The sequence below is a fragment of the Eubalaena glacialis genome, chromosome X, assembly GCF_028564815.1.
Source record: "Eubalaena glacialis isolate mEubGla1 chromosome X, mEubGla1.1.hap2.+ XY, whole genome shotgun sequence".
NCBI lineage: Eukaryota > Metazoa > Chordata > Mammalia > Artiodactyla > Balaenidae > Eubalaena > Eubalaena glacialis.
In genome coordinates, this window is record NC_083736.1 from 47246774 (window position 1) to 47316115 (window position 69342).

The window sequence follows — 69342 nt, forward strand, 5'->3', positions numbered from 1 at the left end:
GGCTGTTTTACCATCTTTTCCAGTGAGTATTTTATTTCATTCTTGTATTGGGGGCAGGAAGGCATCCTGCAAACCAGTGTGCAATCTACAGTCTGACAGAACTGGGACCTGAATGTAAGGACCCTCATTGAGAAACCCCGAGACCCTTGTCAGCTGACTCTTTCTCTGTGTGCCACAGTTTTCACAGGCATAAAATGAGGGCAGTAATAGCATCTGCCTCATGGGTGGTGTACAGCATCAATTACCCAACAGGTTCTTAGCTTGGCACTTGTAGCTATCCTGTTATTATTGTTGGTGCTATCGTCAGTATTTGCTATAATGTGTAGTAGGTAAAGATTTTCTAGCCGCAAGACTCAGTATGATAAATATGTTCTCTTTAAACTTACTTACAGCAGATATCTGTTCTTCAAATACCCATTTCTGCTGTTTGATAGAGAACTCACACTAGTAATTTGTAGGGAAATTCAGTCAAGAAAATATATACAAGGAAAACACATTGGTACCTTCTTCAAAGATTATCCCTCCAGAAAAATGAAAATAATATTTTTGTACATACATATTTTTACCATCTCTGACTGTTTATAATAGATTTCCAGGAGTAGATTGAAAGACATGAACAATTTTTTTAAATTTTATTTTATTATTTTATGTATTTATTTTTGGCTGCGTTGGGTCTTCGTTGCTGCGTGTGGGCTTTCTCTAGTTGCGGCGAGCGGGGCCTACTCTTCCTTGCAGTGTGCAGGCTTCTCATTGTGGTGGCTTCTCTTGTTGTGGAGCACGGGCTCTAGGCGCATGGGCTTCAGTAGTTGTGGCACGGCATGAACACTTTTAACACTCTTGGTGCACATTGCCAAAACATAATACCCATTTGTTTTCCCATCGACATTCTATGAGAATTTTTGGTTTTCATATCCTCACCAGAATTTATTAATGTTTTAAAAATAATTAGCTTATTTACTTTAATAGTTGTATATGTAGAAATTGACCCCCCATTCTGTCATACATATTGCAAATACTTTTTCTGTTTTTTGCCTTTTAATTATATTTGAGGTTTTCAGATGCACAGATTTTATTTTTATGTAGTCTTATCTATATATTCAAAGTTCAGACTAGGGAACAAACCCATGAGACAAAAGAAAATTCCTTGGCTGACCAGTATGCCAAACAGTTTGCTCTCATCCAGGTATCAAACATTAAAGATGGTCTGATTACTCCGGATCATTTCTATGAAACCTTGAGAGAACCACAGTCACAAGCAGGAGATTCTGTAAAAAATATGTTGGGAGTACAGTGATGTCTCAAAAAAATTAAACATTGAATTACCATATGATCCAGGAATTCCACTTCTGGGTATATATCCAAAAGAATTGAAAGCAGGGATTCAAACAGGTATTTGTACCCCCATGTTCATAGCAGCACTATTCACAATAGCTAAAATGTGGGAGCCACCAAAGTGTCCATTGATGGATGAATGGATAAACAAAATGTGGCATATTCACACTGTGGAATATTATTCAGCCCTACACAGGAAGGAAATTCTAACACATGCTACAACATGGATGAACGCTGAAGACATATGCTAAGTGAAATAAGGCAGTCACAAAAGGACAAATACTATATGATTCAACTTATATGAGGTACCAAGAGTAGTCAAATTCATAGAGACAGAAAGAATGATGGTGCCAGGGGCTGGGGGGAATGTGAAGTTATTGTTCAACTGGTACAGAATTTCAGTTTTGCAGATGAAAAGGGTTCTGGAGATGGATGGTTGTGATGATTGCACGACAATGTGAATGTACTTAATACCAATGATTTGCAAAAAAATCAACATTTTAGACTGTGTTTTCATTAGTTTTCAGTAAAAGGACTAAAAATATGAAAATGATTTTTAAAAATCTACAACTGCCTTTAAAAGGGAGGTTAAGGTACGATGCAAAAATGAAGTTTAGTATGTTTAAAATACACATTTTGAAGAAAAGCCTCTGGGAAAATTGATCACAAAATACTATTAATGGACATCGGTGGCTGATGGGACTGTAGCTTATACTGTTTTATTGTATTTTTAACTGTCTTTGCTCAGAAACTTTTCACAAATGTCTCCAAGAAAGGAACAGATCTAGTTTCAACCAGCCAAACAGCGCAGGCACAGAAAAAATCCGCCACTTCTTGCGGTAAAAGGCTCCGCGGAGTTTTTTCAAGCGCGAAGGGCGGGGGAGAAACGGGCCGAGCGGGTGCAGGGAGCAACACTGCCACCTGCAGACCAGAGAAACCGAACGCCACAAGCACGGAAGAAAATGCATCCTTTCTGCCGGTTTGCCGCGCCGACCGCTAGAGAACGTGGATGCGGAAACTAAGGCTGACGCCAGTAAGGACCACAGAAAGGAAGGGAACCGTTCCGATTGCCTGCGGAACCATCCTTGGTAGTGCAGCCTCCCCCTAGTCCCGCCCCCGCAACCATAGCAACAGCGGCAGGAAGTCGGGGCGCCCGGGAAGATCCGGCGCCCGGCGGGCGGGGCTGTGATCCGATTGGTGGGTTCTGGGCCTGCGCGCGGGAGTTCAGTGAGTTTCGTGCCAGTCTCCCTGCCCCGGTCCGCTAGACGCTTTCTCTCGGGCTTTGTTCGGGTCCTGTCGCCCACTGCCCCAGCCCCCCACGTGCGGGACCGGTACCAATCCCCTGGTCATTCTCCTCCCGCCCACCCCCGGCCTGTGAACGCCCTCGTCCCGTGGCACACTGAACTGTGCTCCTGTCAGCCCTCACTCTTCTGATCCGTCCCGGCGACCTCAGTGCCCGCGAGGCTCAGCCGGTCACCCCGGAGCCTCTCCGACCTCAGCGATGTTCTTCTCCTCCCCACCCGAGCATCCCGCTGCCCACGGTCACGCCCTGGGTATCAGGAAGACCGCGGCCCTCATGGTGTACAGCATTCCTCCCTCTCATCACCCCCAACACGACGTCCTGTCCTCCAGCTCCCTCGCTCTAGTGCCCCTGCATTGATAGCCCCAACCTCCTGGAAACCGCCAGCTCACCGACCACACATCCTTCCACACCATCCGCCAGGCCCCTCCTTACTCCGCTGACCCAGGGCTGGAAACTGTCCCCCACAAACACACCTCCTGTGCTCCTTGCACCCTCCTCCCCACTCACCCCCTGCCTGTATCTGAGCACCTCAGCATTGAGGACGAAACTTTGAAACTTTACGGAATTGTTTTATCTTAAATCCATGACCAGGGGAGAATTGCTTTTCATTTTCACTCTCACCTACAATACTACATTACACACTGGCAACCCTCCTCCATGCTAATGACCACCAGTCTCCCCCCCGCCCCCACCCCCAATAATTCGTGGAGAAGACTGAAGCAATCCCGTGGGATTTCTCAAACGTCCCAAACTGCCTGTTTCTGCCCTGTCGCTCTGCTGCCCCTCGGCACACGTGCTCCTTGACTGCACACAGCCCCTCACCTCTGCCCAGGATCCCATGCCTTGCACCTTCTCAGGGACTTTGCGCCTGCAATTACCACCCCTCTCTCCTGAACCAGCACCTGCTCCCTCTACATCGGGGCATTCCACAGCAAAGGGGGAAACCCGCCCTCTGCCACCACCCCATTCTGCAGCTACTGGCACATTACTGGTTGCCCTTCAAAGCAAAACTGCTTCAAATTCTGCTGAGATATTCTCTCCTCACCCCCTTCAATGGAGCTTTTGTCCCAACCACTCCACTGTAATTGGCCTTGTCAAGGCCACCATTAATATCCATACTTCCTGATCCCACAGACACTCTTCAGTGCTCATCCTAGACAACATCTCAGGCACCTTTGGCATATTTGACCCTTGTCTTCTTTATCACTCTTTTTATATTTGCCGGGGGATGGGGGGGAGGGCTTATGTGACAACATATTCTCCTAATTGTACTCGACAAGGTACACATTCTACAGTATGCCTCTTTTGACCTGTATATTGTATGGGAAGTCTTGGGTCAAATGAAAGACAAGCCAAAGAAAAGAGTGTCCCAGTCACAGGGGGGAACAGCCCACAGAGGCAGTGGCAGGCAGAGGTAAGACAGCTCAGACAAGGGAGGTGTGTCAAGAAATGAAGAGGAGCGCCAAGGACAGGAGGATTTCACCCCATTCACACTTGGAACTCACAGGGGCACACTCTGTACAATGACCCAACAGTGTCTTTGGGCAGAGGGGTAGCTGGAGTTTAGGAGTTTAATTTTCTGGAGCTGATCTTGGTTCCTGCTGTGGTGCAGGTGAGATCCAAGGGAGGGATCTGCATCCCCTGAGGGAAGAAGGTAGAAAGTGAGTGAATCCAGAGGAAGCCTAAGCAGGCAATGGGCTAGGTGACCTTGCAGCTGAGGCTGTGGAGGGGACAGCCCTGCCCAGGGGTGGGATGGAGGATGAGACCCAGATTCAGAGGGGTCTGCAGATGCCAGCAGAGTGAGCTGAGGCTGAGTCAGCCAGGGAGCATCGGCTCCCCACCAAGAAGAGAGACAAAAATGCAAGTTTCACCAGCCCCACCCATGGGCGGTGCAGGTCAGCATCGCCAGCTGGACCCGGGAGAGGAGAGCCGTCCTTCCCTCAGGGACCACCCAGGCCACTGTGAGCAACACAGGTGTGTCCTGTCGTAGATACCCTTCCCACATTACTGCCAGATGTACGACAAACATACCCTTTCCCCATCTTGGAAAGAAGAGAGGTGGGGTGGAAATGTGAGACTGAGCATTTTCACCAAAACAGACTGAGCATTTGTATATGGGGACCATTCACTTCATTGCATCCAACCACACTTTCCAGATTAGAAGTAAATTCAGTCAGTGGGTTTCCCCTCCCACCCCCTTACTAACCAGTTTGGAGGGTGGACACTCGTGATGAAGATCAGATCAGCCAGGGAGAATAAATACACCAAAGTGCCCGTGGAGTCTGAGGAGCATGAATGAGTCTGTGATCTCAGCAACCCCTCCCCACCAGCTCCTCTTGTGACCATGGGTCGCAGAGGCAAGAGTGGGGCCTGGAGGGGGAGGATGGAAGTCTTCCTGCAACTCCACTGCTGCTTTGAGACCACCACTCCCCACTCCTCGACTTGAAGAATCACCTGTGAGGATCATCCCAATTCTCGACTCTGTCATCTATTCAACAGTCCTGATGATTCTTAGGAATTTTTTGAACCTGCATCCTGGTCTTCTTGGTTTGGGGAACAGAAAATTACATACCTTGCAAGCACACAGCCCTCTGCTTCTACTACCCTGCGTCTTTGATTCCTTTCAAGCCAAGCTTCTTGAAAGTGTAGGCTCCAGGAGCATCCTTATCTGGTTACCTCTCGATGATTCCTCCTCCATGTGCCCCATCCATGGGACATCCCCTTGCTAACATCTCCCAAGAGCTCCATGTGCCAAACCGTAGTACCCAGTGCTGTATTGGCCACAGAGACATTCCGTTTTTAAAAATGCTTTCCTGTGTCAGAGTCTGTGACAGCAGCTCATCCTGGCTTTCCTCCTACCTCTCAGTCCATTACTTCTGAGTCTCATTGTCTGTCCATTTACTTTGATCCCCTCCTAAATCTTGGTTTTCTTTTCCTCTGGTTTCCAACCTCTGCCCCATGCTCCTCCATTCTATACATGATCTTTGGGTGACCACATCACCCCCCCCCCAGAGCTTTTACCCATCTGACTTGTTTTCGTCTGTATCCCCCTGTATGCTGATGGCTTTGCCCATCGCCAAGTCTACCTAAGAAATCTCAGCTGGGCCCCAGAGTCCCCACAGGCCGAGACCTGTGGGACATCTGCACTCAGACCTCCCACAAGCCCTGCAAATCTGCTGCTGGCCCCAAACCAATGTTCCCCATCTCATGGATGGGCACTGCCATCTACCCAATTCCTTAAACCAAAATCCCGGGGACGCTGCTGGGTGTGATCTCCACCGCGCCATGACTCCCCTGGACCTGCTTTGGAAAAGGCTAACCCGTGACCTTCATGTTGCCACAGATGTGGATTGTTTCCTCTGTGAGGCCTCGTTCTTGGCAGACACACTCTGAGCGGGTCCTGAGCACAGGCCTACGCCCTGTTTTGGATCTCCGAGGAGAACCTGGGCACTGTAACCCGCCTAATAGATTGAAAGCCTTGTCTTTAGCAAGACGATGAGTCAGGACATAGCAGTGTAAGCCCATCATTTGGGAATGTGCAGATAAATATCCAGAAGAGATCCCTGAAAGAGAACGTTTGTGCAGGTGGGTGTTCATGGGTGTGCATGGAACAAGGGATTGCTCAGTTGTGCTTTTCACAATAAACATCCTGGTCCTATTTGGTCTTTATCTGAGCACGGGAGTTAATTTGATAACATAAATTATACTAAAAAGTTTAAAAATGCAACTCAGCACACTCAGCAGATAAGCCGACAGGTGATCCTTCTGCATCAACGGCTACAATTCTCAGCCATCTTTAATTTTCAAAGAACTATTCTGATCTGTCGCATGAAGTTAGCTCCACAATGTTTCAGAAATGTTTTCAAGTAACTAAGCACAAGGGATCCTGACAAGAACTAAAAAGTACTAAGTTTCATTAGCAAAAGCAGGATTTTAACTGTAAAATTTTGGATTCAGGAACATGGAGCAGAGCAAGTACAAGGTCAGTTTTAAAACAAGCATTGGGCGTGTTGTCCCTTTCCTCAGCCTAAGATATCTGTGAAGCATAGCGGGTCATGGTGAAAACCTGCTTTCCTTGTAGAGAGGAGTCTCAAATTTCAAATCTAAAATGATTTCCTCCTGTAAGGATGGTTCTGTTTCCACAGCTGCAATCTCGGCTTTCATAAGAGAAGTTTTCAGATAATGCTCATGCTGGGGCCACATTCCAGACCTACTACTTAAGACTCTCTGGGGATGTCCTGCTTTTAAAGCCTCTCCAGGGGAGATCTGATGCACAACTTAGGTTGCGAAGCATAATTGCATGATGCTTCACCTGTCCTGGTTTTAAATAGAATCTTGAGCTTCAGAGCCATGTTTGTTACTAATGAAATTTAAAAAAATTTTTATAATGTGTCTTCTGAGATCTATTATTTTTAATGTTTGTTTGTTTATTTATTTATTTATTTATTTATTTATTTATTTATTTATTTATTTGGCTGCGTCGGGTCTTAGTTGCGGCACGTGGGATCTTCGTTGCCACACACGGGATCTTTTTTTTTTTTTTTTTTTTTTTTTTTTTTTTAATGCTATTCTTGTCTGCTTACATTCTTTTTATGTATGTATGTATGTATGTATGTATGTCTGTGTTGGGTCCCCACCTCCGCGCGAGGGCCCCCTCCAGCCGCGGCAAGCGGGGGCCACCCTCCACCGCGGTGCGGGGGCCACTCTTCATCGCGGTGCGCGGGCCTCTCACTATCGCGGCCTCTCGTTGCCGAGCACAGGCTCCAGACGCTCAGGCTCAGTAATTGTGGCTCACGGGCCGAGTTGCTCCGCGGCATGCGGGATCCCCCCAGACCAGGGCTCGAACCCGCGTCCCCCGCACCGGCAGGCAGACTCTCAACCACTGCGCCACCAGGGAAGCCCCACACGGGATCTTTTGTTGCGGCGTGCGGGCTCTTTGTTGTGGCGCGCCGGCTTAGTTGTCCCGCGGCATGTGGGATCTTAGTTCCCAGACCAGGGATCGAACCCACATCCCCTGCATTGGAAGGCGGATTCTTAACCACCGGGCCACCACGGACGTCCCCTGAGAGCTATTTTTGACATATTTATTTCACAGCCATATTTAGAACAATTTCAATGACTCGGTTGTGTGTCATGCCCCCAAGTCCCCTTCCTTATCAGACACTCAGGCAGGTGGAGGGGAGGGAACGGACCTCAGTCCTGGGGGCAGAAGGAGGCTGGATGGGGTTCCGTTGTCTTGGTTACCACTCTGCTGAGCATCCCCCCTGGGTTGCTGAGCTCAGGCAGGGGGCCTCATGCCCAGGCTACAGGTATTCCTGTGACCAGAAGTTGGAGCTAAGGGCTGAGATCCGTTACCAGAGAAACGCAAGCTGGGTCCATGGGATTCGAGAAGAATGGAAAAACAGCTAAGTAGAATTTCAGACGCAGGATGGATTATGGGAGCCTGCCCAGAGCCATTGACTTGTGGTCACACAAAGGGTGCCTGTGCATGAACACACAGAGACACGCTAGACATGTGTGCTCACTAGCAATTCTGTCCTGACGCGCACAGTGGCTGTTTCTGGAGGGAGCATCTAGCACACATGGAGGAGGCCGGACCCAGAACATGGAAGGGGGGGATTCCTCATTGTGACAAAAGCAGTGGCATATCTTTTCCCGCATGACTTACTTGGACATCTGCATTACATTTCCTAAACTGCTTTATTGAGGTATAATATACATACCACAAATCACACCCATTTAATGCACCCAATGCAGTGACTTTTAGTGAATTTACGCAGTTGTGCAACCATCACCATAATCCAGTTGTGGCACATTGCCAGAACCACAAAGAGATTCCGTGTACCCATCAGCAGTCAATCCCCAATAGTACCTCCAGGCCCAGGCATCCTCTAATCTAATTTCTATCTCTGTAGATTTGCCCTTTCTGAGCATTTCATATAAACTGACTCCTGCAGGAAGGGGCCTTTTGTGTCTGAGTTCTTTCACTTAGCATAATGCTTTGGAGGCTCACCCATGCTGTAGCAGAAAGCAGAAGTTCATGTTTTGCACGATGCACGGGCTAGAACCTTCAGTCAATGTGGGAGAGAAGTGGCTGAAGCAGACATCCTTGCCTTGGTCTGGATCTCAAGAGGAAAGCATTCATTCTAACACTACTAAATATGACAGGACGAGAGCTGGATGTTTCTCGGGGATGTCCTTCAGCACAATGAGGACGATCCCTTGTATCCCGAGTTGGTTGACCGTTTTTATCATGAATGGGTCTTGAATTGTGTCAAATGCTTTTTCTTTGTCTACCAAGATGACAGGTGGTTTCTGTCCTTCATTATATTAACATGGTGCTTGCCTTAACTGAAGTTGAATGTTAAACCAATATTGCAATCCTGGGATAAATCCTGCATAGCCCTTTGCAAATGTTGCTGGATTTGGTTTGCTAATATTTTGTTGAGGATGTATGTATCACTATTCATGATAGATATTGGTCTATAGCTTTCTTGTGATGTCAAGTCTGGCTTTGGTAGTGGGGTAATACTGTTCTCACAGGATGAGTTAGGAAATGCTCCCTCCTCCCTCCTGTCCATTCAGGAAGAGTCTGTGAAGGATGGGTATTATTTCTTCTTTAAACATTTGATAGAATTCATCAATGAAACCAGGAGGCCCAGGGCTTCCCTTTGTGGGAAGGTTTTTAAATTAATGATGCGATATCTTTACTTGCTATAGGTACATACATTCCAATCTGTCATTTGGCCATTGCGGTTTGTTTTTTCTTTTTTTAAATAGACCTTTATTGGAGTATAATTGCTTCACAATACTGTGTTAGTTTCTGTTGTACACCAAAGTGAATCAGCCATATGCATACATATGTCCCCATATCCTCTCCCTCTTGAGCCTCCCTCCCACCCTCCCTATCCCACCCCTCTAGGTCATCGCAAAGCACCGGCCATTGCGTTTTAAGCCAACTCCCATCCAATATTTTCTGGCCTCTTGGTGCCTGTGGCTCGGTCTCTGGCCTAGAATTTGACATGCTGGACATCTCTGGACATCACGGGATTCTGGCTCCTACTCTGTAACTTGGGAGAGTATGCTGTCTCAGATGGGACCCCCAGACCACCTACACCCAATACACAGGTTGGGGATACAGACACTTTGAGGTGGGGATGGGGTGGCGCTGCTGATTCCCTCATTTACACCCGCCCATCCAGCCTCCAGGCGCCCTCATGCAGGCTGTGGGTAATTCTGCAGTTGGGACTGGCCTCGGCAAGTACCCAGCATACCCTGCTCCGCTCCCCCCACCCCCGCCGCCATGTCCACTTCATCCCACCCTGATCCTTGTCACTCCTCTCGTCTCCTAGCAACCCAGCCTCACAGGGGATCAATGATGCACTTGCCACCACATCTATGGGTGTCAGATCTCTCTCTGATTAATGACTCAACTCCCGAGGGCAGGGACTGGCTCTGCAATTCCTCCTCACCTCCCCGTCTCAACAGCCAGCCTGGCGTGGAGTGGGGGGATGTAACGGATACAGTGAAAACCTTCATGATTGGCTAAATGGTTGATTGTGGTTGGCAGGATTGACCTGGGTTGGCTGCTGGAGTGAGCCCGTGACATCACCACCCTGGTGAACTCGTGCCAGGTGGGGATGGTTATCCCCGCCCCAGTGCATTGTGGGCAGGATCAATGATGTATCTTACCCAGACTTGGTGCCACCAGCTGTGAACGGACACTGAAGTCACCAGCTCTTCCCACTTCTCCCCAGCCTTTACGGAGGGTACGGTTGGGGATGCTTAAGAGTGTGGGCTCTGACAGAAATAAACCCCTATGACAAAGGAGCCAAGAATATACATTAGGGGAAAGGCTGCCTCTTCAATAAATGGTTCTGGGAAAACTGGACCACTTTCTTACACAACATACAAAAATAAACAAAAAAATGGATTAAAGCCTAAATTGTAAGACCTAAAACCATAAAACTCCTAGAAGAAAACATAGCCAAGTATGCGCTTTGACACTGGTCTTAGCAGTAATTTTTTGGATATGTCTCCTCAGGCAAGGGCAACAAAAGCAAAAATGGACAAATGGGAGTACATCAAACTAAAAAGCTTTTACACAGCAAGGGAAACCGTCAACAAAACAAAAAGGCAACCTGCTGAATGGGAGAAGATATTAGCAAGTGATATATCCGAAAAGAGGTAGATATCCAAAACATCTAAAGGACTCATAGAACTCATTATCAAAACAAAACAAAACAAAAAACAAACCAAGAGCCCGATGAAAAAGTGGGGCAAAACACTGAATAGACATTTTTCCAAAGAAGATAATACAGATGGCCAACAGGCATATGAAAAGATGCTCAACATCACTAATCATCAGGGATTACAAAATCAAGACCACAATGAGGTGCTTCCTCATACCTGTCAAGTGGCTATTATCAAAAAGACAACAACAAGTAAGAAATGCGGGCGAGGATGTGGAGAAAAGGAAACCCTCATGCACTGTTGGTGGGAATGTAAATTGGTGCAGCCACTATGGAAACAGTGAGGGTTTCCTCAAAAACCTAAAACTAGGGGCTTCCCTGGTGGCGCAGTGGTTAAGAATCCGCCTGCCAAAGCAGGGGACACGGGTTCGAACCCTGGTCCGGGAAGATCCCACATGCTGCGGAGCAACTGAGCCCGTGCACCACAACTACTGAGCCTGCGCTCTTAGAGCCTGCGAGCCACAACTACTAAGCCCGCGTGCCACAACTACTGAAGCCCGTGAGCCTAGAGCCCATGCTCTGCAACAAGAGAAGCCACTGCAATGAGAAGCCCGTGCACTGCAATGAAGAGTAGCCCCCGCTCGCCACAACTAGAGAAAGCCCGCGCACAGCAACGAAGACCAAACGCAGCCAAAAATAAATAAATAAAATAAATTAAAAAAAAAAAAAACAACCCAAAACTAGAACTACCATATGATCCAGCAATTCCACTTTTTGGTATTTATCTGAAGAAAACAAAAAACACTAATCACAAAAGCTGTATGTACCCCTCTGTTCACTGCAGCATTATTTACCCTAGCCAAGATATGGAAGTGCCCATCGATAGATGGATCAATAAAGAAGAAGTGGTATACATATACACAATGGAATATTACTCAGCAATAAAAAAGAATGAAATCTTGCCATTTTCGACAACATGGATGGACCTAGAGGGTATTATGCTAACTGAAATAAGGCAGACAGGGAAAGACAAATACCACACGGTTTTATTTGTATGTGGAACCTCAAAAACAAAACAAGTGAGCACAGGGAACAAAACAGAAACAGAGTTAGAGACACAGAGAACAAACTGGTGGTTGCCAGAGGGGGAGCGGGTGGGGAGTCGTGTAAAAGAGGTGAAGGGATCAGGAGATACACACTTCCAGTTATAAAATAAATAAGTCACGGGGATGGAATGTACATATATGGAATATAGTCAATAATATTGTAATAAGTCTGTATGGTGACAGATGGTAACCAAACTTATCGTGGTATTCATTTCCTAATGTTTAAAAATGTGGAATCACTTTGCTGTGCGCCTGAAACTAACATAATATGGTATGTCGATTTTAATTAAAAAAATAAAGAGTGTGGGCTCTGAATCGAGTACGCCTAGGTTTGTGGGTCACTCCTCCTCTGACGGCCTGTGTGACCCTGAGCAGCTCCCCTAACTTCTCTGTAGTCTGCTTTCCCACCTCATCAACTAGGATTTTTTTAAAATTTATTTATTTAATTTATTTATTTTTGGCTGCGCTGGGTCTTCGTTGCTGCGCACGGGCTTTCTCTAGTTGCAGCGAGCGGGGGCTACTCTTCGTTGCGCGCTTCTCATTGCGGTGGCTTCTCTTGTTGCGGAGCCCGGGCTCTAGGCACGCGGGCTTCAGTAGTTGTGGCGCGCGGGCTCAGCAGTTGTGGCTCGCGGGCTCTAGAGCGCAGGCTCAGTAGTTGTGGCGCACGGGCTTAGCTGCTCCACGGCATGTGGGATCTTCCCGGACCGGGGCTCGAACCCGTGTCCCCTGCATTGGCAGGCGGATTCTTAACCACTGCGCCACCAGGGAAGTCCCATCATCAATTAGGATTGATATCTTGCAAAGTGATGGGTCTGCGAGAGATTAAATAAGGTGATAGAAATACACTGAATATTGTCTGATACCTGGGAAAGGATCAACAAACGTGAAATGCCATTTTACCCGTGCTAAACACACCCCCAGTGACTGTCTGAATTCAGGCCTTTGAGTTTCAAGAAGAAAAGCCCTGCTTGACTTACCTTCTCCCTTGGAGCTGGGAGACAAGCCTGGCAGGATGGTTGCGCTCCCAAGCTCTCTGATGAGATCACGCGTTCAGAATCCAATCAACTTACCTGCTCTCAAGCGCCTCTGTCTGCAGAAGACTCGTGGATTTCTGCAGAAATACAGCTCAGGGGACTAGCTAAAAGCACAGACTGACAGAGAGCAAAATTCATTTTCAGTTCAGAAGAATCTCATGGGCACTCGCGTGGTATACAACATTGGACTCCGGGTGTGGGGAGAAAAAGTAGATTTCATCACTCATGCCTCCTGAATGAAAAGGGAAGCTATTTATTAGGAGAAAAATGTTTGCGAATCACAGATCTGACAAAGGGCTTATATTCAGGATATGTAAGGAATTTTTAAAAGTCAACAGTAAGAAAACAAACAACCCAATTAGGAAGTGGGATAGGGACTCAACATAAGCGCGTAATACAGTGTTGAACATCATAAACCTTTAGGGAACTTCAAATTAATACCAAGATGAGATACCGAATCTCGTATTGGAAAGGCTAAAATCAAAAGTCCTGGCAACACCCGGCGCTGGTGAGGGTGGAACTCTCACACTTTTAGCAGGTGGGAATGCAAAACAGCACAGTCACTTTGAAAAACAGTTTGGTAGTTTCTTAGAAACTTATGTTTCTAGAAACTTACTTATGACCCAGCAATCCCACTCCTGGGTATCTACCCTAGAGAAATGAAAAGCCTGAACATGCATGCTTAGAGCTGTTCTATTCACAACTTCCCCAAAATGGAGACAGTGCAAATGTCCTTGTGTGGATGAATGGATAAACAAATGGTATCCCATGCAATGGCCACCTGCTCTGCACTGAAAAAGCACAGACTGTCGATAGGTGCCTGTCAGCTTCATGCAAGATGGTGCACTGTGCTACATGCGAGAAGCCCATCTCAGAAGGCTACAGGCTGCGTCATTGCCTTTACAGGACACCCTGCCAAGGACAAACTACAGTGAAGGAGGACAGATCCTTTCTGTCAGGGATTGGGAAACATCCCAAAGGAAGGGGAAACAACAAAGGGGCAGCACCTGGGCGTTTCCGGGGGTGATGGACTTGGCCTGTGCCCTGGTCACGGTGGTGGTCACCTGAATCTCTCCATGTGTTAGAGCTCATAGAACTGTACACCAAAAGAAAACCAGGCTGGGGGCTTCCCTGGTGGCACAGTGGTTAAGAATCCGCCTGCCAATGCAGGGGACACGGGTTCGAGCCCCGGTCCGGGAAGACCCCACATGCCGCGGAGCAGCTAAGCCCGTGCGCCACAACTACTGAGCCTGCGCTCTAGAGCCAGTGAGACACAACTGCTGAGCCCGCGTGCCACAACTACTGAAGCCCGCGCGCCTAGAGCCCATGCTCCGCAACAAGAGAAGCCACCGCAATGAGAAGCCCGCGCACCGCAACAAGGAGTAGCCCCCGCTCGCTGCAACTAGAGAGAGCTCGTGCGTAGCGACGAAGACCCAACGCAGCCAAAATTAAATAAATAAAATAAATACATTTATAAGAAACAACAACAACAACAACAAAAAGAAAACCAGGCTGATCTTACTGTATGCTAATTTGAAAAATCCAGTGGTAGATTTTGAAGTAGGTGCATCTCTCTACATTCTTTGAATAAATATATCTTGGGTGAAGCTAACAAAAATTACATCAAATGCTATATTAGAACTTTAGATCAGCTGCTCAGGCACTGCTCTTTTCTAGAGAGCTAGTTTTCTCAGAGAACTGTTACTTACGAACTTTAGTAACCAAACAGCGGCTCCCAGCACATTCAAGGGCAAGAAACAAAAGGACACTACTGAGACATGGTTAGAATCCTATGACTTGCCTATGTACACAGGCTAAGATGATCACACCTCCCAGAAAGAGTCTCTTCACATTTCAGTCACTGAGATCTGTATTTCAACCAGTTAGCTCAGTTCTTCTGGGCCATCACCATCCTGTTATACAAACATTTGGTGTGAAACATTTGGAAAATGATCTTAACCCAGTTAACTCCCAGCCAATTTCCACGTGTCACAAGGAGTCTCTCAAGATGATATTTCTTCACGTAGAAAGTCAATTCTCAAATAAAGAAAAGATTTCACACACACACACACACACACCTTGTAAAAAAATACTGAGACTTTAGAAACTGACTCACAACTAACCCACGTTTGATCATTCTTTTCTCTCTTCTTCTCCCTCCATCCACTCTGTGAAATGAATATTTGGCCATGCTATCTGTATGTGCCCCACGAGCTTCTCAAACCACACACATGACGTGACTCGTGAGCCTCTACACAAGGCATTAACCCCAGCCAGCCCTGTTGAAGTCGGCTACCTGGGGGCAGGGGGGTGGCTGGGGCAATGAATTCATCATCTCACCCCATTTCATTCCTTCCACAGTCACTTGCCCCACATGAATAAGGATCTTGCACCAACTCTCTGCTTAAATCACCGCTGCCTCGAGTCTCCATCGTCGTCTCACGTGGCTTCTGAGGACAGGGAACAGATTTTAGTTGAGATGAGTGAAGCCAGAGAGACAGCCCATTGGTCAGAGCTTCAGTTTGGGAGGTGATGTCTCTCGATGTACTGCTTCCCCACTATGATGAATAATTTAAAAGTCAGCTTGGCTTGGCTCTGGTGCCCCGTTGTTCAGATGTTAGCAACTAGATGGTGCTGTATGAAGGTATCTGTGGCTGTGATCGACATTGCGACAATCAGTAGACTTTAAGTGAAGCAGGTTACCCTCCATAATGGGGCGGGGGGGGGGGGCTTCTTCCAATCAGTTGAAAACCTTAAGGGCAGGGATTGAGGCTTCCTGAGGATGAAACAATTTAGCCTCAAGACTGCAGCCGAGAAACCCTGCGTGAGACTCAAAGTTGCTGGCCTGCCCTGCGGATTTCGGACTCCAGACTGCAACCTGATTTCCAGCCAGCCGACCTGCCCTATAGATATCAGAACTGCCAGCACCCACAATCCCATGATCCAATTCCCTAAAATAAATCTCTATCGGTTGTGTTTCTCTGGAGACGCCTGACTAATACGCCCCCAATATGTCACATCTTTCTCAGTCCAACCCAAAGACATTGCCTGAGTCACCATATTATCCCGCGCCAGGTGCTGTGGATTAAAGAAGTGTGATGGGGGATGCTGCTGTTTTTTTAGTGCCTTCCACGTGTCCGGTCATGGGCGCTATAGGTGTTTTACATCCGTTATCTCCCTCAGGTCTCCCAACAAACCTCACCAGCAGGCAGAGTTATTGCCATTTTACAGATGAGGAATCTGAGGCTGAAGGAGAGTGACTGGGCTGGCAGGGGCTGCACTGGAACCCAGCTTGAGTGTAAACTGAATTCTGGGGTGGAGGGAGATGACTTTGGGGAGAGGAGTTTGGGGACAGGTCCCAGAGAGTTTCCAGTGCCATGGGGGAGCAGCAAAACATCACACCCTTTGCTACCAGCCCTGGGCACCCTCCTGCAATGGAAGCAGCCCCAACCCATCTGAGGACAGAACTGGCATGAACTGAAGGACGCACACAACAGAAGATGATGTCCGTCTGTGGCTTCCAGTTGGGAAGACGCCCCAAGGAAGAGCCAGGCTTCTGGTGAGGGGTCATTCAGGTGTGAGGGAAAAGCTCGAGGAGCGTGGCAGAGAAAGAAAGAGCCTCTAGGGCTGGACACAGATGTCTAATGTGATCTTGAAGTTCTTCCTGGAGCTCCTGCAGGGCAAGGCCTGACCTACAACCTGCCCCGTGGCAGCGTCAGTAGTTGTTATGACAGGGAACGTGCCAGCACATTTCTATGCGTGCCTCATTCCATACTCACAAATACAACCCTCCTCAGTTCGTATCGTTATTAAGAATAATTAACCCATTTTCAGGTGAGGACAGTAAGGCACAGGGGGCCAAGTAAATTTCTCAAGATGATATGATAGCAAGTGGCAGAACTGGGCTGAAAGGAAGGTTGTCTAGAATCAGAGCTAGTGCCCTTACCCACGACACCACACTGTTCCCTCAGAAAAGGAAAAAAGGAAGGAAAAAGAAAAAAGGAAACCCACGATGCTCACTATATCAGGAAGTCTGCTTTGGGCTGTGAGTAAAGAGAAAACTCCTCAAACCGGCCTAATCGGAAAGGTAACGCACAACCACACGGCATGAAGCCAGGAGACAGGGCAAGCCCAGGCGCAGTGTACATATACACAGAGAGCAGTGGGAGCACAAAGGAGGGGGACAGAGGGACAGAGAGCTCCCGGTGACCGGCCCAAGGACACCGATCAGCGGGTTCACACCGTCCATCCTGCTGATGGGAGCCCGAGTGACAGCTACACCTCTCACCCACGAAACAAAGTAGCCTGGCTGTCCGGGCTGTATTCATCCAACAAATACTCACCCAGGGCCCACCTGGTCATCAATGCCCTCAGCAAAGTGCCCAAAGCAGCCACAACCTAGGACAGACCTCAATCTCAGGAGGCTCAAGATTATCCAAGATACCAAATCAAGGGGAAGAAAAGTGGGGAAGAGACGGACACCAGACACTCCCAACAGAGTCGGGATAGAAGACGGGATGCTCCTCACCCGCTCCAAGGAACAGAAATTTGAGCCGAGGATTTTCAGTGTTCGCTCATTGGCAGTACGCGTTTTCAGCTGAGAAACGGCTGCTATAATAGTTATGCACCAGGAAGGGGAAACGTGGGTGTTACTCTGGTACAATAGGGTTCTGGACAATGTGGGGATAAAAGACACAAACAGCCCCTGGACCAACAGAAAACTGAGCAGAGAGATTTGCTCTAGCCCCTCATTTCGGATATACTGTTTGCAACAAACAAATTGACAGCATAACAACAGCTACACTGCTCTGGGCGTGTACCTCACGTCATCATCACTCGCAAGACGGTAAACATGTTCTGAGCACCTGCGGGGCACCAGGCTCCAGGACCTGTGCTTTCGCAGACTTTGTGCCCACGGGAACATTTCACGCAGGAAAACGGTCCTCAAGGAGCTCACAGTGTGGCGGGCAGGGAGCCAGACTGAAGACAGTGGCGAAACAAGCGTGATGAGAGCCTTGGCCGCCGGAGCCACAGGATGCTGGGATCAGGTGGTGAGGAATGGTTTCGCCCGGGGGTGGGATAATATATAATAGTATTGTCCCCATTTGCAGATGAGGGAACTGAGGATCAGAGAGGGTAAGCACCTCGCTCAAGGTCACACTGCTAGGTAGTGGTCCTGACCGGTTTTCACCTACGTCTGTTAACATGCAAAGGTCTCTGCACTATTCATTATACCAATCTCTCTCTCTCTCTGAATGTTGTCACCTATTTTAATTCACCATCACCACCTTAAACATTCCCTTGGCTCTACTTACTCCTTTAATACATAAATAATCTGCTGAACAAAGTACAGATTTCCTTTGAGCACATCCAGCTTCTCTCCACTTTATAAACAAAATTTCCTTGCCGGGCACGTCGGCCCCGCCCAAACCGGAGGTTTACATTGAGTCTGTATCGCACTCACAAGCTGGGTAAAGAAAATGGGTCACTGAGATCTGCAGTTTTACTTACCTATTTCACACAGTCTCAAGTACAATTTTAAATGTAGCCAATATTCAAGGAAAAACAGTAGAACCACTGCTTCCCTAAAACAGCCACTCACAAAACATTTCATTGAATGCCAACGCGTTCTAGGTAGGAGACCCAGCCCCTCTCATAGGGAGTTGTGGAAATTCTTTTCCTTAAAATATGGAAATCCTTTCTTTTTATCCATTTTCTCTGTTGCTGGTGCCCTGAGAGACTCAGGCAAGCAAGGCCACTTCACTTTTCTATTTCTGACAAAACAAACAAGCAAAACAACCCTAACCCACAGGCACACAGACATATCTAATACACCCAATAGAGGTATGTCAAATATAAGGAAATGGTTATTGGAAATACAAACGGAGACCCCCTAACTAATCATAGATCCAACTTTCTGACCACAGTAGAGGTCTACTGCCCAGGATCAGCTGTACTCCAGAAAACCAGACCACCAAAGACACCTTCCTTTTCTAATTATTATACACTGCTGCTTGTCGATTCATGTGGTAAAAGTTTTCAAAATCATTCCACACCAACACAGGAATCAAAGAGCCTGTTAAAAGTATGTGCCTATTCCTAGTTGTGTCACATCATGACCCAATTCTCTCACACACTCTCGAGGAAGAATTCCTCTGATGCGTTCAATACAGGAAACGCATTTGCCTTGAAAACACTTCAATTATTTTGTCTCATTTTGTGAGGTGGGACATGAGGTGGGGAGGGAGGTGATGCCAAGGAAACAGACAAACTATTTCTGAACCTGTTGAACACTGATTCTAGCCCAGTTATCCCGGGGGTCGACCAAGGCCCACTGGAAGTTTCAACATCGTCTCTTTCGGCTTAAAAAATGGCAATCCCCAACCAGAGAAAGAGAAATAAGCCATACACAGACTGTCCAACAGGAATTCTGATACTCAAGAGGTAGGGCATCTGCGGAAAGCAACCGTTCTCTCAGAGAGAGCACCGATCCCAGTTGGCTAAAGAGAAGGATTCTGGTCCTGTGACACTAACGCACACTTGGTCGGTCCTAGGGAGACGTCTCCCTCTGTCTGCGTGTCTGTCCCTGTCTCCATCCCTCACTCTCGCACCTTCTTTCCCGGGATCAGGTTTCCGCCATCAGGACGCCAGTGCACCGCCTCCCATCCTCAGACCTGGCGGGAAGGCGGGAGTGGCGGGGGTGGGGGGCGCGCCGGGAATAGAAGGGTTAAGACCACCGAGGGGAGGAGTCCTCCGGCGTCCTATAGAGGCTACCCGCCCTCCACGGGAGGAGGAGTCTGCGGGTCTGCGTCTGAAGTCATAGGGATGCGACATTCCCCGCCCAGCCCCCCCACCCCCCGCCCCCCGCCCCTTATAGAAGCAGGGTTCCCTTAGGCCTCCCCTGGGTTGTAGTGGGCCGGGAGGGAGCCGGGAGTGGCCTGAAGGAGAGTAGGTTCCTCCCCGGGGACGGCGGCAGTAGGGCTGGGGGATTGGGAGAAGAGAAGGCAGTGCCCGCCCCTCCCGGCCGCGCACCGGAGCGCCTCTCCCAGGAGCTTGGAGAGTAGAAGGGACGATCGCTTCTGGAGTCGCAGGAAGAGTTTCCGGCCGCTGGAGATGACCTCGCAGACGACGCATGGTCGTGGTGGGCTATTGGGGTTGGAAGGGGGGGTGGGGGCGGGCTTCTCCCTGACTGCCTGGTAATTTGTGTTGTTGCGTGCCTACGTGAGAAGCAGCTCCTGCTACTTGATTTTTTTCTTACCTAGTTCTTACCAATCACACCCCGTGTGATACATCACACTGGGAAAGACAAAACACAAACTAATAAAGAGACTGACTTTATTCTACCAATTGCAATTGGGAGAGCACCCCAGATCTGAAGATCAGACTGTCAGCAGGGTGGTTTTGCACTGTACTTCATTTCATAGAGAGTAGTAGACAAGTTACAGTGGGGACATTTGCAGGTGGGAAAACCGTTCAGGGGAAGTCTCAGTCAACTGAACAGGAAATGATTATCTTTGTGACTAGCTACTTTCAGGAGGACTGACTTTTAATCTCAGTTACTAGTCATGAGACAAAAAACAAGGAGCTGGAGGGTCTGTATCTGCCCTTTAAGGAAAAGGAGGAAGGTCTGTATTTGGCCTTGTAGCAGGTAAACCCAGGAGTCACCTGAGACTTATGCGAAGCCTTATCTTGAGTCATAAGGGGAAGGGTGGTCCTTTGCAGTAAGCCATTTCGGGAACACAAAAGTCTGCAGAGATTTCTTTACTGTGGCTTTTTTCAGGGCTCAGGTGAAGTTCAACCTTGTCAACATGGTAAACATGAGCCAGGCATCTTTCATGCCTGTCCAAGTAGATAAGTCTATAAGCAGAGAGCGTCCCTTTTTGCCCTGGAAGTAATCGACGCTCGAACAGCACTGTATAGTTATCAAAAGGTTATATGTTTGTGATCTACATGAAGGAAGCAAAAAGGAGTTATTATCCCAGAATAGGACCATCATCCTCATCTTACAGTTGAGGAAACTGAGCCACGGAGAGGTTAAGTAACCTGCCCAAAGTCACAGAAGGAATAAGTGGTGGGGCCTCGATTCAAATCTAGGTATCTGTGGCTTCATCACCTCCCTGCTAGGCAGCCACACACTGATGGTTTCCAGTTCCACCTATCAGGCTCAATCCTCTCTCCTAAACTACAGACTTCCCTAGTCAACTGACAGGTCCACAGGGAGACTGCACTCAACAAGTGCTAGGCAACTTCTGGGACACTGGAGATGACTTCACAGCGAAGAGAAGTGTTAGACAAACTTGGTCCCAAAGGCCCTGTGCCCACTCCCTGGAGGGAGTGAGGGGCTAGAGGAGGAAGAATTGGAGGGTCTGAAGGGGGGGCTATTTCTCTGAGAGACAGGCTGATGGACTGCCATTCTGCATGCATGTGACAAACACTTGTTACTTTGAATGTATTTATTTTTCTTTTACAGTTGGCAATACATGGTACATGGTGAAAATACACAAAGCAGATATGTAAAACCAAGCAGATATATGGAAAGTAGATACATTCCCATTATACCTAGGGAGTACCTGACAGTAAAACAGCACTGCTGTGTAAAAGGAGGACATTCTCATAGACTAAGTAAATGAAATGCCAGCCCCTGTAGGCCAGCTGTTGTACCGTACTACTGTACTTTTCAAGGCACTGTGCTGTTAAGATTAAAAAATGTTTTCTTTAATAAATAAATAAATGAAACAGAAATTAGTCTTTTCCTTAATTATTAGTCTCATTCCCCTATCACTGTTGAGGCATCTTGGGCACAGAGTGGTTAGGTCAGCTCCCCCAAGTCATTCAGGTAATACGTGTTTGAGCCCCAAAGGCAAGGAATACTCAACAAGTCCAAACTGAACCCATCCACAACCCCTCCCCACATAGCTGCACCTCCTCTGCTGTTGCCTAACTCAGGGCAAGGCAGCCTTCTCCCCAGCTGCTTAGGCCAGAGATCCCTAAAGCCATCCTTGCCTGCTGCCTCTCTCTCACCACCCTCTCAATCATCAAGCCCCACCGTTCTGCCTCCTAAGTCTTCCTAAGTAAGATCCTGACACTTCTCTCCATCGGCACAGTGAGTTCCCTAGTCCACGTCACCCTCATCTCTCTCCTTGCCCACCACCAGCAATCCTGACGCTTTCCAACGCATTGTCTATCCTACTGCCTGAGGAAGCTTTCTTAAGTTCTAACCTGGGCATGACACCCCTGCTCAAAACTCTGCAGGGGCTGCCCGCTGCTCTTAGGATAATGTCCAGCCTCCTGGACTAAGCACAGCAGGCCTTGCCTGCCCCCAAACGCCGGATCTTCACCAGACCCCTTCCTTCTGCTCCAAGCCCCACTTGATATTCCAGCGCACCCAGACCTCTTTCTGTTCATCAGATGGCCGGTGTGCTCACACTCGTCCTCCCTCGCCACCCCTGCCCGCCCCCCCCGGCCCCCACCACCCACAGATTTCACAACCTCACACGTGCGGTTCCCTCCATCTTACATGCCCTCCCTCCCTCCTCATCTGTCTGATTCCTTCTTAGGTTCAGCTGTCAGGCTGGGTAGAGCAATTTCCATTTTTCCTGGGGAGTACCTGGATGAAAAGCCACAGTTACCAGATTTGATATTTTTACCGAATGGAAGGTGATGGAGATTTCATTATGAATTCCCCACATGGACACACGTTTTACTGTGGTTCACAACGAGCTGATTTGAAATGCAATCTGATGGCTGAGTTTTTCTGGGAAAGGCTTCCTTGCTAAGAACAGGATACAGACAGAAAAGCTCTCGCCTTATGTTATACGGGCCCACTGTTGCCTTTGAATATGACCTTTGGAATTTGGCCACAGTTTTGGAAGCATAGAGGGATCCAGGGTGACCACCTGCTTCACAGTGAGGAGGGATAAGCTGAACAATGGAAAAAAAATCTGTCCCTTTATGGTATCTGTGACCCAGTAAATTGAACAGGCTTTGAACTGCCCTACCCATGGACTTTGTTTTGATGAGATTTTCACTATAGTTTATAGTCCGAGTTTCTGTTAGGACAGGAGAAAGTATATTAACGGGTCTTCCCTATGCAAGGGTTTGATTTACTAGTCCCCTGTGGTCATCAGGGAGGCAAGGATCAGCTGCGCGCTCAGTATCGGGACCCTCTTAGGGAATCTGACAGCACCTTCCTGCAACTCCTTAGGTGTCCCCACTGCTGGTTCTGCCTGCTACAGACCCAACTGTGAGGACTGACTTCATTCAGTACAACTCCTCTGAGCAGAGCACACCTAAGTATGAAATGAAGTGTGTGCCTTTGATATGTAAAGACAATTAAAGAGATGGAAATGGCACCAGTTCCACCACCACTACCCCAACCCCCACCCCAGCCAGAGGGTGGAGTAGATGCCCAGAGGTCCCCGGCATGCTTACCTCCACACTGATGTGTCCCTAACACAGGGCGCAGTGTAAGATGGTTCACCCGGAGCCTAGTTACTGAGCTAATAATGGGAGCCGGGCATATGCGGTTTTATTTCCCATAGATCCAGAGAAGTATCAACCCCCGCCTTCCACAGACAAGGAAACAAGCTCAAAGAGGTTAGGTCACTGATGCAGTAAAGGCTGGATCTGGGAGTCAAGCCCTAGTTCTGCCCGACTGCAAAGCCCGTCTTCTTTGCGGTCACGACAACCCACTTGGCTTGTGATTCAGGTGCCGAGAGGCAGATGTTGTTCCGTGACAGGAAAGTCATGACTGTCCCAATACCATGTCCACCTGTGAAATGCAGGCACCCAGTAGGGCAAAGCCACCCTGAAAGGTTCTAAGACCCTCTCTGTGTTTGCCTTCGCAGGAGCTGCCTTGCAGCCAAGAAACTGGAGTCCACCGGCGCAAAAGGACTGCCTCAGAGCCAACGGCCGGGCAGGACTTCAGCCTCCCCTGTGGGGAGGCACTCTGCCATATCAGAGAGGCTTTGCAATCAACCCTCCCCCAGTTATGTCTCCACCAGTCTCACTCTATTTATCAGATGTAAGGAACTGAGAGGCAAGCAGAGGCAGAGGAAGTGTTTTTAGTGGCTGCATGACAGCTCTGGAGCTGACCCAGCTGCCATGGTGGTCTGGAGCCAACAGACTGAGAATGGAAATCTGGCTCCACCCGTGTTCATGTCTCTGCTCTTCAGCTTGTGTCTGTCAACTGTGGATGATCCAAGTGCCACCTGAAGAACCTCCCCACCCCTGAGAAGTGTGTCCTGACCAAACACCCACACACCACACACCCCCGCACACTATGGCAGGGGTCAGAGGCTCTCTTCTGTGCTCCTAGGGTTCTATGATTTAAATCCTGCCATGGCTTTTCTCACACAACAGGGGGCAGTCATCTGCTTGCAGGTTGCAGCCCCCATCATCCCTGCATCCCCAAACTGACCCCAGTAGCGGAGACCTAGTGTCTGGTCGGTGCTTCGAACTTGTTTCCTCAATGAATGAAGCACCTCGACTCAATGTACTTGGTCAATAAAGGGTAGCTCTTCTTGGACCAGTTATTTCTGTGTTAAAACTGACACAGGAGAATGGAGTAAACAGGGCATATCTCGAGTCAGATTCTCTTCCCTTTGGTGGGGGGAGGAGCATTGCATCTTTCATACGATCCCTAATTCCGGAAAGTCCTAATCAAAGAGGCTGCAACGTTCATTACACACGTGTGGGTCACTCTGTTGCCCCATCAGCCACAGTTCTGGCCTCACAGTGGAACCTGGGTCAAGATCCTTAGAGCACCGAATGTTCACTGAATGTCTCCCAAGTACCAAGTGGCTGGTGCCCAGCGTAGGCCCCGCAACTACGCGTCCAATCGATGGACTGTTGAATGAACGCAGGCTGCTAGTGGAGTCTGTGACGCTGTGCCCAGAGCACAGGTGTCCATGGAGTCAGGGACATGAGCACAGTTAGGAAGGGCATGTCAAGTCCAGGTGAGGCCATCAGCCTCACTCGGAGCTGCCCCTCACGCGGTCCTCCTAGTTCCTTGCTTGCTCCACCTCGACTCTCTCTGCTCTTCCCCCACGTCCTGCCTCTCACTCCTTCTAAGGCCTGGCACAGGCTTGTCATTCAGTATCTGTGATCCCTCCTTGTCCTTGTCAGTCAGCTGACTGAGCAGATACCCAGCTGACCAATTTATGTATCCCCAGACATCCAGCACAGTGCCTTGACCACAGTTGGAGCTTGGTGAACGATTCAATGAATAGTCACTGTCACACACACCACACACACACACACACACACACACACACACACACACACACACACACACACACACACACACACACACACACACACACACACACCACAGTTACCATCAGACTTATCCAGGTCAGTGCACAGTGCCTGGGCAGCCACCCTGACCTGGATTAGGACATAAGGAGCACTGGTAGTTTTGCTAGAGGGCAACTTTGAGCTTCCCTCAGGTGCCACAGCACCACTCTCAGCAGGGCTAAGAAGCTGTCTGTGTCTGTTAGGGGTAAAGACTGAGACTTCCTGCCTTCAGACACTCAGCGCCCCCTGGTTAGGGTTGATGGCGGTTCCTCAGGACGCTCATCACTAAAGTGCCGTGACGCCCTCCCAGAGCTCAGACCAGGAAGCCTTCTCCCAACAATAATGGAGTACCCTACCCTGTTACAGAAATGGGAATTATAGCTGTTTACCCCTCTTAATGTGGTTTCTCCCCTTTGCATTCACGTCCACATTTCTTCCCTGAGTCACCCAATCCAACTCTGCTAATTCCCAACGGGTTACTGCACCAAGCTGCACCTGCATCTCACTTGCTGTGCACAGCTCTATCTGGGAGGGTCGGATCTACCTACTGAGCTATGTATTTTCTGTCTCCCTTCCCTTCTGAATCTGGAGGCTCCCAGGCATCAAGAAAAGTGCTCCAGTTGGCCCACAAAAGGGGCGGTGCTGCAGGGGAGGCTGCGACTCTCATCCACAGCCTGGGTCAAAGCAGGACTGCGTTATAAGCGCCACACGCTGCCCCACTGCGCCACGGAAGCCAAAAGAGCAAAGGTCTAAGAAGTCCTAGTACAGACACTTATGTGGATAGAACACCAGCCTCTTCCTAGGGACCTGTGAGTTGTTGTTTGGTTTGGGCTTATATCGTCCGTGGCCTTTTTCACAACGCTTGCAGACTTAGCTAACCTTCCATCAGGACCTCTCTGCTCCCCCCACCCCCCCACCCCCACCACTGTACCAAAGATCATACTCCTCACTTAAGTGTGCTGACTGGGTTTTCACTTTGCAAGGATACCAAAACAATTTTTTTAAATCCTGAAACGTCAAGATACCTAAGAGAACAGGTCTTCAGAAACACTATTTTAAAATTATAATAGAAAAACTGGCTATGTAACAATGAAGATACAGCACATTAAAAGGTTATTTGGGCATTATCTAGAATTTCACACTCAAGAGAAAAACACTTAATATGTGGTCTACTGCCTTCCAGTTTTTTTCTCTGCATTTTTTTTTTAAATACCGTAAGCCTATTTTCTTTTTTTTTCTTTTTTTAAAAGATTGATTGATTGATTGATTGATTGATTGATTGCTATGTTGGGTCTTCGTTTCTGTGCTAGGGCTTTCTCTAGTTGCGGCAAGCGGGGGCCACTCTTCATCGCGGTGCGCGGGCCTCTCACTGTCGCGGCCTCTCTTGTTGCGGAGCACAGGCTCCAGACGCGCAGGCTCAGTAGTTGTGGCTCACGGGCCTAGTTGCTCCGTGGCATGTGGGATCTTCCCAGACCAGGGCTCGAACCCGTGTCCCCTGCATTAGCAGGCAGATTCTCAACCACTGCGCCACCAGGGAAGCCCTTTTCTCTGCATTTTTAAAAATTAGGACATGGGGGGAGGTAATGTCTTCATACTTTTGTATCTGTTGTTCTGTTTATCATTATAGTATGATTATGCTACTTCCCATAATGATGAGGATGAGGATGCTGATACTGACGTCGGTAGGAGCAAACGCATGTATAGAGCTTGATATGGACCAGGAACTGTTCTCTGTGACGTGTGCATATTGACACGACACCCCGTGGTCTTTCATGCACTTTGGAGACATCATGTTCAATCCATACACAGATCCCTGGTAATCTGATTCATGCCGATGGACATGCTCACTTGCCTTTTGATCCAGAGGACGCTGGGCACTGCAGTGTATTCCAGATTTGGGGGTCAGATACCACACCTCTCTGTTTCTTTCAGGCCTGGGTAGCAATCTGACTCAGCTCTTGCCGGCCAGGTGACTTTGGGCAAGTTCCTTCACCCGTTAACCTCTATGTGTCTCAAGCTTCCTCATCTGCAAAAAGGGATGATAACGTTAAAAAATGCTTACCTCGTAATGTTGCTGTGAGTACTCAGAGACCTTATTATACTTATACACATAGAGAGCTAAACACGGTCCAGAAGGGTGAGCTTTTACTCTTGTGTCTCTTCACTTCGGTTTCTGCTTGTAGCCATATCCCTCTCTCCCTGCCCCCGTTGCTTTCTCCTCAACCACTCCCACTGCACTCTCTCTCCCCTTTGCCCCCTCCCTCAGACTCTCTATCCAAAAACACTGTTTACCATCTCCTCAGGATGTAACTCAGAAAATATTCATACCATCACCCTTTGGTTAAAAAAACGTGAATATTAGTGGAAGAAATAAGAAACACCATAAAACCGGCAATGTGAAAACTACACAAGAAATAAAGTCCTACTGATGAAAGTTTGAGTATTAATACTTTTGCATCTTCATCAGATTCAGATATTCAGAATTTGATACAGGAGAATTAGACTTGATAAAAATAATGGCCCCCCAAAAGGGCTATATGATGAGGTTCTTGGGCCTTTAAATTTCCCTCTGGAATGCTTTTGAAAATGTATATACTCATGTTCTACAATCGCCCAGCGATCACTTACTTTCCCGTCATTATACAAATCATACGAAGAGGTCATTAGACTTCTAATTTGCTAGAGAATAGGCACTAAACTTTTCCATACGAGCGCCTGATGAAACCCCAGCATTGCATTTAGGCTTCACAATATCCCCATAAGGAGAGTTAAATACTCATTATGCTAAAAAAAAAAATATACCCACACCCATGCCCCATACATTCAGTTCTTGAGTCCCTGAGGGGCTGAAGTGATAGTGCAAAGTCCATGTGGTGAGTCAAAGGTGGTCTTGACATTGTCTCTCTGGAACACTCTCCAGGGAAATGTGGGAACGGTAACAATATTAACAACAGTAATGGCAACAGCTAGAATTCACCAGGAACTTGTCACATGCCGAGCACTGTCCTGACAACTTCCCATGTCTTAACACGGTCAGTGCTCTAAACTGCCCCAAGAAGTAGTTACCTTTACTCCTAACTAGTGTTTCCATGTTACTAACGGAAGAATTGAGGCACAGAGATGCTAAGTAGCCTGCTCAGTGTCACCCAGCAGTAAGGGCTGGAGCCACAGGTCTGTGGAGGCATTGTGGAAAACTCAGTGTGTTCTGTATTTATTCAGTCAAGGGCAAGATCCAATATGGCTACTGCAAAATATGTAGAAAAGCAGCTAACACATAACACAAATTGACCTTACAGCATGGAACTGCACACTAAGTAGAAATCTGGTTTCTTCAGAAATCTTTTAGATGGAGGCTTGACAGGATTGGAATCAGGATGTTTTGTGGAAACAATGATCTGAGAGCCTCCTTAGAACAGCAGACAGCATGTCAGCCTCCTAGCCTGAAGGTCTTGGGTTTGTGCATCAGAGAAGGCAGCAAACCTCTGTCACCTCCACACGCTCCCGATGGAGAGAGAAACCTGGCAGTAGGGAAAATAAGACCGTTCCTCTGCTCTGGTAGTGCCCAGACAAGTTGTCCATGTCAATCAGAACTGAGGAATTATAAAAAAACAAACAAACAAAAAATGCAGATTCCATGATCCGCACTCAGTGAATCTCATTTAGTGTGGCTACAACGGTGCCCTAGAATCTTTGATTTTTCACTCTGCCTGGGAAACTCTCAGGAACTTTATTAAACTCCTTTGGTAGCGAGACTGTCTCCAACGTACTGACTCTTCCCAGGACAAACACACAGTTGGGAAGACCAACCTGAGAGCACAGGAGACAGAACGCAAAGGACACAGCGTGAGAGTCAAACCAAGGGCAGGGCAGTGGATCTTCTGAGAAGACATCACCACCCCACTGGCCTGTCTCTCTGAGGCTTCAGTTTATCTCAGATCCATTCTCTTCATGGCCAGTGGATGGAGGTGGTGAGAGGAGATGACCTTTGAGATCCCACATGGCCTGGGCTTTTCTCGGGGGCCATGGGACACAGACAATATGAGGTTATATGACCTATTCTCCCCACCTCCAGTCAGCCTCTGCTTCTCTCTTGCACCCTCACTCCCTCCATGCCACACAAGCCCAGAGCAACCAGAATTTAGGAAAAATGTCTTCCCTTCACCCATCAGACACCTGCCCCTGACCTGAGGAGATCTTCTCCCCTCTTCTCCTCTCAGCTGTCCTCCTCTGACCTCATCTGCCGTGCCAAAGCAGACAGCCTTCCCTAGTAGCTTAAAGCCCTCGCCTGGCCCGTGACTCTGGTGACCTGGCCTGGAGAGGGCTCGTCCTCTCTGAGAAGGACCCCAGACCCGGGAGCCAAGAGCCATGACGACCACAGAACCATCCTAAACATTGATGCCTACGGCAGTGATTGACCTTGGAAACGAAGCCTTACCTCACACCCCATCTGTCCCTGAACCGTTATCTTGTCACAGAAAGCAAGACAGACGAGGAAGGTGCCTGGAATCCTTCCTGGGGAGTCCTGTGTCCTACTCCATGCTGCCATGCTATTTCCCCAGACCAGACCCTGACATGGACCATATCATTCCTATCCTTTGGATGTGAATAAGAGGTCTGGGGATACCTTCATAAAATCCTATTCTTGTGGTTGATAACCAGTACGTTACGTGGTTTACTACCACAATGATGCATCTGGTAAGTAAGTGGAAGCTGACACGAAATTTCAGAGGGTAGGTTTGGGTGTTGAAATGATTGGGAGGAGCTACCGGCATCTGTGGGCTGAGGGTTACAGGGAGGCAAACACTTTCTAGCAGAGAGTTAAATAAAGTGGATTTTCCATAATTGTAATTTCCCTGTGAATTAAGGGAAGCTTGAATGTTGCTTTCTCTGGAAACTTACAAAGAATCCTTGAGTGTTTTAGAGAACACATACTGAAGGCCATTCTGTTACTGGCTTTGAGCTTGACGCAACACACCAGTATCGCCTGATAGCTGAGGTTGCACACGCCTAAAGGAATGAGGGGAATCCAACTGTACTGACTAGACGGATCTTCAGGATATGCTGTCAATGGACGGGAAAAATTACGTGGGAAACGTTCATAGTGTGATCTGCCATGAGTTGCTGAACAAAGCCAGATAAGCCCATTGTCTTTGAGGCACTGAGGTTTTGTTTCCATGTCTGTCTCCCTCACCAGACTTTTAACTCCTTCTCAGAAGGCTGGAAACACACCCCGTTCATCCTGGTGTCCTCGGGGCAGAGGACCTGACACACGGGAGAAAGTCAGTCCACACTTGTGGAGCTGACGTAACGGGTGAAGGACTGGACCCAGTGTCTTAATGACGAGCGAGAAGGATGTCAGTCTGCAGAGGGAGGGAGGGGAATGCCACAGGTCTTAGGACCCAGGCAGCACAGTGACACCAGCCTACACTGCAGTACTGACGTCAGTTACATCCCTTAGGGTTCCAGGACTCAGCCATTTAAATACAGATGTCATTAACCATGAAGGTCTAACTTAGAAAGCCAGGAACCTTACGGCTTAGTTTTTTGTATGAACCTTTTGTAGCTGAGGCACCTGAGGCACCAATTCAGGCACAGCATACTCTGGTCACTACTCGTCCAGGCTGAGGCCGTGTAGGGATATTCAGGGCTCACACACAAGGAGGGTAATTCCGAGGCATACATGTATCCCTAGAAACAAAGGGTTCACAACTGCTAGGTTGCCCCGAGCAGGACATACATCAGGCAGGCAGGACAGCTCCCTGGGGCCCCAGTGTGGCCTCCCACCCAGGAACCTGCCCCCCTAGGACTCCCTGTCCAGTTTGAATAATCCATCTGAGGCCTTAGTTTCAGAGGCACTGCCTGGAGGCAGCCCGTTCCAAACAGTTCTGTCTGTCCAGGACCCCAGCGCATCCTCTTTCCGAGGGTGGGTGACACCTGGAGGTGCTCTGCATGCAACGTCCAGGGGCTGGGGCCACTCCCGCGGTCCCACAGTCAGAGCTCCCTCAGGTGTGACTGGAGCCTCAGCAGACAGTTTGCATTCAAAGTGCTCACTGGATTGGGATTGACATATATACACTAATATGTATAAAATAGATAACTAATAAGAACCTGCTGTATAAAAAAATAAATAAAATAAAATTCAAAAAAAAAAAAAAGTGCTCACAGCAGCTTGGAAGGCTGCACGGGGAGTATTCCTTTAGGAAACATAGAAAATTCCCAGGAACAGTTTGGACAGACAAGATCATTAATGCCCTCGCTCCCTCGCTACGCTTCCCCGCCAGGTGCCAGGGGTGGTGTGTTCTCCATTGTTATACAATCACTGTGTACAATCCTGAAATCAAAACTTTACATTTCTTTAATTATCTCCTAATGTCCCCCAAGCCTTTTGTATGGAAGGGCTGTAGGCAAGAAAGGCAAAAGTACTTTCATAGCAAAACATGTTTTATAATCTAACTGTAAAGACATTATGTTTCGCAACTGGCCAGGACAAAATCCTGAATGTTAAAAAATTTTCAAAATGGGTTGACACAACCTCCTGTCCTTTTGTCTCTCTCACCGATCCCGTGAGGAGGCTGGAAAAGCTCATTCTCTTGCACTGAAGAGTCATATGCCTAACGTCTCGTCTCAGTTGTCTCAAACATCCGGATGCAACAGCCACAACGTACAAAGCCATTTTAAAAATTCCCCCTTTTCCCTCTCTCAGGGACGCTTTACTCAAACCCCTAGCAGTAAACTGACACTCACCAGGGTACCGCACAGCGGCCGGGGAGCTCGGGCGCGAGTGCTGGGAGGGGCTGGGGCTGCAGCAGCAGCAGCAGCCGCCAAGTTGAAGAAAAGCCTGCAGAGCTTTTTCCCCTTCTTGCCTCTAGTTTATCTGAAGCTTTCTCCAGCCCAGAACCTGATTTTATTTGCTTTCTTCCGCTTGTAGGAGAGAGCAAGTCAAACTTTCAACATTTTTTGGCCGACCCAGAGTCCACCTTTTGTAAGGTTCGCATCCTTTCGCCCCAGGCCTGGAGGAAATAACAAACACCAAAGTCAGGAGCTGCCTGCACTCTCCCCACCCCCACCCCCCCCAACATCGGGCAGCACAGCAGAAGCAGCCGAGGATGCAGTGCGCTAACTCTCCCGGATCTGGATCTTTTGTTTTCAAATTCTGTAAGTAACACCTATCACAACAGTCAGTGGCTCAGCTGCTGTTTCATAGCACGGGTACATCCACAGTCACCAAGCACAAAAGGATCGTCAGCCCTACTGCTTCATCCTCCCTTTACTCAAACAAGGCTTTCACCGTATTTCAGCGAGTCACAGTCTCGCTAGTGAATCCACAGCTGCCACCACTGTTTCAGATGCCCCAAGACCACCCTTGCTTTTGATGAATTCCTAGGAGGACTCCAAGGACCTAGCACATAGTCATCCTCATGGCTAAGATTTACTGCAGCAAAAGGATACAAAGCCAAATCATCCAGGGGGAGAGGTGCACTGGGCAACATCCGGAGGAAACCAGCGCAAGCTTCCAAGAGTCCTTTCCTAGTAGAATCACGCAATTTGTCCCTCCGGCAACGGATCATGACAACGCGTGTGAAATGCTGTCCACCAGGGAAGCTCCTGAGAAACCCGGGGCCTAGCACATATCAAGATTTCAGGTTCCCAGGAGGAAAGCAGGTGTTTAGCATAAAACATACTGTTTGGACAGATGGAGGAGTAACCTACACTTCTGAAGGAGGCAACGGTGGGAAACCTCTTGAAATCCAAGTTCTCAGACGCGACGTGAAGGCCCACAAGCCAGCCCTTCTAACGATTATAGTCCCAGGCCTGCTATGTTAACTCTATTCTGCACAGTACTCAACAGCAAAGCTTCAAAATACATGACCAAGTCAGAACTGCAAGAACTGAAACAAACACATCTACAAGAACAGCTGGAGACTTCAACAATCTCAGTAACACACAGAACGGAGAGAAAGCAAATTAGAATGCATGGGTGAACCGAATGTTCTCACAGGTATAGAACCCTCCACATAACAACAGCCAAATATACCACATTCTTTTCAAGTGCATATGGAAGTTTCACCAAGGTAGACTATATCCTGGGTCATAAAACAAATATGACCAATTGCAAGATAATTGCAATCATACAAAGAATGTTATCTGACCAAAAGAGAAAAACCCCCAATAAGTAAGCCAAAGTTAGGAGGAAAATCTCCAAACACAAGGAAATTAAATCACATACTTCTAAGTAATCCATGGACCAAAGAGCAAGGATCAAGGAAAGTTACAAATTAATTTAAACAAAATGAAAATGAAAAAACAACCTACCAAAATCTGCAGGATGCAGGTACAGCAGTGCTTAGCCGTAAATGTACAGCATCAAATGCTTGTATTAGAAAGAAAAAAGAACCCAAATCAATAATGAAAGCTTCTACCTTAAGAAACTAGAAAAAGAAAATCCAAATAAATTCAAAGCAAGCAAATAAGGGAAATAGAGATTGGAACAGTTATCAGAAAAAGAATAGAGTTAATCAACGAAACCCAAAGCTGGTTCTTTCAAAAGGTCAATACAAATGAATAAACTTCTACCCAGACAGACAAAAAAAAAAAAAAAAGCAAGCAAGATAACTAAAGACACAACTTACCAACATCAGGAATGAAATAGGTTACAGATCCCACAGAAATTAAAAGGAGTCTATGAATAATTCTACATAACTACTTTTGGCAATTTAGGTGAAATGGAACAAACTATCAAAGCTCCACCAAAAAGAAACAGATCATCTATTTTTAAAATCGAGCCTGTAGCTGAAAAACTTACAGAAAAGGCATCTCCAGGGCCAGATGGTATCCCTGGAAAATCCTACCAAACATTTAAGAAGCAGTAACAGCAATTCTACGCAGTCTCTTCAAGGAAACAGAAGAGAGGGAACACTTGTTGAATTATTTTTTCAGATTAGCATTACCCTGATACCAAAGTCAAACAAAGACAGTAGTAGCAAATCAAATTCAACATATAAAAAGAATAATACACCATGACCAAGTGACGTTTATCCCCGAAATGCAAAGCTGGTGCAGCATTAAAAAAATCAATCAATCAAGCCACCATAGTAGCATACCAAAGATAAAGAACCACATGATCGTTACCTGTTGACGCAGAAAAAGTATCTGACAAAATTCAACAGTCGTTCATGATGAAAAACATTCAGCTAACCAGGAGTAGAAGGGAGCTTTCTTAACCTGAAATACGGAGCATCTACAAAAATACCTGCCCCTCCATCCTACTTGATGGAGAAAGACTAAACGCTTTCTCCCTAAGATCAGGAACCAGGCCAGGAGGATAGCCAGTCTTACTCCTGCTATAAGTCAACATTGTACTGGAAGTCCTAGCCACTCCAGTAAGAAAAGAAAAAGGAATAAATGGTTTAGAGATTGGGAAGGAGGAAATCAAACTGCTCCCATCCACCGATGACATGATTATCTACCTAGAAAATCCCATGAAATCTATTAACAAAAACTCCTATAACTAAGAAGGGAGTTTAACAATGTCGCAGGATACAAGCTCAACACAAAAAAAATCAGGCATATTTGCCTGTACTAGCAATGAACAATTAGGAAATTAAAAAAAAAAAAAGACTTGTGCATACCGTTTATAATAGCTTCCCCCAAAACCTAGCGAAACATAAGCAGGATCTGTATGCTCAAAACTACAAAATGCTGAGGAAAGAAATATAAGAAGACCTAACAAAATGGAGACACATACTGCGTTCATGTGTTGAGAAATTCAATATAATTAGGATGTCAATAGTCCCCAAATAGATCCATCAATTTCATACAATTCCAATCACAAATCCAGGCAAGGATTTTTTTGTACATATAGACTAACTGATGGTAAAATTTCTGGGGTAAGGCAAAGGAACTAGAATAGCCAAATAATTTTGAAAAACAAAGTTGGAGGACTAACACCAACGTTACAATTTACAATGCAGCTTCAACCAAGATATGTAAGCAACTAAGTGGCCATGGAGGGGATGAATGGACACAGAAAATGTGGTGACATATACAACGGAATATTATTCAGCCACAAAAATGAAGAAAATCCTGCCTTTCGCAACAACATGAATGGACCTGGAAGGCTTTATGCTAAGTGAAGTAAGTGAAAGAGAGAAAGACATATTGTATGTTCTACTTATATGTAGAATCTAAAAAAGTCAAACTCACAGAAATAGAGTTTAGAATGGTGGTTGCCAGGGGCTGGGGGAAATGTTGCTCAAACGGTACAAACTTCCAGCTATAAGATGAATAAGTTATGGGGATCTAATGTACAGCATGCTGAGTATAATGAACAAAACTGTATCATATATTGAAAGCTAAGAGGGTAGATCTGAAATGTTATCACCACAATTTTTAAAAAGGTAATTCTGTGAGGGGATAGAGTGCTAACTAACCTTATTGTGGTAATCGTTTTGCCCTATCTACGTGTATCAAATCATCACACTGTGCACCTTACACTTACATGCTATATGTCAATAATACCTCAAAGAAGCTGGAAAAGATAAAAGAGTCCCCAGTTTTTCCAGTGGGAGAGCCCTCCAGCTATATTCTGTGTCCCCCTGACATCTCCCCACCATTCTTTAACTTTCCCTTATTACTGACATGACAAGTTGAGCCTGGCTCATTAATCCTATCTCTCCTCAGCCTGGGAACCCATCATTTAGTGGAGAATGGTATTCAGAAGCTAGGATCTAGCGGTAGGTGTACTTATTGTCATTGGGATGTTGCTGTTTTCAGGAAGTTTGGAATATATGTGTGAACACAATCACACACACACACACACACACACACACACATATATATTTCTATATTTCTATATCAGTCTATCCACATATGCACACATATCTACTGAAAACCAGGAGTTCTCACGGAGACCTTTAGTTCCAGTAGAACTCCTCAGAAGTTGTTCCAGTTTACCTCCTTTCCATATTGGAAATTCCCTCTTCCAAAAGTGACAGACGTGGCTCCCACCATCCTTATATATTTACTGAGTTGACAAATCCCAATGCATATAAGCCATCCCTCCTCCACAAAGAGGTCCTCCCCACGTGCTATGCTGAACCATCCCCTGCCCTTGACTTCCACACCTCACTCAAGCCTGAATCCCTGAGCCAGTTAGCCTCCTCCCCCACAGAACCCCCAGGGACATCCTCCTTACCGCCTTGGGCTCTGACCTCCCAAATTGGGATGCCCCTACGCGCATATACTTGCCTTGCCCAGCAACACCTAATGGCTTTAGGACTGAACTGCTCAGGCACAAAAGAGAAGAGCAGGGAAGGGAAAGAAAGGGTAGGGACAGGGGAAAAGTGAATATGTCTTAGTACAATCAGTTAATCAAGGTGAACTGGGCCAAATCCAAGCAATATGATGAAGCCAGTGGGTTTTTTTCTCACCGTCCTCCAGCTTCCCCTTCCTGCCTCTCTCCTTTGCCCCAGTTCCTTTCTCATTCTTAAGTCCTGCCCTCCATCAAGAGTAGCAATGTTATGAGGGGCATGATTCCCATATTATAACTGATCTCCGCTGGTTGGCTGACATTCAGTGTGGATGGTGTCCTCCCCGCAGCTCTTACGCTCAAGCCCTCTGTCTCTCATGATGGACTAATAGGTTTCACCCCTCTTCAGTAATTTCAGGTGCAAGCAGGAGAGAAGGTGCAGGGCACATCTTGGAGCCTCGGGTCCTTCATCTGTGAAATGGGGATGACCACAGATTGTGGGACAAACACAGAGAGCAGCACCAGACACCTTTCAATGAGTGCGACGTGCCAAACCCAGTGCATCACAGGACTCCTTGATACCCAGGAGCACGCCAAGTAGACTGCCCCGCCAGGACTGTGGCACCTGCTGTTCCTTCTGCCTGGAATGCTCTTCCTTCAGGTAATCCCATGGCGTGCTCCCTCACTTCCTCCAGGTCTCTGCTCATTCGTCATCCTTCAGGGAGACTTTCCCTGATTACCTTGAATAAAATAATAACATCATCTCCACATACCCTTTCCCCTGATCCAGCCCTATCTTTCTTCATACATAGCACCTGCCACCCTTGATTTATTTATTGACCAACTCTATGAAATGAGAGACTTTGTCAGTTTTGCCCTGTCACAAACTCCTCGAATAGTACTCAGGTACATGGCAGGTGCTCAGAAAACATTTTCTGAACCATAGCTGGGAGCCAGGCCCTTTACACACACTGCTAACATGCACAGGTACCCTCCAAGGTGGGCACTGGCCCCATTTTATCAATTATGATACGTACTGAGACTCCAGGAGACAAGTGACACCCTCAACAACGCACCATCAGCACGTCGGGTTCCAGGCTTCGGAATCATATCTGCCGGGTTTCCAACTCCCTCAGTTCCTGCACAGAGACCTCACAGCCAAAATGGTAAGAGATTTTACTACTGACACACAGACCCCAAACAGCTCAGATACTTTACACCTTTAGACAAACCCCTTCCTAAAGCAGCTCAGAGACACCACACCTTGGGACCCAGAATCACAACAGTTCAGAGGCCTCACACTCTGGGGTTCAGACTTCTACATTAGGGTCTAACACCCAGTGACTCTAATGCCCAAAAGCTCAGAAAATGCACACCCAGGTCTACAAGGACACAAAGCCCTACAGACTTTGTACCATGGCTCACAAAATCCACTCAGATAAAATATCCCATTCACCAAAATCTCCCCAAAATGCTCAGGGACGTCAAATGTACTCAAACAGCACCTGGCATGTCAGACGTAGCGCTACACATCTCCAAACTGCACGACACATGTTACTTCCCAGGGAGAGACACCAAAAAAGTTTAGTGACCTCTCCTTGGGCTTAATTATATGAATCTGCGCGACTGATCCTGCGGTACCACACGCCCCAGACTGAGTGAAGGCTAAACAAGACTGTAAGAGCTCGCGGAAAGACACCACCATCGTCAACCTGCACAGCCAGCGACTGCGCCGAACCTCGCCACCGACCCGGGCAGCTAATCAGCCCCTTACGGATAGTCGGTCTTGGAGTAGTCAAACTCGGAGAAAAATGTAGACTCTGAAAATGCCCGCGCGCACACACGCACACGCACACGCACACGCACACGCACACCTTTCACCCTGAGCGCCAACTCGGCGACCACTGTGCCTGTCCCAGACAGACAGCCAATGGGAACTGGGCAGGTGAGGAGGGCGGGGCAGGAATAGCGGGATTTCCGGCGCCGCTTGACGCCCCGGAAGAGTTTATTCCGGCAATCTCGCGGCGACCAATCACCGCCCAGAACGCTTTCTCGATGTCAACCCCGCCCCCCACACGCATCCCGGAGCCAATCTCTGGCTCCGTTGCTGTCCCCACCTGGATGTGACCATGCAGAAACGAAGGGGTGAACCTGGAGTAGATAGAAAAGAAGGCTGCAGGCTGAGACCCGGTGTCCAATCGGCCTCGAATGTGCCGGGAAGATGGAGCGGTTACAATGGGGATGGACCCAGCGGCGCCCTGAGTGCCTCCGCTGGGACCCATGGTTGATGCCCGACGCGGTGTAAGGGGACCCTCAGTGTTGTCACAGCGCTCAGTGGATTATTCCAGAACGGACGCCCCCTCCCCAAAGGTTCCTTCCCGACTCGAAGGTCTTCCCTCTGCCCCTCAGTGGTACGTTCCACGACAGAACCGTTTCATCTCGCGCGCCCCTTGGTGGTGGGATCGGGGAACAGCGGATGTAGATGCCCGCGGACCATTGCTGGCCGGTTCCCAAAGGGAGGGAGGGCACAGTTAGGATGAAACCCTCGCAATTCTCTGGAGTCTTGGATTTGGGAAAAAGTCTTCCTACGTGGAAAGTTACCTCCCTGCAGTGACACCACTATAACAGGGAGCATTACAAGAAGTTTTCTCTGTGCTGGGCCTTGTGATTGCTTGTGCCTCCCTGGGTAATACAGAATAGGCCTAGTGGGGCAAGCCAGCCACAGCCCCCCAACGGGCAGGAGGGATAAAGCTCCAGACTGGGATCAGAAGGCCTGGTGAGGGGCAGGCCTCTGTCCTTGACTGTAATCGGTGGAAAGGACAACCGTGCCGTCGGTTCCGTTAGGAAAGGGGACATCTCCCAGGGGTCCCAAAGACACTGACTACATGAGATAAAGACCATGGGCTCTGTCACCGTTCTGTTACCCCGTACATGTACCCTAGCGGAATCCTCGCCCTTTCTAGCTATGCCTGTCGGGACAGCCAGTTCTGGAGTAGTCCAACTCAGAAAAATGTACATTCTGAAAATGCCCGCGCGCACACGAACACGCTCTCGCCCTGAACTCCAACTCGGCTACCGCCTTGCGGGGGGAAGGGGAGGGAATAGCGGGATTTCCGGCTCCGCTTTGCGTACCGGAAGAGCTTACTCCGGCAATCTCGCGGCGACCAATCACCGCCCAGAACGCTTTCCGACCCCGCAATCCTGGAGCCAATTTCTCGCCCCGTTGCCATCCCCACCTGAATGCGACCAGGTAGAAACGGAGGGGTGAACCGGACACCCCCAGGAGGTGATACGCAGGGCGGTTGGGGGGGTGCTGTTTCTCACTTCAGTCCTATCCTCCCACTTTATTCTGTGGGTCTAATGTGAATGTGAAACTTTAGCATGCATCGCAGTCACCTGGAGGGCTTGTTAAAACACTGATTGCTGCCCCCCATCCCCGAGTTTCTGATTCAGTGGGTCCTTGGTGGGGCCCGAGAATCTGCATTTCTAACCAGGCTCAGCGTCCCTCCTACACAACTAAGAGGTGGACTCTAGTATTCCTCCCTCCCTCCACCACGTTATTTGTGAACGGTTCCTTCCCTTCTCTCCCCCCCTCCTTACCCCGCAACACATCCAAACGTACAGTCTCATCGCCAGACCCTGAAGATCTTGAAGGGAGCAAAGGTCTAAGCATCCTGTTCACTGCAGCAGAGCGTCTGCCCCAAGAATGATGTGAGGAGCCCATAAACAAGCTTTACTTCTCATGCACCACCGATGGACAGCATCGTGGCAGCATGTATCAAAGTGAAAAATCCTTACAATGCTAGGTCGGTGAGGGTAGAGACTTTTTTTTTGTCTAGTACGGCCAGTCTCCCCAGTGCCCAGCACATAGTAGGCGCTCAGTGGATGATTGGTGAATGACTGAGTTTTGACCCAGCAGCTCCACTTTAAAAATGTATAATAAACATACACATTCACAGAGTTGTGTGTAGAAGGAAGGTAGTAGCAAACAATTGTGTAAAACCTCTTTATGTCCATTAAGAGTCGATGATGGTTGGATTGTAAACAAACGGTGAGGGGTTCATGTTATACCATGGAGCACACACTGGCCATGGAACAGCATGAGGGGACCAGTGTGTACTGATCAGAGGGATCTTCTTCAGGACATGCTGTTAATATTAGGTGGGAGGGGAAGCAAATGGGAGATGCTCATAGTGGGGCCTGCTCTGTGTGTGTGTGTGTGTGTGTGTGTGGTTTAAATACAGGAAAATATTTTTGAAAGGAACAAGGAAGCACCTATAACTAGCCCCACTGGTAGGCCCAGGAAGTAGAGAATGTGGAGGAATGTGATGACCTGTGTAGTCCATGTACTGATGTACTAATGGAATCTTTCACAGCAGCCACTTATTCACGTATTATTTGAATAACTCTGTCTAAAGCAAAGTCATGTGGTGAAAACAATACCTGTACCACAGGGCATTTGTGTGTGAGGGTATCTGGAGGGTCTCCAGCAACAGGGTTCTCAAACTTACATGCCCCAGGGCCAGGCAGTTATTGTGCATTAGGGAACGCAGCTCATGTGAGGGTAGGGAAGGGCAGCACATGGGTATGGTAAATGTTCCCTGCCAACCTGCTTCCGGTGTGGGTACGATAGAGAAGATGGGGCTGGCGCAGACACCAGACCCTCACAACAACCTCCTCAGCATCATAAATAGTGGTAATTGTCAGGATAGCAACAGTTGTTACATCTTTACACTGATGTAAACTCCTTGGGAGCATCCCTCAACCTCTTCATCACAGGACACACACACATGTCAGATGAGTAAGATAACCGATCCTCTGAACACAGCATTCAAGGACTAATTAAGACTGACTTAGGAATTGGTTCTGCCCATGTTGAATTAACAGGTTTGGATTATCCTCCCACTTTAAGTAACTAAAAATTTGGAAGTGACGGTCTTCAGATGCACCACAACAGGCATGCAGGATGCTGATACCTGAGAGAAGGGGGAAAATGAGGTGAGCACTACAGTTTCCCCCAGCTTACTTCCTGGAGAGGATTTCCAGGCATCAGTGCAGGGAGCGGGAACCCAGACAGAGGCCAGCGTGTGGGTACGATAGAGAAGATGGGGCTGGCGCAGACCCCAGACCCTCACCCTGTCTAAGGGGACATCCACAATGCTGCTATCGCCTACTATCTTTGTGCAGGAATGAGACCCCTGCATGGGCAGGGGTTGTGATTTTCCCAGAGAAGCTGGAGGTCTGGGTTCTTGTCATATTCTGCTTTTTTTTTTTAAAATGATAGAAATTAAATTGACAAAAATTGTGGTTTACTCTATCTCTGTGTAAGTCATGTAGAACAATATGTCTGGGAGCAGGATTGAGTCTGAGCGCTCCTTTTTGGAGCCCTTTCAGAAGACAGCAGGAGCTCAGGAAATGGTTTGTGAAGTAATGAATGAGTGAATGAATGAATGAACAAATTCAGGAGTTAACATTAACATCCAGAAGGGTCCTTGTTCTCAGCCAGTGATGTTCCCTCTGATTTCCATACAGTCCTCTTTCTCCTCCGTTCCTAGGGTCCTCAGTCGACACGCCAATCCCCCACATTGGTAGGCATCATCACTGCCCTTCAACCCCTTCGTCCACTCGGTGTATCTTCCCAGTACTCACTGCCCACAGCAGCCCACTCTGATTCCTTCTTCCACTTTTCAGCCCCAGCAGAGCCCCATCTGGAATAGATCTCTCCACGGCCTAGCCTGAACACTGGCACTGGTTCTGGCATTGGGTTCTGGCATTTCCCTGAGTGTTGATCTCAGCTTGTCCTCTTCATATCAGCTGTGTGACTGGTTCATTCCCTTTCTCTCTCTGTTCCTCCATCTTCTCCACTGTGAAATAGTATCAATCCTCACAAGCTTTCACGAAGTGTAAATGAGATGATCCCAATAAGAGTTTTCGCAGGGCCTGGCACAGAATAAATGTGAGATAAATATTAGCCAGTATTATTAATGTTTTTGTCATTATTATTGTTTCCAGAGATGCTCTATTTTAACCATCAGTTAACTCCTTCTAACATCCTTGGGAGGTGGTTATTATTATTAATCACTATTTTACAGATGAGTAAACTGATGTACAGTGCATCAGCTCACTAACTTACTCAAGCTCACCAGAGGGGGAAACACCATACTCATACCCAGGTCTGTCTGGTCACAGAGCTCCTGCCCATTACCCCTGTCTGTGCCTTATTCCACATCAATATCAGTGACAGCAGTAGCCACTGATATCAGAAAGACAGTCAAAGCCAATCAAGACCGCATCTGCATAATCCCAGAAAGAAATGTGGTCCCCACCACATGAATTGGAAAGACCAGATATTCGGAGTACTCTCAGTCTCAGTGACCACTCCTCTCTGTGCATGTCCTGTGGGCTGGAGAATCCATCCTGTGGGTCTTGTCCTCCAGAGACCTCTTAGTCACCTGCAGGATCATGTCCAAGGCTGAACCCACCTCTCCCTGCTGCTGGGCAAGGCATTCTGAGGCCCCACGTTCTAGGAACCCTCTGCCCCTTGCCCCAGCTGACCCTTCACAACCTCCTTCCTGGCACTCCCTCCTTTGAGTGGCTGCAACAGGCCACATTCACCCCTGATTCTGCTAATAGACCAATGGGCAAGGAGACTGAGGTATCAAAGAGTTAGACAGCTTGCCCAGGGTCTCTCCACTAGTTCATGGCAAAGCCTGGATTCACACACTGCACTCTCTGACTCTGTGTCCTGACGTAAAACAACATTCTCTTCCGCCTCTAGTATAGCAGGTGCTCTTTAAATCGTGCTCAGCTGCCACATGCTTTACACATGATGCCTTCTCATCATCATCAACAGTGGTAATTGTCAGGATAGCAACAGCAGTTACATCTTTACACTGACAGAACCTCAGGAGTTTCCCTCAACCTCTTCATTACAGCACGCACACACGTCATATGAAGAAGATAACTGATCCTCTGAACAGAGCATTCAAGGACTAATTAAGACTGAACTAGGAATTGGTTTTGGCCATGATGGAGTAACAGGGTCTGGATTTATCCTCCCACTTTAAATAACTAAAAAATTGGAAGTGACAGTTTTCGGATATGGTACAACAGGCATGCAGGATGTTGATACCTGAGAGATGGGGAAAAATGAGGTGAGCACTACAATTTCCCCCAGCTTACTTCCTGGAGAGGCTTTCCAGGCTTCAGTTCAGGGAGAGGGAACCCAGACAGAGGCCAGCATTCTACCAGAGCTGAGGAAACAGAGTTCAGCATTCAGGGAGGCCAAGGCCACTAGAATTCCTAGAGCACAGGACCAGAGAAAAGGGAGCTGCATGGATGGGGGAGGACTGCAGAGAGAGAGAAAGAGAGAGAGAGCTTGGAGATCTGCAGAGGGTTCCCTTGGGAGTCTCCTGCTGAATTCTGGTTGGGAAAAGAACCACCAAAAAGGAGTGGGTGGATGACTTCAGAGCTCTCAGAGGGGTGGAAATAGTTTATCTTCTCACCTGCCAGAGGTGACAAAACCTCAAAATATTCAGGGTACTGGGTGGATTTCTCAGCTAGGTATTACCCTGGTAGTCAGGAAATTTCACCCTAGACTAAAGACTATTCTGGTCCCCTCTTAATAATGCTTGAAAGCAAGCCTGAAAAGGATAAAGCTGTTTCCGAGTAACTCATCTGTGTCCCAGTACGAAGCTCAAAATCACTTAAAGGAATTATTACTACTGTTATTATAAAATTCATAACCTAAGAAGATAAAATTCACAATGTCTGGCATCAGTAAAAAGTTATTAGGCATGCACAGAGGCAGAATATGCAATCAGTAATGAAGAGAAAAATTAATCAATAAAAAACAGACTCAGAAATAACACAGGTGATAAAGTTACCTGAGAAGGACATTAAAACAGCTATTATAAAAGTATTCTATTCACCTATTAAAAGACATATTAGTGTTTTTCCAAGCTTTGACCACTACGAAATAAATCAAAAACAAATAAACAAACCCTGGTATAAACATTCAAAAAAAAAAGTATTCTACATGTTGAAGAAAATAGAGGAAAAATTAAGTATGCTAATAGAAGACATGACATTATTTTTAAAAGACTCAAATTGAACTTCCAGAGATGAATAACACATGGTCTTAGACAAAAAAAAAATACACTGGATGAAATTAACAGCAGATTAGATATTTCAGAAGAAAAGCCTAGTGAACTTGAAACATAATGAGATTTTAAAGGAATCCAAAATGGGGACTTCCCTGGCAGTCCAGCGGTTAAGACTCCGAGCTTCCAATGCAGGGGGCAGGGGTTCAATCCCTGGTCGGGGAACTAAGATCCTGCATGCTGCACGGCGCAGCCAAGAAATTTTAAAAAGAAAAACAAAAACAAAAAAGCCCCCAAAACAACAACAACAAAAATCCAAAATGAAGCACAAAAGAAAGCTTCCTTAAAAAGGAATGGAGGAACAGTGAAATGTATGACAACTTTAAATAGCCTATATATTAGAAGATGCTGAAGGAAGGTGAACACAAAAAATATTTACAAAAATAATAGCTGAAAATTTTCCATATTTAATGCAAACCGTATACCCGCATCCAAGAAGCTCAATGAATCCCAAGCACAAGAAACATAAAACTACACCAAGGCACACTATAATCAAAATGTTTAAAAGGTATAAAAAAGAGAAAATCTTAAGAGCATCCAGAGGAAAAAAAGACTCATTATGAAAGGTGGAACAAAGATAAAATATAACAGCACATTTCTCTTCAGAAACAATGGGAACCAAAAAACAGTGGAGGAACATCATTAATGTAATGAAAGAAAAGAATTGTCAAACTGAGTTTGAAACCCAAGATAAAATAATGTTCACTAATGAAGACAAAATAATGATTTCTGAAAAATGTATTTATTTATTTTATTTTTGGGTGTGTTGGGTCTTTGTTTCTGTGCGAGGGCTTTCTCTAGTTGCGGCGAGTGGGGGCCATTCTTCATCGCGGTGCGCGGGCCTCTCACTGTCGCAGCCTCTCTTCTTGCGGAGCGCAGGCTCAGTAGTTGTGGCTCACAGGCCTAGTTGCTCCGTGGCATGTGGGATCTTCCCAGACCAGGGTTTGAACCCGTGTCCCCTGCATTGGCAGGCAGATTCTCAACCACTGCGCCACCAGGGAAGCCCAATAATGACTTTTTTAGAGATACAAATGCTCAAAGAATTCATCAGCAAACCTGCACACAAAAGTTTTAAAAAGTCCTTCAGATAGAATGAAGATCATATCAGATGGAAAATAAGACTCGCACAAAGAATGAAAAAGCACCAGAAATGATAAATATGTGTGTAAATATAAATCACCCATTTTATCATTTTTAAAACAACTTTAAAAGTTGACAGTTTGGACTTCCTGGTGGCACAGTGGTTAAGAATCTGCCTGCCAATGCTGGGGACACAGGTTCGAGCTCTGGTCTGGGAAGATCCCACATGCCGCGGAGTAACTAAGCCCGTGCACCACAACTACTGAGCCTGCACTCTAGAACCCGCGAGCCACAACTACAGAAGCCTGTGCACCTAGAGCCTGTGTTCCGCAACAAGAGAAGACACCACAATGAGAAGCCCGTGCACCGCAACGAAGACTAGCCCCTGCTCACCGCAACTAGAGAAAGCCCGCACACAGCAACGAAGACCCAATGCAGCCAAAAATAAAAAATTAATTAATTTTTTAAAAAATTGACAGTTTAAGGCAAAAACACCCCATATATTTTGTCATTTATAACATAAGAAAAAGTAAAATGTATGCCAACAAAAGCAAAAACGCTGCAAGAAGTGAAATGGAATTATATAGTTGTAAAATTCTTACACTGTATTCAAAGTGGTATAATACTACTTAAGAGTATATTGTGATACATTGTGGCTGTATACTATAAACTATAAACCCTGAATAAACTACTAAAAGGTAAAAGTACAGAAAATAAGCCAACAAATCATAAAATAGAATCATAAAAATACTACATTACTCCAAAACAAGGCAGAAAAAGAGGATACTGGGAACAAAGAACAGATAGGACAAATAGAAAACAAATAATGATATGGAATATGTAAACCCAAACATAACAATCATAAAATTAAATAGAAAGAGTCTAAATGCTTCCATTAAAAGACAACAATTGTAGGCTTGGGTAAAAGAGCAAGACAACTATATACTGGCTAAAAGAAACCAAATTTGAATATAAAAACACAAATAAGTTAAATGTAAGAGGATGGACTGCTCAGGGGATTCTACCTCCAGAATGGCAATATAAGGTGCTCTGTGGATCTGTTCACCAGCGAAACAACTAGTGAAAATTATTTTTTAAACACCAAAGTGTTTAAAGTCTTCAGATATTGTACTAAGGGTATACAACAAATAAACATTTATTCAAGAAATTCTATTAAATCTCAGAAAATTGAAAGTTTGTGGCACTTGAACCATGACCCACTCTATCCCCCAACTCCCAGCTCAGCTAGATGGAAGCTCCACTGTGGGAAGATGTGCCAAAAAGGATGAGGCTCCTTCTCCATTGAGCTCCCAATTGAGGGATACGGTATCTCACTGAAAGGGGCAGGACACCAACATTTCTCATCCCCTCCCACTCCAAATTGCAGACACTAAATTCCTAGTGAATGTGTCTGAGAGACTGGAGGCTCCGTTCCTCCATCCAGCCCCCATTCATAGAGTGGAAACTTTACCCTAGGCACAGCAGGCCAAAAATATTAGAGCATCTATAGCCCTTGCCCCAGCTTACTCATAAGAAGAAGTTTCAGTTGAGAAGAGCAGAAGTTACCACCCTCACCCAGTGCCTGGGGCAGTGGCTCAGAGATTTTTCCCAGAGAGATAGGCAGTCCTTAAGAAGAGGGAGCTCCAAAGTTAACCCCAAAGGAACTGACTTTATTTCAAGTAGAATGTGGAGAAGTTCAAACTTAAGGACCCTCAAAAACAAAGGAGATTTTGCTGTAAGCAATTAAGAGGAGGCTGGTAGCTCTATGAGAGCAACAAGCTAAACAGACTGGAGGCTCTAGCCAGGGCAATTAAGCAAGAAAAAGAAATAAAATCCATCCAGATTGGAAAAGAGGTAAAACTATTTCTATTTGCAAATGATGTGATCTAGTATATAGAAAGTCCTACGGAATCCACTGAAAACTATGAGTTTAGAAAGTTTGCAGGATAAAAAATCAATACACAAAAATAATTTGTATTTCTATACACTAGCAATGAACAACCTAAAATGAAATTAAAGAAACAATTCAATTTACAATAGCATCAAAAATAATAAAATACTTATGTGTCAATTTAACAAAAGAAGTGCAAAACTGCACTGAAAACTACAAAATATCACTGAAAAATCTAAGAAGACCTAAATAAATGGACTTAATAGATCAAAAGACTTAATGCTTGTTAAGAAGGCAATACTCACCAAATCGATCTATTTCAATGTAATTCCTTTCAAAACTCTAACTGCATTTTTTGCAGAAATTGACAAACTGGTCCAAAAATTCATACGAAGTTGCAAGGGACCCAGAATAGCCAAAACAATTTGTAAAAGAAGAACAAAGTTGAAGGAGTCACACTTCCTGATATCAAAACTTACTGCAAAGCTACAGTAATCAAGACAGCATGGTTCTGGCATAAGGATTGACATATAGATCAATGGAATAGAATTGAAAGTCCAGAAATAAACACTCACATTTCTGGCCAATTGATTTTTGGCAAGAGTGCCAAGAGGATTCAATGGCAAAGAATATTCTTTTCAACAAATGGTGCTAGAACAACTGGATATCCACATGCAAAAGAATGAAGCTGTATTCCTAACCTGCACTATATACAAAAATTAACTCCAAATGGATCAAGGATCTAAATTAAGAGCTAAAACTATAAAAATCTTATAAGAAAATATGGACATAAAACTACATGAGTGTAAAATAGGTTCTTTAGGTATGACAGCAAAAGCACAAGTAACAAATGAAAAACACAGATAAATTAGACTTCATCAAAATGAAAATCTTTTATGCTGCAAGGGACACCATTAGAAAGTGAAAAAGCAACCCATAGAATGGGAGACATTTTTTTGTAAATCATATGCCTGATATCTAGATTGTAGAGAGAATCCTTACAACTCAATACTTAAAAGACAAATAGCCCAATTTTTAAATGGGCATAGATATGAATAGACCTTTCTCCAAAGAAAATATACAATGACCAATAAGCACATGAAAGGATGCTTAACATCATTAGCCATCAGGGAAATGCAATCAAAACCGCATGAATTTGCGATTTTTCTTGTTTCTTGAGGTAGGCTTGTATAGCTATAAACTTCTCTCTTAGAACTGCTTTTGCTGCATCCCATAGGTTTTGGATCGTCGTGTTTTCATTGTCATTTGTCTCTAGGTATTTTTTGATTTCCTCTTTGATTTCTTCAGTGATCTCTTGGTTATTTAGTAACGTATTGTTTAGCCTCCATGTGTTTGTGTTTTTTACGTTTTTTTCCCTGTAACTCATTTCTAATCTCATAGCGTTGTGGTAAGAAAAGATGCTTGATATGATTTCAATTTTCTTAAATTTACTGAGGCTTGATTTGTGACCCAAGATGTGATCTATCCTGGAGAATGTTCTGTGCGCACTTGAGAAGAAAGTGTAATCTGCTGGTTTTGGATGGAATGTCCTATAAATATCAATTAAATCTATCTGGTCTATTGTGTCATTTAAAGCTTCTGTTTCCTTATTTATTTTCATTTTGGATGATCTGTCCATTGGTGTAAGTGAGGTGTTAATGTCCCCCACTATTATTGTGTTACTGTCGATTTCCTCTTTTATAGCTGTTAGCAGTTGCCTGATGTATTGAGGTGCTCCTATGTTGGGTGCGTATATATTTAAAATTGTTATATCTTCTTCTTGCATTGATCCCCTGATCATTATGTAGTGTCCTTCCTTGTCTCTTGTAACATTCTTTATTTTAAAGTCTATTTTATCTGATATGAGTATTGCTACTCCAGCTTTCTTTTGATTTCCATTTGCATGGAATATCTTTTCCCATCCCCTCACTTTCAGTCTGAATGTGTCCCTAGGTCTGAAGTGGGTCTCTTGTAGACAGCATATATATGGGTCTTGTTTTTGTATCCATTCAGCAAGCCTGTGTCTTTTGGTTGGAGCATTTAATCCATTCACGTTTAAGGTAATTATCAATATGTATGTTCCTATGACCATTTTCTTAATTGCTTTGGGTTTGTTTTTGTAGGTCCTTTACTTCTCTTGTGTTTCCCACTTAGGGGAATTCCTTTAGCATTTGTTGTAGAGCTGGTTTGGTGGTGCTGAATTCTCTCAGCTTTTGCTTGTCTGTAAAGCTTTTGATTTCTCCATCGAATCTGAATGAGATCCTTGCCAGGTAGAGTAATCTTGGTTGTAGTTTCTTCCCTTTCATCACTTTAAGTATATCATGCCACTCCCTTCTGGCTTGTAGAGTTTCTGCTGAGAAATCAGCTGTTAACCTTATGGGAGTTCCCTTGTATGTTATTTGTCGTTTTTCCCTTGCTGCTTTCAATAATTTTTCTTTGTCTTTAATTTTTGCCAATTTGATTACTATGTGTCTCGGCATGTTTCTCCTTGGGTTTATCCTGTATGGGACTCGCTGTGCTTCCTGGACTTTGGTGGCTATTTCCTTTCCCATGTTAGGGAAGTTTTCGACTATAATCTCTTCAAATATTTTCTCTGGTCCTTTCTCTCTCTCTTCTCCTTCTGGGACCCCTATAATGTGAATGTTATTGCGTTTAATGTTGTCCCAGAGGTCTCTTAGGCTGTCTTCATTTCTTTTCATTTTTTTTTCTTTATTCTGTTCCACAGCAGGGAATTCCATCATTCTGTCTTCCAGGACTCTTGTCCGTTCTTCTGCCTCAGTTATTCTGCTATTGATTCCTTCTAGTGTAGTTTTCATTTCAGTTATTGTATTGTTCATCTCTGTTTGTTTGTTCTTTAATTCTTCTAGGTGTTTGTTAAACATTTCTTGCATCTTCTCGATCTTTGCCTCCATTCTTTTTCCGAGGTCCTGGATCATCTTCACTATCATTATTCTGAATTCTTTTTCTGGAAGGTTGCCTATCTCCACTTCATTTACTTGTTTTTCTGGGGTTTTATCTTGTTCCTTCATCTGGTACATAGCCCTCTGCCTTTTCATCTTGTCTATCTTTCTTTGAATGTGGTTTTTGTTCCACAGGCTGCAGGATTGTAGTTATTCTTGCTTCTGCTGTCTGCCCTCTGGAAAAGAGGGTTTTTGAAGATTTAGTTAAGTTGAAGATCTCAAGATGAGATCATGATGAATTTAGTGTAAACTCTAGATCCAATTACAGGCATCCTTATAAAAGAAAGGCAGAGGGAGATTTGAGACACAGAGAAGAAGGCAATGTGAAGAGAGAGGCAGAGATTAGAATGATGCATCTACATGCCAAGGAATGCCAAGGATTGCCAGCAGCTAGCAGAAGCTGGTGAGGAGAGGCATGGAACAGATTCTCCCTCAAAGTCTCCAAAAGGAACCAACCCTGCCTACACCTTGATTTCAGACTTCTGCCCTCCAGAATGTGAGAGAATAAATTTCTGTTGTTTTAAGCCATCAAGTTTGTGATAATTTGTTATGGCAGCCTCAGGAAACTAATACAACCATATTCTGTGGACCATAAAACAAATCTCCATAAACTTAAAAGAATCAAATCAGACAAAGTATTTTCTCTCAACACAATGGAATAAAATTAGAGATAAATTTTTAAAGGTATTTGAAAAATATGCAAATATTTTGAAACTAAATAACACTTCTAAATATTGCGTCAAAGAAGAAATCAAGGGACTTCCCTGGTGGTGCAGTGGTTAAGAATCTGCCTGCCAGTGCAGGGGACATGGGTTTGATCCCTGGTCTGGGAAGAACCCACATGCCATGGAGCAACTAAGCCCATGCCCCACAACTACTGAGCCCACGTGCTGCAACTACTGAAGCCCGCGTGCCTAGATCCCATGCTCTGCAACAAGAGAAGCCACCGCAATGAGAAGCCCGCATACCACGACGAAGAGCAGCCCCCGTTCGCCACAATTAGAGAAAGCCTGCGTGCAGCAATGAAGACCCAACGCAGCCAAAAAATTAATTAATTTAAAAAAAGAAATCCAAAAGGGGAATAGAAAATTTTTCAGCTTTATTGAGGTATAATTGACTAATGAAATTGTGATATATTTAAAGTGTACAACATGATAATTTGATATGTGTACATTATGAAAGTATTCCCACCATTACATCCATCACCTCACATATAAACTTTTTTTTGTTTGGGTTTTTTTTTTTTTGATGAGGACATTTAAGTTCCACTCTCTTAGCAAATTTAAATTATACAATGTAGTATTATCAACTATAGTCACCATGTTATACATTAGATCCTCAGACCTTATTCATCTTATAACTGAAACTTTGTACCATTTTACCAGCCTCTCCCTATTTTCCCCTCCCTCCAGCCCCTGGCAATCACCATTCTACTCTCTGTTTCTGAGTTCAACTTTTTTTTTTAGATTCCACATATAAGTGATACCATGCATAATGCCTTCCAAGTTCATCCATGTTGTCACAAATGGCAGAATTTCTTTCTTTTTTTAAGGCTGAATAATATTCCATTGTGTGTGTGTGTGTGTGTGTGCACGCACACACACACACACACACACCACGTTTTCTTTATCTATGCATCTGTTGACAGACACTTAGGTTGTTTCCATACCTTGGCTATTGTAAATAAAGCTGCGATGAACATGGGCATACAGATTAACTCTTTGAGATAGTGATTTCATTTCCTCTGGATGCATACCCAAAAGTAGGATTGCTGGATCATATGGCAGTTCTATTTTTAATTTATTGAGGAACCTCCATACTCTTTTCCATAGTGGCTGCACCAGTTCACATTCCCATCAAGTGTACAAGTGTTCCCCTTTTTCCACATCCTCACCAGCATGCATTACCTCTTGTATTTTTTTTTATAATAGGCATCCTAACAGGTTTGAGGTGATATTTCCTTGTGGTTTTCATTTGCATTTCCCTGATGATTAATGATGTTGAGCATCTTTGAAAAACCTGCAGCCAACATCATACTCTATGGAGGAAAGACTGAATGCTTTCTCTTTAAGGTCAGCAAGAAGGCAAGAATATCCAACCCCACTTCTATTCAACATTCTACTGGAGGTTCTAGCCCTTGCAGTGTGGTAAGAAAAAGAAATAAAAGATACCCAGATTGTAAGTAAAGAAGTAAATCTATCCTTTCGCGTATAACATTATTGTCTATAGAAAATCCTAAGAAATATACCAAAAAACTATGAAATATTCTAACAGTGTTGCAGGATAAAAGGTCAATATTCAAAATCAACTGCATTTCTATATGCTGGCAATTAACAATTGGAATTTGAAATTAAAATACCATTTATAATAGCCTCACAATATATGCTTAGAGATAAATTTGACAAAAGATGTGCAAGGCCTGTACACTGAAAATTATAAAACATTACTAAGAGCAATAAAAGATCTAAATAAATGGAAAGATACCCTATGCTCACACACTGGAAGATTCAATATTGCTAAGATGCATAAATTGACAAGCCAATTCTAAAATTTATATGGAAACGCAGAGGACCTAGAATAGCCAAAATAGTTGGCTATTCTATTGCTAATTGTAGCTTATTTAAAGCCTCTCTAGTCCTATAATTCTTTGAACTATTTGAAACTGAAACAGGAGGAAAAAAATAAATAAAAAAGGAAATCAAGTTCCTGGTTAAAAACAAAAGAAAAAGAACAAAGTTAGAGGACTTAAACTACCTGATTTCAAGCTACAGTAATCAAGATGATGTGGTATTGGAGTAAAGAGCAGTGAAAAAGAAGAAAGTCAAGAAATAGGCCCATACATATATGGCTAATTGATTTTCAACAAAGGTGTAAATGCAATTCAATGAGGGAAAGAATAATATTTTCAATAATTGAATAGTCATTTGCAAAAAAAATTGAACTTTGACCATCACCTCACAACATGTACAAAAATTAATGCAAGGTGGGTCATAGACCTAAATGTAAAACTGAAAACTACAAAAATATATTAAAGAAAACTTAGAAGGAAATCTTAGTCACCTTTGGGTGGGCAAATATTTCCTAATTAGGACTCAAAAAGCATGGGTATAAAAGCATTGATAGACACGTCCCCCACACTTGGATCTCCGGCGACGTCCAGGCCTCCTCGAGGGTTCGGCTTCCTCCGCTCGCTCTCAGCTCCCTCTGGCGGCGGGGCGAACGGGAGTTTAGCGCCCAGCCTTTACACCTTGTCACGTCCAGTTTGTGGTCATTGTGGTTTTAAGTGCAATAAAATCCACCTGGAGAGTTTTGCTATTGTTTCTAAACTCCCTGAAGTAAGAAGGAGAACAAGTATGTTCATTTGCTGCTAATAGGAGAAGTTGACCAAATTGGTATTTAGTTGACCAATGTAGAAGTTACAGAGTTGTTTACAATTCTAATTTCCAGATTCCAATATTTAATGTGTCAGTGATGACTAAAACCTTTTGGAAATCTCTAAGAAATTAGTTACTATTGTGAATAGGACAGTTTTTGTACTTGGATCTTTTTCACCAGAGATTGAGAGTTGTGTGTGTTGTGGAGGGTAAAATAAACTGTTGGCTGTCGAAGGCTTTCTTAACGGTGAAGAAATTTCATTGCAGTGCAGTATGCAGTCAATGTGATCTAGAAGAATAAGAACTAGAGCACATGGAACTGATATAATATAGTATGTTAAATATACTTAAATTAAAAACAAAAACAAGGGCTTCCCTGGTGGCGCAGTGGTTAAGAATCCGCCTGCCAATGCAGGGGACACGGGTTCGAGCCCTGGTCTGGGAACATCCCACATGCCATGGAGCAACTAAGCCCGTGCGCCACAACTACTGAGCCTGTGCTCTAGAGCTTGCGAGCCACAACTACTGAGCCCACATGCTACAACTACTGAAGCCCGCATGCCTAGAGCCCGTGCTCTGCAACAAGAGAAGCCACCTCAGTGAGAAGCCCATGCACCGCAACGAAGACCCAACGCAGTCAAAAATAAAATAAATAAATTTATAAAAAAACAAAAACAAAACTAGACTGTCCAGAGTCCTGGGTTCTGCTACTGCTGCAACCTAGCTTTAAGACTTTGGGCAAGTCTTGAAACTTCTCTGGACCTTAGTTTCCAGATCTGGAAAATGTGGATAATAATCCTTACTTTGCCGCCTCATAGGGATGCTGTCATAATAAATAGCAGCTTCCTCGTTTGTAAAATGTGAGTTGCAAATTAGACAGTTCTTAACCTGGGGGTGTTCCAAGAATCCCCTGAAACTATGCAAATTTGCACGTATATCTTTCTGGGTATGAGGTCTGTAGTTTTTGTCAGATTCTCAAATGGGCAAGTGACCTGAAGAAGGTTAGGAAACACTAGATTTGAGAATCTCTAACATCCTTTCTACTCTTAAATTCAAATTCCATTCTCCCTCTATGAATAATATATATGAAAGCACTTTGAAAGACTGCTAAACAAATGCAAAGTATCATTCTCCATCTCCCTTTATGGATCTAGTCTATGTTAAAGTCATAGCCATACTTGAAAAGGTGACATTATATTATGTTGCATGGTTTATTGAATAAACATATTGCCTGAGGGAATCCTTCAAATACAAGGTTCAGTACTAGACCCCTAGGAGAATTGGAGTATCACAGACTCAGAGAAAATAGAAGACAATCTAGGTGAGAGTGCAAAAATATTTTAATATAGGTTCAGTGTAGCTTAGTGAGCAAGATTTAAACGAGTAATTAAACTAGGATGAGGCTTTTTGATCTTGTTCTAATCTAGATTATGACACTTATAGCTGTGTCTCAATTTCCTCCTCTCTAAAATGATTTTAGTAATTCATACCTCACAGGATTTGGGGAAGATTAAGTTAGCTAGTTAGATTAGTTTAGTTAGCATAGGTGAAGGTGTTTTTAGTTAACTGTACAGCAATACACCAAAGCAATGGTATGAATTCTCCATTCAAAGGAGGAAAATACCACTGTTAAGGATTCCCTGATTATGTTTTTTTTTCATTGTTTTATGACTTTATTTTGTCTTGCTACATATTTAATGACAGGTATGAAATCAGAAGTAAAATGTAACAACTAAGATACATTGTGGGCTTCCCTGGTGGCGCAGTGGTTGAGAATCTGCCTGCTAATGCAGGGGACACGGGTTCGAGCCCTGGTCTGGGAAGATCCCACATGCCGCGGAGCAACTAGGCCTGTGAGCCACAACTACTGAGCCTGCGCGTCTGAAGCCTGTGCCCCGCAACAAGAGAAGCCGCGACAGTGAAAGGCCCGCGCACCGCGATGAAGAGTGGCCCCCGCTTGCTGCAACTAGAGAAAGCCCTCGCACAGAAACTAAGACCCAACACAGCCATAAATAAATAAATAAATAAATAAATTTATTTTTTAAAAAAAAGATACATTGTAATTTCTTCTTCTGGGTTTTTCCATCCTCTTTTTGATATTTTAAAAAGGAGTGATCATTTGTCTCTTTAAAGTTACATCTAAAATTATGTTAATTTCATGGCTTATCAGTAATTTTTAGTTTTCTACATATAATTAGCAAAAACATAGCTATACAAAACATTAAGAATATCTTTAAACAATTGCTTTAAAACAAAATACCATTGTGCTATATTTTAAAGACTGTGCAAATAGTTTTTTTTTAACATCTTTATTGGAGTATAATTGCTTTACAATGGTGTGATAGTTTCTGCTTTATAACAAAGTGAATCAGCTATGCATATACATATATCCCCATATCTCCTCCCTCTTGCGTCTCCCTCCCATCCTCCCTATCCCACCCCTCTAGGTGGTCACAGGGCACCCAGCTGATCTCCCTGTGCTGTGCAGCTGCTTCCCACTAGCTATCTATTTTACATTTGGTAGTGTATATTTATCCGTTCCACTCTCTCACTTCGTCCCAGCTTACCCTTCCCCCTCCCCGTGACCTCAAGTCCATTCTCTACGTCTACGTCTTTATTCCTGTCCTGCCCCTAGGTTCTTCAGAACCATTTGCAAATAGTTTTTTAAAGAGTACTTAGGAAAAAATTAGGGAAAGGGAACTTTTTTTTTCTTTCTTATCTCTAAAATGAGGGGAGTTGAAATGGTCTTATTTCTTTTTTTCTTGTCTTTTTTTTAAAAATTGGAATATAGTTGATTTACAATGTTGTGCTAGTTTCAGGTGTACACAAAAGTGAATCAGTTATACATATACATATATCCACTTTTTTTTTTTAGAGTCTTTCCCCCTATAGGTCATTACAGAGTATTGAGTAGAGTTCCCTGTGCTATACAGTATCCTTATTAGTTGTCTATCTTATATATAGTATAGTAGTTTGTATATAAGGATTTCCTGATTATGGAGGGGACGCAGGTTGGGGAGGGTACACTGAGTTAGAGTACCCTTAAGCACAGTGAAAGAAATTTAGTGCATATGAAGAAGGTTTTTCATCTAAGAAATAGTTGACATGGTTCTCATTTTACCTCTTCCTTTCCAGATTTGCATCAGAATGGAGTGAAAAGAGCATTTGGTTCTAGATTTTGTTTGCTTTCTTACTAAGAGTGAGTGTGAGTTCCTAGATAGAAGGCAGAGATGGGATCTTATGCATTTTTATATTCACAGCCCTATGCAGGTACTCAATAAAGTCTATTCACTGAACGCCCTTGGGCTGGTTACTTTCCCTAAGCAATTGTTTCCTCTATTTGTAATAACAATAATAATAATAGTAAAAACTGGCTACCATTTATTGAGTACTCTGTACAAAGTACTTTACATGTTACTTTGTTCTAGCCTCACAACAACCCTGTGAAATATTATCTCCATTTTAAAGGTGAGGATTCTGAAGTTCACAGAAGTGACTTACTTAAGACCATAACCAACCACCTTACAAATTTATTGGAAAGATAAAATTAAAATTATGTAATGTAAAAAAAAAGCATTGATAACATGGACTTTATCAAAACCAGAAATATTTTCTTCAAAAAGAGACTACTGTGAAAATAAAAAGGCAAGCTACAAACTGGAAGGAAAATTTTTGCAAAATATGTATCTAATAAAGGACTTGTATCCAGAATATGTAAAGAACTCTGTAAACTCAATAATAAGAAATCAAACAACCCAATTTTTTTAAATGGGCAAAAGATCTGAGCAGACACTTCACTAAAGAAAATATACAGATGACAAATAAGCACATGAAAACATGTTCAATATCATTGGTCATTAAGGAAATGCAAATTAAAACCATGATTAGGTACTACTGCACACTTATTAAAAGACTGACCATATCAAGTTTTGGCAAGGATGTGAAGGAACTGGAACTCTCACACACTGCTGGTGGGAATGAAATGGTACAGCTACTTTGGAAAACAGTTTAGCAGTTTCTTACAAAGTTAAACATACACCTACTATACGATCTAGACTTCCCACTCCTATGTAGTTACCCAAGAGAAATGAAAGCATATGTCCATACAAAAATGTGTGCATAAATGTTCATAGCAGCTTTATTTATAATAGACAAAAAACTGGAAACAAACCAAATACCCATCAATGGGTGAATGGATCAAGAAATTCTGGTATAAAAATACAATGGAATACTACTCAGCACTAAAAGGAATGATCTATTGACACACACAACCGCAAGGACGAATCTCAAACTAATTATGCTGAGTGAAAGAAGCCGGACAAAAAATGAAAACATATTGTATGATTCTATTTATATGAAATCTAGGAAGTGCAAACAAATAGATTAGTAGACTTCAGGATGTGGGGTGTGAAAGAGAGGGAGGAGTGAAGAAAAACTCTAAGAATGAGGCCTGAGCAACCAGAAGGATGGAACATGATAAGAGAAAGACTGCAGGAGGAGCTGGTTTTAGGGGTAAGGTCAGGAGTTCAGTTTTGGTTGTGTTGAGTTTGAGAATGCCTATTAGACATTCAAGTGGGGATATTGAGTAGAAAGCTGGATATGAGAGACTGGAAGTCAAAAGAGAGAACTGGGCTGGAGAAAATTTGGAAGCCTGACTCCAGGACTTTCAGGCATAACCACCAATATGAATGTTGCTATGGCTTCCTCACAGGTCTCCCTGCCTCCTGCTCTTAACCCTCCAATCCATCTTCCCTGCCCACTGCTGGTTGAATCCTTCTAAACTGCAAAATAGGCCATATAATGCCCCTGCTTAAAAAATAAAGGAGGAAATTAAGGAGGAGGAGAAAAAATTTTTCAGTAGCATCCCAATCCCCTAAGGGATAAAGTCTCATGTTCTTAATCCAGCACCCTAGGATTTTTGTGACATGTTCTTTGCCTCACCAATCTACCCTACAACCTCATTTTCCCCTCCACCTCTAAATGCAGCGCCCTCTGACCCAGCCTTCCCAAAATGGTACCAGTTCCTAGATCTCCCCTGCCTTGAATTTCTCTCTCTCTCTCTCTCTCTCTCTCTCTCTCTCTCTCTCTCTCTCTCTTTCCCTCCCTCCCCCCTCTCTCTCCCTATATCCTCTTAAGGACATTATATCTTCTCGTCCTTCAAAACTTTCCTCAACATCTCAAAGTCCATCTATCCATAACCCCACATGTATAACTCTCATGGAGAGCTTATGCTACAACTCTCTGCCTCATCTGTCTGTCTCACCTGCAGGACTATGATCTTCAGGTTATTTTTTTCCCTCTTTTACAAGCTATGTGTATACAACTCAAGTTTCCAACAGTGCCAGTGAAACAGATTTTTGAAATTGTGACATATTCATAAAATAGGATGCCATTCGGCCATAAAAATGAACTATCTCTTCAGTCAACAGAGTGGAGAAATTGCACAAGCATAATTAAATAAAAGAAGCATATACTCTATTAGTTTTCCATTTATATAAAGTGCAAAACCAAACCACACCCTTAGAAATCAAAATAGTGGCTACCCTGAGGTAGAAAGTGATTAGGAGGGGGCACAGGTGGGCCTTCTGGGGTACTGGTCATGACCTGTTCCTTGAATCTGGTATATTTGGTTTGTGAAAACTCATCAAGTTGTCCATAATTTTTGTGCACTTTGGTATATGTGTTACACTTGAATAAAAGCAAAACTAAACTAAGGTGATTAACCATAAAGAAAAGCAAGGAAGTAAATAGCATAAAATTCAGGGTGAGAGAGGGGGAGCTATGATTGGCAAAAGTCACCCAGAAGACTTCTAGGGTGTTAGCAATGTTCTGTTTCTTAACCTGTGTGGTGTTTATACAGGTGTTTGAATTATAATTATTCTTAAAAAGTGGATATATGTTTTCTGAACTTTTCTGTATGTATATTATATTTTACCGTTAAAATGTTTTTATAAGTACATACATTTTCAGGATATATTTTGTAAAGCAAATAGTGCAAAAGAAAACCAAAGTGCAATAGAGTATCAATAGTATGCTATCTTTTATGTAAGAAAGAAGTAGAAATGAAAAAATGTATTGTTCATTTGTGCAAAAAGAAATACACTAAGTGTAAATCAGGAACTAGTGGGATTTATTACCTACAGGGGATGAGCAGGAATAGGGTGAAAAGGATGGGAGGATGGGAACGGGGTACAGGGCATAGGGGAGTGACACTTCTCTGGGTATAATACTTTGTATGGCTTTGACTTTTAAAATCATGTTACCCTTCTACACTGTTGATGGGACTGTAAACTGGTGCAGCCACTATGGAGAACAGTATGGAGGTTCCTTAAAAAACTAAAAATAGAGCTACCATATGATCCAACAATCCCACACCTGGGCATATATCCGGAAGAGATGAAAACTCTAATTTGAAAATGCACCCCAGTGTTCATAGCAGCACTATTCACAATAGCTAAGACATGGAAGCAACCTAAATGTCCATCGACAGATGAATGGATAAAGAAGATGTGATATATATACAGCAGAATATTACTCAGCCATAAAAAAGAATGAAATAATGCCATTTGCAGCAACATGGATGGACCTAGAGATTATCATACTAAGTGAAGTAAGTCAGAAAGAGAAAAACAAATATCATGTGGTATCACTTATATGTGGAATCTATAAAATGCTACAAATGAACTTATTTATAAAACAGAAATAGAGTCACAGACAGAGAAAACAAATTTATGTTTACCAAATGGGGAATGGGGGAGGGGTTGATTGGGAGTTTGGGATTAACAGATACACACTACTGTATATAAAATAGATAAACAACAAGGACCTACTGTATAGCACAGGGAACTATATTCAGTATCTTGTAATAACCTATAATAAAAAAGAATCTGAAAAAGAATAGGTGTATGTATATATGTATAACTGAATCACTTTGCTGTACACCTGAAAGTAGCACATTATAAATTGACTATACTTCAATTTTTAAAAATCATATTAATGTTCTACATAGTCAATCAATCAAAAAGGATGGGGGAGAAACAAAATGAAATACAAATGGAAACAAATGAGTCTATTTCAAATGAATAACAACTACACTGAAGGGGAAAAACAAAATAAAAACTGTAAACAAATATTAAACCCTAGTTAGTAGCTTTATTTTTCACAGTAGTGGGTTGGCAGTTCTGAAACAACTATATGCGTATCCTAGGATTGAACAAATAAGTAAATATATTGTGGATAATGAGAACCAGATTTCTCACTGTCAGATAAGGGAGTTAGAAATATGGAAAGGGGGGAAGGCTAGAATGAATCTTGTGGTTTGAGATTAGAGTTGGAGTACCAGTATGAATTCATGATTTTAAGGCGATACAGAGATTTCATAGATAGATAGATATAGATAGATGGTTGATAGATGATAGATGATAGATAGATGGATAGATAGGTAGATAGATAGATAGATAGATAGATAGATAGATAGATAGATAGATAGATAGATAATGTGTGTGTATGTGCTTAGGAATATATACATACACACCAGCTCTGTCCACTGAGATGGACTATAATTCAATGACTCCTAATTGCAGCAGTGAGCACACTTCATGCCTCTATTTTGGTATCTCTACCAAAAGGAACCAAGGCTGGATTCTTGGAGAAATGGCTGATTCCAGAGCTGGGGCAGGAAAAGTACAAGATGAGCCTGGAACACCTTGATGTTCCAGAAAGTAAAGGAATGCTCAAAGGACTATGGACATATCAAAAGGACAAAAAAGCAAGCTTGAAAGGACTCCCCTTGTCAAATTCTAGGACAATTTGGGCAACAAAATAAATAATGAATGTAGCAGTTTATAACTCATTGGATAAAATAAGAATCCACAAATCCATATGACAAAACTAAATGAATGAATAAATGAAGGAAGGAAGGAAAGAAAAGAGAGAGAACTCTTCCTTATAGTAGAATGTGAACTAATAAATGTAGAAGGAATAATAGGATTAGAAAATCACCATTTGGCAACCACCATAGGAATAATTGTTTCAGCCAAGTGCAGTGGGATGGGGCGAGAGTGAGGGCAAACCATGGCTTGTTATTCCATACACTTCTGTGTAGTTTCAGCATCTCACAGTGTGCATGTTGCATCACTTGTGTAATTAAAAATATGTTTATTCTTTTTTTTTAAACGTCTTTATTGAAGTATAATTGCTTTACAATGGTGTGTTAGTTTCTGCTTTATAACAAAGTGAATCAGTTATACATATACATATGTTCCCATTTCTCTTCCCTCTTGCATCTCCCTCTCTCCCACCCTCCCTATCCCACCCCTCTAGGTGGTCACAAAGCACCGAGCTGATCTCCCTGTGCTATGCGGCTGCTTCCCACTAGCTATCTATTTACATTTGGTAGTGTATATATGTCCATGCCACTCTCTCACCCTGTCACATCTCACCCCTCCCCCTCCCCATATCCTCAAGTCCATTCTCTAGTAGGTCTGTGTCTTTATTCCCGTCTTGCCACTAGGTTCTTCATGACCTTTTTTTCCCCTTAGATTCCATATATATGTGTTAGCATACTGTATTTCTTTTTCTCTTTCTGACTTACTTCACTCTGTATGACAGACTCTAACTCCATCCACCTCATTACAAATACCTCCATTTCATTTCTTTTTATGGCTGAGTAATATTCCATTGTATATATGTGCCACATCTTCTTTATCCATTCATCCGATGATGGACACCTAGGTTGCTTCCATGTCCTGGCTATTGTAAACAGAGCTGCAATGAATATTTTGGTACATGACTCTTTCTGAATTATGGTTTTCTCAGGGTATGTTTATTCTTTTGACATGCTGAGGGACAAGTGTTTGTCACTGTCAGTGCTTGCTGCAAGATAGTGGGAGATAAATAAGTCGCACTGAGGTGGTACCCAGGAGCACTGTCTCCTGAGAGACAGAGATAAGAGCAGCAGCTCTAATTAACTGCAATACTGAAAAAATACACTAGAACATGGTGATAAGTGGGATCACTCTTGCCTAAGTACCTCAGCACAGTGCTGGGAACATAATAAGCACTCAATAGAAACTTGCATAAGGTGTAAAACAGTATATCCAGTCTCTACCTTTGCATAAGAAAGAGGGGAATGCAAAGTATAAGTATGATATATGAGTATATATAGATATACACATATAAGCATATAGGTAGATACTTATAGTTTCAAAGAGCAACACTGGAAGGATAAACCAAAAACTCATTTTTATAAAAAACTACAAATAGAACTACCATATGACCCAGCAATCCCACTACTGGGCATATACCCAGAGAAAACCATAATTCAAAAAGAGTCATGTACCAAAATGTTCCTTGCAGCTCTATTTACAATAGCCATGACATGGAAGCAACCTACGTGTCCATCAACAGATGAATGGATAAAGAAGATGTGGCACATATATACAATGGAATATTACTCAGCCATAAAAAGAAACGAAATTGACTTATTTGTAGTCAGATGGGTGGACCTAGAGTCTGTCATAGAGAGTGAAGTAAGTCAGAAAGAGAAAAACAAATACCGTATGCTAACACATATATATGGAATCTCAAAAACAAAACAAAAAAAAGGTCATGAAGAAACTAAGGGCAAGACGGGAATAAAGACACAGACCTACTAGAGAATGGACTTGAGGATATGGGGAGGGGGAAGGGTAAGATGTGACAAAGTGAGAGAGTGGCATGGACATATATACACTACCAAATGTAAAATAGATAGCTAGTGGGAAGCAACCGCATAGCACAGGGAGATCAGCTCTGTGCTGTGTGACCACCTAGAGGTGTGGGATAGGGAGGGTGGGAGGGAGGGAGATGCAAGAGGGAAGAGATATGGGAACATATGTATATGTATAACTGATTCACTTTGTTATAAAGCAGAAACTAACACACCATTGTAAAGCAATTATACTCCAATAAAGACGTTAAAAAAAAAACTCATTTTTAAAAAGTGACCTATGACGGAGAGAGCGTAACAGGGTGTAAGGACAGGATGGAAGTTATATAGTTTAGCCTATATACTGAAAACATAAAAATGTTTTACATATTCAAAAATTCGATTAAAAATTTTAAAAACAATCCCTAAAAATTGCAGACAAATGGGACTGAAAAAACCTAACTATATCACATTCATGACATAGCTTCCAAAGATAAAATATTATTTCCAGCAACTTTAGAGCACCGTGTTTTGAACGCATGCCCTTAATGGAATATATTCCAAGGACAAATAGAGCTGCTAAGAAATCTTAGACTTCTTTCAGGAGTCTAATTGCTGGTAGAAATATTGGTTTTGTTACTTTACTGCAAAGAAGCCATTATATAAATGCTGTTAGGAACCAAGATTTTCCATATAAAGTGCCACTTTTGAAATATAAAATTTTAAAATTGCATAAACAACTTGGAATATTCATTTCGAATTGGAAATATCAATATGATCCAGTGACTTTTTTGTTTCTCTCAAAGAAAAAATTTTCTTGCTCTGTTCATTGAAAATACCAAGAAGCAGTGACACCCACTATCAATGCACACACCTAGCACCCTTATCTTGTCCAAATACATCCCAACTAAAAAGAACCAGGATGCCTTGGAGAAATGACTGATTTTAGATCTGGAGCAGTAAATGTCTACTATGAGCCTGGAACATCTTTTCATACTAGAAACCATGAAAACTATCAAAGTTTTACTAGTCTCATGTCAAAAAGGTACAGGAGCAAACCTGAAGGGGTTCCCACTGGCCAAATGAGGGACAATTTGAACATCAAATAGAATAATAATTGCAATGGATCGAAACACTAAATATACTTTTAAAAAACAAAAACCATGTGTTTGGGACTTCCCTGGTGGTCCAGTGGGTAAGACTACGCGCTCCCAATGCAGGGGGCCCGGGTTCGATCCCTGGTCGGGGAACTAGATGGCACATGCATGCCACAACTAAGAGTTCGCATGCCGCAACTAAGAAGTCCGCATGCCACAACTAAAGATCCCACAACAAAGATCCCGCGTGCCGCAACTAAGATCTGGAGCAGCCAAAATAAAACAACAACAACAACAACAAACCCATGAGTTCATAATGACACTAAAAATAAGAAGAAGCAAAAAAGAAGTTTAAACAAAAACCTCATTTGGACCACTAGAACCATAGGGCATCAATTCCTTGCTCTAAAATTGGCAGTTATAATGACAGAATTACATCTATATCTTGTTTTTCCTGTATTAACTGTATTTTGGGTAACCCAATAGCCTGAGTTGATGAAGGAAAGTTTTTACTTATATAAAAATGCCAGTTAATAAATGTAGAAAAGTGATAGAATTTTAGAAAAATGACCACTCTGCAAGTCCTAATAAAATAACTGATCCAGGCAACTATCATCAATAGACGAAATCATTAAATGAAAGGTTGATGGGGAAATTTTCCATGGGGGTATCAGGCTATTACCACCTTAACCCACTGATGAATCTTAACATCATTAAAAGCAGGACTACCAGATATTATATGACTCCTGGTATGATGAAACAGGAATCTCACGGCACCGCCTATGAAGTGTTCTTAGTAATAATAATAATAACCCGGATGCAATAGAGTTCTCAGAGCTAACTTCTATCTCCAGGAAAAGTGGGGAGTGGAGAACATGTTAAATGACACCACAAGGGAGCAAACAGACAAATTCAGAAGATGAGTCCTTCTACAGCACAACTGCAATAAGTCAAGGGCATGACACAAAAAGTGCGAAGAGAGGACCTGCTCTAGATTAAGGGACCATCAAGAGACATGTCAAACAATGCAGTGTGTTCTGATTAGAACAAACCCACTGTAAAAAGTCATTTGATTATGAAAACAATTGGCTAATTATGGACTTGCTTATTTATTATTAGACGTTACCAAGGAATTAAGTGTAATAATGGAATAGTGGTTTTATTAAATTATGTCCTTTTTTAGAAATGCATACTGAAGTATATATGGGTATGATTCAGTGTCTGAGATTTGCTTTTAAGTACTTCAATGAAAGAAAAAATGGAATAGATTAAACAAATATGGCAGAATCTTATTCATTATCCAATCGTGGTTGTGTGTGTCTGTATTTATGATACTACTCTCTGTTTGTATGTTTGAAATGTTCATAATAAAAAAGTTAAAGTTTGTCGAGAGAATGAAAGGGGGCCCCAACTAAGAAAATTCCAGAATAAGTTGGAAACAAGCATTTTTATTCAAGCCTGGGTTAAAAGCCTTGTTTAGATTCAGTAACTAGGACAGTTAAATATGGGTGAGGGCTTCCCTGGTGGCGCAGTGGTTAAGAATCTGCCTGCCAATGCCGGGGACACGGGTTCGAGCCCTGGTCTGGGAAGATCCCACATGCCGCAGAGCAACTAAGCCCATGAGCCACAACTACTGAGCCTGCGCGTCTGGAGCCTGTGCTCCGCAATGGGAGAGGCCGCGACAGTGAGAGGCCCGCGCACCGCGATGAAGGGTGGCCCCCACTCGCCACAGCTGGAGAAAGCCCTCGCACAGAAACGAAGACCCAACACAGCCAAAAATAAATAAATAAATAAATTTATTAAAAAAAAAAAAAACATGGGTGAGAAATTTACCAAACCACTCCCAACTGTTTAGACACCAAGTAGAACATTCCTTATGATAAGTATGTGTTTTTTGTCTTTTAAAACAAAAGACTCATTAATGCTAGGGGCTTCTGGATACTGTTAATATTCTATTTCTTGAGCTGAGCAGTGGTTAGTTACATGGGTGTTCACTTTATAACTATTTGTTAGTCTGTATGTATACATCTCATGCACATTTCTATCTGTATATTACATTTCACACTTTAAAATGTTAAATTTTTCAAATCATAATTGAATGGTAAAACATGGCACTCTTTCTCCCAATCCAATGCAGCCTGGACTTGTTAAGCAGACCACAGGAACCCACTAAGGTGCTTTTGCCCACCTGGTGGTAGAGTACTGTTATTTCAGAGAAAGAAACGGGAGGAAATAAGGAACTTTTAAAACCCTCTAAACTGTGCTTATCTCCTCACCTGCTCAGGGGATGTAAACAGAATGGTACAGGCAGAAGGGAACCAGGGTTCTCCCATTCCTGGAATGTTGGAGTTGATTAAAAATGGGAGACTGTGACTAGAGGTGTATTACACAGCTTCCCCTGTCTTCTCCCCCTACAGCTCTGCCTGTTGGATGCTATGTGCTTATCTCATAGAGACATGCCTTTTTTGGAGAACTCTTCCTTTCCCCTGCTAAGGGAGGAAGGTTACTTCAGGGTGGAGGGTAGGGTGGGGGGCTTGAGTCCAGCTGGCGTCTCCCACCCTCTTTTGCAAGCCCTTCTTTCCTCATCGCGGTTCCCTGCCATCTCCAACGACCTCAACAGAACAATCCTTTCTCCCGAGGGCCTTAGAAGGACATGAGTTGGAGGCCAACTAAGGGCAAATCAAGATAGCAGGAGCCCAGGTCAATATCTCTGTGTTCAAGAGAAAGTCTGAGAGCCTTAGCCTGGCATTCAGGGTCTGGCCCATGTCGAAGGAGTATCCTTCACCCAGGCCACAACAAATTGCTTCTGCCATGCTCCAAATGCATCTTGCCTTCTGGGACCTTCAAGCCTTTGTACAGGCTGTTTCACTTACCTAGGCACCATTTTTTATTTAATCAAGATGTGCATGGTATTAGTTTTATGTCTTGACTTTATTATGAACACTTTACAAATATTACCTCATTTATCTTCACAACCCTATGTTGTAAGCACTATTACTACCTCATTTAACAGATAAGGAACTTGAGGTGCAAGGAAGGTAAGAGACACAGATTCAAACCCCAGCAGCCTGGAGCCAAAGTCAGTGCTCTTAGCCACCATACTGTGTTGCCTCTTAAACTTCTTCCAACTCACGTCCACTTCTTCCACACTTATCCTGGGTATCACCACCTCTCCCCACACTGGCCTTGACATCTTCCAGCTCCCACAGCTCCCAAATCCCACTTTTGCCTCCCATTATGATGAAACATTCTGACTGCTTGTTTTACTTTTTCATTTTTAAAAACTTTTAAAAATTGAAGCATAACACATATAAAGAAAAGTACAATAGGCATAAATGTACAGCTCTCAATGAATTGTTACTAAGTAACCACCCATGTAATCAGCACGGAAATCAAGAAACAGAACATTCCCAGCACCTGAGAAAGTCTCCTTGGGCCTCCTACTCAGGGCCCAAAGGCAATCAAGATTCTGACTTCTATCACCATAGATTAGTTTCACCTGTTTTAGACCTTTATATAAATGGAACCAAAGCAGTATGTGCTCTTTTGTGTCTGGTTTATTCTCCTCAGCATAATGTTTGCAGAATCCATCCATATTGTTGTATGCGGTTGTGAGGCATTTCTTCTCATCGATGTGTAGTATCGAATCCTATGAATATACTACAATTTATGATTCTTCTGTTAATGACATTTGGGTTGTTTCCAGTTTGAACTATTACAAATAGTTGTAGCTATTTATTACAAAAAGCTATTACAAATAGCTTTTATGAAATGAACGTTACTGTATATGCCTTTTTGTAAACATATATTAGCATTTGTGTTGGACATATACCTAGGAGTAGGATCACTGGGTTATGGGGTGTGTATATGGTCACCCTTAGTAAATATTGCTAACCAGGTTCCAAAGTGATTATATCAGTTATATCTCGTCAGGATTGTATGAGAATTTCAGTCACTCCACATTCTCATATTCAGTATTATCTTTTTCTTTTTAGTCATTCTAGTGAGTGTGGTTTTATTTCATATTTTCTTGACTACTAAATGACCTTGTATGTTTATATCTTCCTTTCTAATCTTTATGTCTTTTATTTATTTTCTTGCTTTAGTGCACTGGCCAGGACCTCCAGTACAATTTGAATAGAAGTGGTTATAGTGGGCATCTTTGCCTCATTCCCAATGTTAGAGGGAAAGCATTCAACATTTCCGCATTAGGTATGATATTTGCTATAGATTTTTTGTAGATAATGTACATTAAATTAAGGAACTTCCCTTATATTCTTAGCAAACTTAAGTTTGCTAAGTTTTTTGTCATGATGCTTTTTTTTTCATCTATTGAAATGATCATATAATTTTTCTTCAATTCCCCGGAAAATTCTGTGTAAAATTAGAAAAGTGGTGGGGTTTCTTTCCTTATTTTGTAAAATTCACCTTTGGCAGTTTCTGGGTCTCGAGGTTTCTTTGTAGAAAGCTTTTTAAATTATAAATTCAATGATTTAATAGTTATAGGATTATTCAGATAAAAATTTTTTCTTGTGCAAGTTTTAGTAAATTGTATTTTTCTAGGAATGTCCCCATCTT

The 69342-nt window shown here is 44.0% G+C and overlaps 2 long non-coding RNA genes across 3 annotated transcripts; one reads left to right on the forward strand and one right to left on the reverse strand.

The window, feature by feature from the left end:
• The first annotated feature begins 19836 nt into the window (after positions 1-19836).
• LOC133082051 (uncharacterized) lies at positions 19837-24494 on the forward strand. The gene is made up of 2 exons (XR_009698908.1): positions 19837-20108; positions 23815-24494. It is a non-coding gene; the product is annotated as an uncharacterized LOC133082051 (long non-coding RNA).
• Positions 24495-26437: 1943 nt separating this feature from the next.
• On the reverse strand, positions 26438-38367 carry LOC133082289 (uncharacterized). Of its 2 annotated transcripts, none has more exons than XR_009698932.1 (3): positions 38287-38367; positions 32009-32274; positions 26438-27290 (listed from the first exon to the last, which is right to left on the reverse strand). It is a non-coding gene; the product is annotated as an uncharacterized LOC133082289 (long non-coding RNA). The 2 variants fall into 2 exon arrangements; XR_009698931.1 differs by having other exon boundaries at positions 38225-38321.
• Between the last annotated feature and the right edge of the window lie 30975 nt (positions 38368-69342).